Source organism: Eleutherodactylus coqui, chromosome 6 (assembly GCF_035609145.1).
Source record: "Eleutherodactylus coqui strain aEleCoq1 chromosome 6, aEleCoq1.hap1, whole genome shotgun sequence".
NCBI lineage: Eukaryota > Metazoa > Chordata > Amphibia > Anura > Eleutherodactylidae > Eleutherodactylus > Eleutherodactylus coqui.
Window position 1 is genome coordinate 118767371 of NC_089842.1, and position 72089 is coordinate 118839459.

At 45.1% G+C, this 72089-nt stretch overlaps 1 protein-coding gene across 1 annotated transcript; it reads right to left on the reverse strand.

The window, feature by feature from the left end:
• Positions 1 to 17128: 17128 nt before the first annotated feature.
• On the reverse strand, positions 17129 to 29570 carry LOC136632529 (heat shock protein HSP 90-alpha-like). Its single transcript, XM_066607473.1, has 11 exons — positions 29338 to 29570; positions 27753 to 27900; positions 27097 to 27463; positions 26814 to 26947; positions 24737 to 25045; positions 21621 to 21786; positions 21336 to 21526; positions 20999 to 21146; positions 20639 to 20907; positions 18176 to 18509; positions 17129 to 17663 (listed from the first exon to the last, which is right to left on the reverse strand). Exons 2-11 carry the CDS (start codon positions 27897 to 27899, stop codon positions 17554 to 17556), a joined length of 2175 nt encoding a protein of 724 aa, XP_066463570.1. The 5' UTR covers position 27900; positions 29338 to 29570; the 3' UTR covers positions 17129 to 17553.
• Positions 29571 to 72089: the final 42519 nt, after the last annotated feature.

Below are 72089 nucleotides of genomic sequence, written 5' to 3' on the forward strand. Positions count from 1 at the left end.
TCAGTCCACTGGGACAAATCCCAGTGCGCCGATTACATCCTGGGGCTGTCCACAACCACCGTTGCAGTAGCTGCTATAGCGGCTGCTGCAGGCATCTCCCTAAGGCCGGCTGCACATGACCGGGTTTAAATTGAGGAATTCACGATTGTCTCCCACGGGGACGATCTGTGGCATTCCGCACCAATTCAAACCAATGGAGCATCCGCAATGTGTCCGATCACACAAGCAGACAGTGAGTGCGATTTTCCGCTCAACTTTCGTGCGGGTTCTGCATGAACGGCTTTCATTGAAGTCAATAGAAGCCATATGACTCGGGGCCCTTCCACAATTGACATTGCGGAAAAGTCGCAGGACACACATCATTGGCTAGCAACGGCGCGGGAAAGATAAACATTTGAAAAAAAATCTATACTGCGCATATCCGACGGCTCACCGTCATGCCCTCTCCCAGTGTATGCGGTGCTGGACGGAGCCAGCTGGCTGCATTATGCCTTCTCCCAGGGTATGCGGTGCTAAATGCCGCTGTGCTCCCTCCAGGACCTGAGCGCTATGTACCAGGGAAAGGAGAAGGTAGAAGCTGTTAAAAAACACTTCTCCTTTCTCCTCCAGGCTCTCTGCTGTGACTAACAGCTGAGGACCCAACCTGGTCCTGTTTGATTGCAGGAGCAGAGTCTTTAACCCCTTCATGACGCAACCCTTTTTTTTTCTATTTTCGTTTTTTTATCCATCGACGTCGCTGCATGAGGGCTTGTTTTTTGCGGGACGAGTTGTATTTTTCAATGGTGCTATTTTATGTACCATATAATGTACTGAAAAACTTTTTAAAAATTCTAAGTGGAGTAAAATGAAAAAAAACGACATTCTGCCATCTTTCAGTGCGTCTTGTTTCTACGGCACGCAAGCTGCAACAATAACGACATGATAACTTTATTCTATGGGTCAGTACGATTGCTACGATACCAAACTTGTATAGTTTTTATTTTTTACTATACTCCTCTTTTTTTTTTTTTTTTTTTTCAAAGACATTTAATTTTTTTCAATTATTTTGTGCGGTCATACTTTGATCGCTCCTGCAGTATGACGTAATGCTATAGCATTACGTCATACTGCATTCTGACAGGCAGCCTATCAAGCCACCCCAAGGGAATGGCTTAATAAGCAGTCTCTCAAGGCAGCCCTGGGGCTCTGAATGCCCCCGGCAGCCATGACACCTGCATGGCTCCCCCGATCTCACGGGGGGGCGTACGGGACCCCCGAACAGCATACGGGGGCTTTAAATGCCGCTGTCAGAACTGATAGCGGCATTTAAAGGGTTAATAGCCGCGAACGGCCGATCGCAGCTATTGCCGCGAGTGTCAGCTGTAGTAAACAGCTGACACCCGCTCTGTATGCGGAGAGGTTGCCCCACGACCTCTCTGCATACATACCCCGACGCTCCAGGACGTAAATGTACATCCTGGAGCTGGAAGGGGTTAATCCCATGCCGCATTTTTGCTATCGGCGGGGATTAAAGCCCAGGATCAAGTGCCGCATATTTACAGCATTTGTTGCATAAGGGGTTAGTGGGGTTTAACACTGATCCACAGAAAACTGATATAGATCCATGCTCGCCTCAACTGTGTGTATGTGGTTTCAATAGGAGAGAGGACTCATCAGGCAGCCACTTATTTGACAAAGGATCGGATATGTTATATTTCACCAGGCTCATAGACCACCAGCCCAGCCAGCATTACTAGCTGAAGGCATTTAAAGGGGTTGTCCGGTTACTTTTTAAAAATGTCATGAATGGTGCATATGCAAGGAATAACAAACACAGCAGTACTTGCATTTCCTCAGCCCCCCGTGTTACAGTGCCGTGGTACTCCCAGTCTCTGTTGCATGCCAATCAGAGGCCATGGTGTCACCAGTTTAAACTCTTGGCATCATGGCAACCAGGATGTGAGTGCTAATACCAGAAGAATGTGCGGTGCCACACTAGATCACCAGGGTAAGTACTGCTGTATTTGTTATTTTCATGCATATGCAGCGCACATTACATTTTCAAAAAGTAACTGGAAAACCTCGTTAATTTACATCAGCAATATTAATTAACAGTAATTTTAAAAAACCAGTATATTAATTACCACTTAACTATTCTTTGATGTTTCGGTGGCTTGCGGAGGCTGGGCTGCAAACTCCTCCTTTCATATGTGTCTTCCCAATGCTCCCTGGGAGTGTAAATGGCGTCATCCAGCTCAACCGTGAATCCCAATTCTTGTATTTAGTGAAGTTGCTGTTCTTTCAGCACTGAATACATGCAGGACTGGACATGATTGGTGATGCTCATTCATCTGGCTAGAACGGAAAGCTCCTATGGGTAAGAGCTGTTCCACATCCAGTAGTGAGCAGACTCCTGACACTTTGGCTGTTGTGGAAGTAACCAGGAAAACAGCTATAGTAGGAGCAGCAACATCTTCAGCATTGGCGAGGCAGAAAGGATCAGTCGCCTTTTCCAGACCTGTATGTCATCAATATACACTAAATGGGGTGTTGCTAGGGAAAAGTGATATGGAGAAAGACCTAGGGGTATTAGTTGACTGTAGACTTAACTGGAGCAATCAATGCCAGTCAGCGGCTGCAAAAGCAAATACAATTTTGAGGTATTAAAAGAGATATAGGGGTGAGGGACGAGAACATTATTCTTCCACTATATAAGGCACTTGTCAGGCCCCACATGGAATACTGTGTACAGTTCTGGTCACCGGTGCTCAGGAAAGATGTTGCAGTGCTTGAGGGGGTTCAAAGACGGGCAACTAAATTAGGCCTCGTTCACACAGACAACACGGCATTGCTGCAATATCGCATTGTTCTGTGCGATATCACTGCGGTTTCTCGCAGTGATACCGTGACTTTGTAGCACCACATGCGAGGATTTTCAGCGGGGGGTTGAGGGGGCCTTGAAATATAAGCCCTACTCTGAAAATGCGGCTTACCAGCACCATGCTCAGCACGGACGCTGGGTGATGTTAACAACTATAGTAGATAGATTTATGCACTGAAGAACAGCGCGCACCACAACTGACATACGTAACCCAGATGTAAAGCCCGTGCGAAACCTGCATATTACACTCAGCACAGCGATAGGGCACGTACACACTGTTGGAAATAGCCACGCACAAACAATATGCTGAACGGTAGCACCACTCCAGGGAGAAGGAAGCCTGGTCCTAACCTAGCAGGGAAGGTGAAGGGTCCCTGCCTAGAAGCGGAGTATTTGTCTCGATAGTCAGCCCCACGGTCTTCATCCTGGGCCCTGACTGTCCCTCTAGAGACGCCTGGAGAGGTGAACCGAACAGCAAAGCAAAACAGATATGAACAGCAGGAAAGCAACTGAAAAGGAACCCGCAGCAACTTATCTGTGAGTCGCAATACACTCAGCATGGAAGAGCTCCAAACTCCAAGTACTCCACCATGGAACGGAATAAGCAGCACTGAGCACAAGTAGGGGTGAGAATTTAATGCCACTCTGCAACTGAAAACTGGCAGAGGGAAAAGAAAACCACACCTCCACCCTACTCCCAGGCATGACTAATCCAGCATGCATACATGCAGCAAAGAAAGACAGCACCAGCAGTCTCTGCACATGGTGCATTAACCCTTGACCTGCCTAACAAGGCGACATGTCTTGGCCTGTGCCGAGGCCACCAAGCCACGACGCTGTCACGATCGACAAGCCACGACAATATCACCTTAGTGTCAGGACTCGGGTTCCGGGAAACTGGAGGTCCCTGAAAATACCCGCAACCCCTGTCCCTACCTACTTGCCCCCCTGGGCTAAGCCCCAGGACAACAACTGGGTGACGGTCTCTACACTCACTAGGGAAGGGGAACACCGGGACTAACAAACAGACAGACACCGGAACAAACAACAGAAGGGAGAGTCAGACTATCTGGGTCGGCAACGAGAGGGTACGCAGTACAAGAGGGTCAGGTAAAGGCAAGGTCAGGTCCAAAAACAGGGAGTCAAAAGTCAGGAGTCACAACAAGAAGTACGCTGGTGTAGCAGGAAGACCAAACTAACACTGGCACTGGTCTGCAGACACAAGCAGGTTTAAATGCTGTCAGAGCTCCCGCCCCAGCAACTAATTGGGGCGGGAAGTGTGACAGCAGCTGAGTGCACGCAGCAGCACTGGGGAACCTGCCCCCATCCATGCAGGAGGCAAAGAAGGAGACACATGCCGGGTTGCCATGGAACCAAGGACGCGGCACGGGGCAACACCTGCCGCGTCCCTAGAAACCAGGCGGCGAGGAGGAGCCCGGTGGCCAGGGGAGGTAACGAGTGACAGGACACCGCCCAAGTGACAGGACCAGTGGTGAGGGAACGAGGGACCCACGAGCCGCTGGTCCTGACACTTAGAACACTGTCTGTTGCTCCACTGCAGCTTCTCCCTGGGTCCCCGGCACTGGCCGCCTTCTCTTCTGGCCGGGGATTGAGAAATCCCCACCTCCTAGAAGTGTTGGCTGTGATTGGCTGACACTTAACCAATCAGAACCAGCACTCGATAAATGGCTGTAATTAGTTCATCGAGCACTGGCTGTGATTGGCTGACACTTAGCCAATCACAGCCAGCGCTTCCAGGAGGCGGGGATTTTTCAATCCCAGAAGATAATGAAGAGAAACAGTGCCAGGACCCAGGGAGAAGCTGCTGCGACGTTGGAGAGCGCTTGTAGGTGATGTATACTGTTTCTTAATTTTTACCCTGCAGCTAGGGCTTAGATTATAGCTTAGACAGTAGCTTTGACACCGTCAACGTTGCATCACACCGCACGAAAATCGCATTTTCGTGCAATGTGATGCAACAGAGAAGAAGGCTCCATAGGGAAACATAGGCTACAAAACTTCACAAGTGGCTGGCATATCGCCGGACCCGCGAGGTTTTTGTGTCGTGTTGGTGCATGCATGTATGAATTAACCCATAGGAAAGCATGGGCTTCACATACATGCGATTTGTAGCACTGTAGCAATGCAAGAAAATTGCGCAACTTTGTTGACCGTGTGAACAAGGCCTTAATAAGTGGAATGGGAGTACTGGAATACCCAGAGAGGCTTTCAAAATTGGGATTACTCGCCTTGGAAAAAGGCGGTTAAGGGACGACCAAAAAACTATGTATAAATACATTAGGGGACAATTCAAGGATCTCTTCCATGATCTGTTTACACCCAGGACTGCGACGGTAACAAGAGGGCATCCACTACGTCTAGAGGAAATAAGGTTTCATCACCAACACAGAAAGGGGGTTCTTTACTGTTAGAGCAGTGAGACTGTGAAACTCTCTGCCTGAGGACGTGGTGATGGCAAAATCAATGGAAGAGTTTAAGAGGGGACTAGTCATCTATTTGGAGTGCTGCAACATTGCAGGATATAGACATTAAAACCAGAGGGGTTGTTGATCCGGGTCTTGGAGTCAGGTAGCAACTTTCAAATGTTGATCCAGGGAGTTTTCTGACTGCCATTATGGAGTTGGGAACGATTTTTTTCCACCAAATAGGGTAAAATGGCTTCTGCCTCATTGGGTTTTTTTTTGCCTTTCTCTGAATCAACAAGGGGGGTGGAACCAGGCTGAATGGTGGACATTGTCTTTTTTCAGCCATGCATACTATGTTACTGTACCATCAACTATATCAGCAGGTTTGGGCACTAGTAGGCATAAGCAGCAACAACTTTTCAAGTCTGCTGAATAAGTAACACAACCCTATGTGAGTGTGCGAGGTTAGGTTGTGAATCCTCCAGTGTGTCACTGTACACCACTGTCACCATTGTCCGGACCCTAGGGGCACAGAATCTACTTAGACATCTCGCCATGGGGCACTGACCATCCTGAGGAATTACACAAAAGCTACAGAGCACATGTCCCAGCAGTGCCCTCTGTGCTGCCAACTGCTGCTGATCTGCCCATTGTTCCTGAGTATACGGTGAAGAGAATAGTAGCTTCCCTAGCACTGCCCAGCTCTCAGGTCTCTAATAGGGCGCTGACGGCTGCTAGTGGGTACTGAAGTATAGGATATTAAAAATCAGAGTTAGGGGTAATATTTTTGAGAAATTTGTAACAACATATTGGCTTAAATGCAACATCGTACACCTTAGCTTGTATGCAAAAATTTGACATATGCTAATCCAACCAATAGTTGGTAGGTATAAAGAATTACAATGGCGTCTAAAGATGCACCAAGTTTATCATCCAGGGTGAGCCACTGGTCAAAGTTTATGCAGTTTATTAGACAGAGTAATTAAATCTGCCCCAGTGTATTTAATTGCATCTCTCTGGTCCACTTTTCAAGTCTTGTAACTTCTGAAGTTGCGCCCATTGTACCCTGTGTAGTGGTGCAACGGTTTCACTCCAATAGAAATGAATGGAGATCAATATAGTTATCTGAAGGAGTCTTGTCTCATTGACTTGAATAGCAAGAGACAATGCATAATTAAGGTCATGTGATGGACATGTAACTGAAATGGCATTTATAGTATTATATAGTCCATGACCAAATGGCTGCTTATAATAAAGTTAAATTGAATTATGTGAAGCAACTTTGGCAATGCTGTTTTAACCCCTTAGTGACCAAGCCTGTTTGCGCCTTAGTGACGGTGCCAAATTTCGGAAATCTAACAAGTGTCACTGTAACATATAATAACTCCGTAAAGGTTTTGCATATCTAAGTGATTCTGACAATGTTTTTTCGCCACATATTCTACTTCATTTGGGTGGTAAAAATAGACAGATAGAATTTGTGTATAGTTATTAAAAGTGCCAAAATTGGCGAAATTTTGAAAAAAAAATGTCATTTTTTTCTCATTTTCAACTGCAATATCTCAAATATCTGCAAACATACTGTACACATTTTTGATGAGATATATATTTCCATCTGTTTACTCTATTCTGGATGCACATTGGAAAAACTTCAGTTTTTTTAACCATTTAGAAGAGGTACAAATTTAACATTGATTATTAACATTTTGAGGAATATTTTGTTTTCTGAAACCAAGCGAAGATTGCAAAGGCTCATAGCTGTCAAAATAATAGATACTCGCACGAATGACCCCATTTAAAAAACTACACCCCTTAATGTATCCACTGAGGGGGTCAGGAGTATTTTGATCCCATAATTTCTTTTCAGGAGTTAATGCAATTTAGAAGAGAAAAAATAAAATGTCATATTTTTGCAAATATGTTATTTAAAAGACAGGATTTTTTTTCTGTAGTGCACATGCTAATGAGGATTTACACCCCAAAATGGATACCCCTGTTTGTCCCATGTCCAAAAAACATACCTATTGTGGCCCTAATCTTCTGTCCGTATGCAAAACGGGGCCCAAACTGAATAGAGTAGCCGGTGGCTTTCAGAACAGAAATTTTGCTTGAAGGTGTTTAAGGCCCCATTGCCCACTTGTAGAGCCCTTGAGCGGCTAAAATGACAGAGAAGCCCCACAAATGACCCAATTTTGAGAACTAGACCCCTAGCAAATTGATCTAGGGGTCTACTGCATATTTTGACCCCACAGTTTTTGAATGAATCTAAGCAAAGCAGAAGGAAAAAATTACGATTTCATTTTTTTGGCAATTCTAAAATTTTAAAAACAGTTTTTTTTGTACAGCAGACATATGAATGAAGACTTTCACCCCAAAATGGATACCCCTGTTTGTCCCATGTTCAAAAACATACCCTTTGTGGCCCTAATCTTATGTCCATATGCACAACGGGGCCAAAACCGAAAGGAGCAGCCGGAGATTTTCAGAGCAGACTTTTGCTTGAAGGTGATCTAGGCCCCATTGCCCACTTGTAGAGGCCTTGAGCGGCCAAAATGACCCCTACAAATAACCCCACTTTGAAAACTAGACCCTTTAACAAATTAATCTCGGGGTGTACTGCGTATTTTTACCCCACAGTTTTTGAATGAATCTGAGCAAAGCAAAAGGAAAAAAATATGATTACAGTTTTTTTGTACAGCACACACATGAATGAAGACTTTCACCCCAAAATGGATACCCCTGTTTGTCCTGTGCTCAGAAACACCCATTGTGGCCCTAATTTTATGTCCGTATGCACAACAGGGCTCAAACCAAAAGGAGCATTATACTTCAACTGTGTTTTAAGTTTTACATGATCGCCATTATCCATTGGATAACGACGATCACGTGACTGGGAACTGCTCAGTCACTGCTCCAGGCTACCAGCCAGGAGCAAGGACACTTTAAATTTCCTGGGCCCTCCTGAGCTTTTGTGCTTGCGTCCACCATCTTGCTGATTGGCGCATGCGCTGAAGTTGCGGAAAGGTCTGCGGGTAAAGATCCCATCGGCGGACATCGCTGGAGGCCTTAGGTAAGTAATTTCACCTCCCCTCATGGATCAGTTCCATGATGAGAAGTGAAACTAACTTTTTTTACTTTCACGTATTCACCGCTTTCTATTGAAAAACGGGGATCACGTGACCAGGGACTATGTGCATCTCCCCCTCCCAGTGAAATCTCCAGGTTCTTGGAGCAGAGAGATTTTGAATTACCCTGGCAAGCTGCAGCTTTTCCACATGCATCTGCCATTTGGTGTCGGGCATGTGCGCCCGAGCCGGGTAAGGTCTGCAGATAAATCCAGTGGCCTTAGTACATAATTTCATGATCTGTGAGAGGAGATGAAACTTAAACTTTTTTTTTTACTTTACATGATCACTGTTATCCATTGGATATCAGCGATCATGTGACCAGCAACCGCTTACAGCGGCTCCCGGTGATATCTCTCTGCTCTGGGCTACACATGTTAGCCGGGAGCCAGAGGGATTTTAAATTTCCCGGGACACACACCCTTCTGGGCACGTGCTCGTCGTATGCCATCTGGCGCACATGCGCAGAAGGTGCTGTCGGGCCCGAGAGACCAGAGTGCCACGGGACATCGTGGAGGACGGGGGTGAGTACTTTTAGCTGCCCTGATGGATCTGATCCATCAGGGCAGCTGAATCTTAAACTTTTATTTACTTTTAATGGAGTTTCATATGATCGCTGGCATTCGGTAAATGCCGGTGATCATGTGACCATGAGGGGGGTCCTGCGGTCCAGGATGACAGCTCCAGGTTGTCGGCTACTTCCGGGAGCCAGCAGCATCGAGCTGTCACGTCCACAGCTTTCAGGGTTTTGATCCCTGCAGGGAACATGTTTCTACATCCCTGGGGATTAAAGCCCAGCAAGGTCGCTAAGGGGTTAACACTGCTTTAGAAAAATAGCGGAAAAAATCTGCATCATGACTATGACGTTTGCATAAACCCCAACAGTATGTTTGACAGCAATAATTAGGCTGAACCCTGCACTATTATTGACATCAAAAATCCCAGAAACCCTGTCAGTCTGGCAAAAAGGAGATCAAAGAAGGACAACCGAGCAATCACTGTTCAAGACATTAGTCATGCACAAAAATAGAGCAGGCAGCGCTCGAAAATCAAGCGCTAGTCTGCAGGGCCGCATTAAGAGTAATGGCGTCATAAAGTGAGCTGTGTGAGAGTGACCTTAGTGCAAATTCCCACAAGGAATCCCAAAACAGGTTCCATTCTTATTCATAGTATATTAGTAGATAGAAACAATTCTCAGTCACTTAAATGGAATCTGGTGTTCACAATACATAATGTTACCGTGTTCTGAGAAATGGAGGACAACACACCGCAACATGGTGATCATATGATCATCGTAGACATAATGATTAGCGCTGTCAATAATAGTCATTAGGTTATAGCCACCTCTAATGTATGAGATGTACTGGAAGAGGTAATCGTTCTGCTCCGCTTCCCCCCCCCCCCTCCTTGCAGCACAGATGGCCAACGGAAGGTGAAAAAGAAATCAGTGTGAAGGTAATGATAATCGGAGGAAGGGGCCAAGGTATTACACAGGAATCCTTCAAGCATCTTTCCCTAACCCAGGCTTCTCAGTAAATAAGCATATAGGAGGAACTTTCATAACACACCGGTTTTACGGTTTTAAGGGAGGCCGCACACGGGTGTGTTTGCGTGGCCAATTTTTGCGCACACAATACACAGCGAATAGAATCTATTGATTTCAATGGACTCATTATTACAGTTCTTTTTTGCGCAGAAATAAGACCCGTCATGCTCTGCTATGGTCCCCATAGGAATCTACAAATGCACATACCCGCGAACACCGGGACCTCGTTAGGCTAATTATCCTTTTAAATCAGGGCGAAGTTGATCCCCTCATCTGTGTTAATGAGCAGTGTCTGTGCAAATATGCTTAGTATTTGCGCAGGCACGAGCGCAAAAAAACACTCCTTTACTGCGCAAATACGTTGTTCAGCTGCGAGCATTTTTGCGCTTACGCTCATGTGACCCTAAGGGCAGCATGTGACGAGCATAATTTTTGACGCATAATACACAGTGAATAGAACTCATTGATTTCAATGGGTGTGTTCACATGTGCGTATTTTGTTCACACGATGTTCAGTTGCATGAAAAAAATGAAGTATGTCCTATTTTGGTGCGGACTAAAATAGGCCATTGAAGTGAACGGACCAGCACAACTAGGCTGTTAATATACAGGAAGCCGATGCGTGTGTATACGCACAGAAAATCAATGGGCTCTTCTGTGGATTTTGGCGCATGTATACACGCAGCATATATATGCACACAAAAACCCGCAGGAATGGGTGAAAAACGCAGACAATTGTGATTTTCATTCACATATATACGCAGCTTTTTTACGCGACTAACACCCACATGTGCCCGTGTGAACAAGGCCCATGTAAAGAGTGCCTTGGAGTGAAGGTTGCCAAGTTTATTAAGAGGTGCAGGCGTCTTAATGAGCTTGGCACGTGTCTGCCTAGTCCATGCTCCAGACTGAATCTAACCCACCTACTAGCTGGCGTAGATTTCAGCTAGAATTGACACCAGTAAAATACAGTAAGGTTTTTTCTACACAACCAGGGGTGTAACTATAGAGGATGCAGGGGATGCGGTTGCACCCGGGCCCAGGAACTTTAGGGGGCCCATAAGGCCTCTCTTCTCCATATAGGGAGCCCAGTACTACGAGTAAAGCATTGTAGTTGGGGTCCCTGTTACAAGTTTTGCACTGGCACCCGGGAGCTTCAAGTTACGCCTCTGTACACGAGTGTATATACGCTACCATCTGAGGCATTGGATTCCATTGCATCAGATCACGCAGGCGTATTCCTGCGGCATAAAATCAACCGACCAGGCGCTTTTTTGCCAGGCAGGAAAGATAGTCCTGGAACTCCTATGGGAGCCAATGACAACTGCCGGAGAAGGTAGGTGAGATGGAGTTTAGCAGCGTGACTGCTAAACTCCCTCCCCCTTCTCTCTTCCCCTCCGGTTGTTTGCCATGGGAAGGAGTAGAACTAAGCTCCGCCTACCCCGTCCCATTGCTGGCTGCGGACAAGGGGCGGGGAGGGGGAAGGAGCTTTGTTCCGCCCCCTCCCATTGCAAACAGCAGGAGGAGAGGAGAACGGAGGTTAGCCTTCGAGGGGGAGACAGCTTAGCTAAGCTAAACTTTCTCTCCCAGCCCGACGGCATATACGCTGAGCATGTGCATCATATGGTAGCGTTTTCACGGCCGGACAATATACGTTTGTATGAATACGCCCTAAATCTGACTGACTTGAGAGACCACATCTCCTTTTTGCAAAGCCATATCCTCTTTTAGAAAGTGACATGCAGGATACAGAAAGGACCAAATGTCTCAAAAACGTGCAACTTTTTAATGCCAAGAACCTGGTATTTGGATCTTGTTAAATTTCGCTTTCTCTTCTGTTTTAGCTCTAAAAACTTCCCATATACATCGTGAAGGCAAACCCTGTGCGTATGCCTTATTAGGGATACTTCAGTCTTATGCAAATAAGGCCTGTTGTACATTGGTGACAGCGATTTTGCCACAAGAAAATCATGTGTTAAAATCGTGCGTTTTTTTGTTTTTTTGTTGTTTTTTTTTTAATCGTGAAAGTCAATAGGAGTTTCTAATGTTAAAAAAGCATTGCACAAAAATCGCAAGTGTGTGCGATGCGATAAACAAGGAGGCTTCATCGGGAAACATGGGCTGCAAAACAATCTCAAATCGTGGCAAGATACAGCATGCCACAATTTTTTTTTCTCGCAAGATAGCATCAGAGAACACATCGCTTATGTGAAGGAACCCATCGTGTATGGGCTGCACATACATGTGGTTTCTTGCACTATCGCATCACTGCAAAAAGCTGTTGGGCCCCCAATGAAATTCTGTAACAGGGTCCCCAACTATTATGCTTTGCTTACAGTACTGGGAAGAGAGTCCTAATGGATCCCCTAAGGGTCCGTTTAGACAGGACAACAGTTGAGCACTTAAGCTTTTACACATGAATGACGATCGCTTGGTGAATGGAGTAGGAATGGGCTGGAGATGACTCCTGGCAGCCCGCCTCTATTCACAGTAAACAGACTGTCATTCATGGATGAATTAAACCTAGTTGTTTGATTTTTATGACAAATTATCGTTCGTTCAGGTCCTGGCAGCACTTACACTGAACGACTATCGTTCAGATTCGCACGATCCAGCGAGAATCTGAATGATAATAGTTCATCGTAAAACGGCCCTAAGGCTCCAGGGCCTGGATGCAACGTCATCCTCTGCCACCGCTATAGTTGTGTCCCTATACACAGAGCCAAAATGCTGCAGTGCAGGACAAGCTCTCCGGTGACACACTTCACGCCTAGAAGCTTTGGCATCTCTCTTCTTCCAGATATTTCCAGAATGCCCATTATGTAAGAGTAAATGGGGACACCGTGTACGCCAGATTCACCTGAGGGACAAAGTGCATGGTGTCCCAGAGACGGAGAGAACACAGCACACAGTACAGTCATTCATACTACTGGAGAATAGAGGACTCTTGGGAGCGGACGCAATTGGGAGCTGGATTTCCACAGTAGAGCGCGGATACAGTACAGTCTCTTTGTTTCAGGGTGGACAGAGCGCACATACATAGGCACATACAAGATATGTTTCACTTTGATGTTAAATCCCTAACATCAGCTATGCCTATATACCTTCAATAGATGTTAGTTGAGTGAACAACTACTGTTCCTGACTCCCCTGGACACATGAATGCTAGGTTTAGTCAAGTATTCTTGTGTTTTCCAATGGGAGAGCAGAGAAATCCCCAGCCAGACATCTCTGCCAAAGCTTGTTTCCAAGAACAACAAAGGAATTGGGCATTGAAATTCAACTTGCCCCATCCTTCTCTTCCCCATACTCATACAACAGTAAGTGGATCCTGCCAAAACTGATGAGTTCAGATGACTTTTGTCAAATGTGTATGGGAGCTTTAATGCAATAGCATAAATTAGGATAGTTAGGACAACACATATAAGAAATAGAATAGACAGAAAAGATGTTGGACAAGCTTCAAAATGTTCATGGTAATTAGCAGTTAGTATTTCTATAGTATGTAACAGAGACAGCTCAACAATTTGGGATCTACGCTTATAAACAATTGCCCAACATACCACTTTCCATGGGAATATTCAATCACTTTCAGCAAAAATTCCTGTACATGTCCTACAAAAGCTCTGGATAAAACAAAACATGTCTCTGCTCTTTTGTGTATACATGTATATGTGTTTCTTCAGATATATTTTGTTACAACAGCCTGATGAAGAGTCCTCAAAAACTTGCTCTAACATCATGTATTTTTGTTAGCCATTAAAATGTATCATACCTACAAGATTATTTTGTTTCTCTGACTGAGAGCAACAAGATTTTGTGCTGTAAAAATTCAAGGGGTTATCCAGGAACATAGTTCAGTTCAAAAACTTCTTCAGTAAAGTAGTATCATGGTATATAAGACCGAAAAAAGACATATGTCCATCCAGTTTAGCCTATTAACCCCCAATGTTGATCCAGAGTAAGGCAAAAAAATAAATGAGGTAGAAGTCAATTTTCCCCATTTAAGGAAAAAAAAATCTTTCCTGACTCCAATCTAGCAATCAGAACAATCCCAGGATAACCGACCCTTCTGAAGATATTAATGAATATAACATATAATATTGTATCGCTCAAGCAAGGCGTCTAGACTCATCTTGAACTCTTTTATTGAATTCGCCATCACCACGTACTCAGGCAGAGAGTTCCAAAGTCTCACTGCTCTTACAGTAAAGAACCTCCTTCTATGTAGGTGTAGAAACGTTCTTTCCTCTAGATGTAGAGAATGCCGCCTTGTTACAGTCACAGTCCTGGGTATATATAGATGATGGGAGACATGTCTGTATTGTGCCCTGATATATTTATACATAGTTATTAGGTCACCCCTCAGCCGTCTTTTTTTCTAAATTTAATAATCCCAATTTTGATAGCATCTCTGGGTATTGTAGTCTGCCCATTTCATTTATTACTTTAGTTGCCCTCCTTTCTACCCATTCAAGCTCTGATAATATCCTTCTTGAATACCAGTGCCCAAAACTGTACACAATATTCCATTTATGGTCTGACCAGTGACTTGTAAAGAGGAAGAACAATGTTTTCGTCATGTGCCCCTACAACTCTTTTGATGCACCGCATGATCCTATTTGCCTTGGCAGCAGCTGCCTGACACTGGTTACTTACAGTTAACTAAAACCGTTTAAAAAAAAGTCCTTTTCCATGTAAGTGTTCCCCAGTGGTTTCCCATTTAGTGTGTAATGGTGTGTAATGGTGACATGTATTTCCTCTCTCCATGTGCATAACTTTACATTTTTCAGAGGTAAAGCTCATTTGTCACACTCCCGGCTACTGCGATTTGGGAAGCTCCTGTTCCTACTGATCTGCACATCAAAAAGGGCTAAGTGACCTGGTGTCAGAGCTTCATCACTACCTTCCAGGAAGTGAAGTTGTCGCGTCTTCTCGATGCTGGATTGGAGCCACAGGTGTAGTAGTTGAGCCTGTCACTGGAGAGTAGTCAGAATAGCCAGGAGTCGTTATCGGGAAGTTGTATGAAGTACAAATGGATAGACGTTCATGCTATGCAATTCAATTTTAACATTAGAAAGTCCTATTAACTTTCTTGCTACAAAATCTTGCGTTTTGTCTTGTGAGAAAATCGCATGTAAATTTTTAGCAAGAAAAAATCATCACTGATGCTGCAAAACTGCATGTGCATAGCTATTTTGTAGCAGTGATATTGTTGTCACCCATGCAGATACAGCCTTAGGGCTTATTTTCAGGGTAGGGGTAATATTTCAAGCCCTCCCCTGAAAATCCTTGCATGTTATGCCACAAAGTCGCGCGACTTTGTAGCGCTATAAAATTGTGGTATTGCCGTGAGAAGATGCAGCGATATCGCACGGACCAGCGATGCGAGATCGCTGTGATTTTCTTGCGGCAATGCCGTGTCGGCCGTATGGAGGAGGCCATAAAGAGCATGCTGCGATTTTGTTGTCTTGCAATGTTGCAGGCTTCAAAACCTTGCTTGTGTGGAAGAACCCATTGGAAAGCATGGGCTCTACATACATGCAATTTGTAGCAATGTCACATCGCTACAAAATCGTGTGAAAATATCGCGCCTGTGGATGTGGCCTCTTTCACACAGGCTACAAATTCACGAGATTTTGTAGTGATGCGACATCGCTACAAAATGTATGTATGTGAAGCCCATGCTTTTCAATGGGTTCTTTCACATAAACGATGTTTTGTAGCCTGAAAGAACCCATTGGAAACCATGAGCTTCACTTAAATGCGTTTTGTAGCAATATCGCTTTGCTACAAAATCGTGTGAGAAAATCGCCCTTGTGGATGCGGCCTCTTTTACACGGCTACAAAATTGGGAGATTTTGTAGCGATGCGACATTGCTACCAAACGTGTGTTTGTGAAGCTCATGTTTCCAATGGGTTCTTTCAGGCTTCAAAACATCACTCATGTGAAAGAACCCATTGGAAACCATGAGCTTGACATACATGCATTATGTAGTGATGTCGCATCGCTACAAAATCTCACAATTTTGTAGCCCATGTGAAAGAGGCCTGCAACATTGTTTCATTGCATCACCCAATATCTCTTCAGCTGGAGGTCGTGCACTGCTGACCTTACATTCTCCTGTAAATTGTTTTGATGCATCTTAGAATTCATTGTTTCTTCAATGATAACAAGGCATGCAAGCTCTGAAGAAGTAAAGCAGCATTAAACCATGATGATGACCTCTCCACCATGCTTCACCGCTGGAATGAGCTTTTGATGTTGGCGTGCATTGTTCTTCTTCCACCAAACATAGTGTTGTGTTAAATTGGAGAAGGCCCTCCTGTAGGGCACTTGCAGCAGCGACACTCAGAGCAAAAAAGCTTGAAGGGGTGTTCCCATCTCAGCTTTTTATGGCCGAGATGGGAAAATCTGGCCCTCTGTTGCAGACTACCTATTGGAAACAGCGCTGTTTGTGTTGCTCTTATTGAAGTGAATGAGAGCGCTGTTTGGGGGTTTATTTTGACATCATAAGTAGTTTGCCTCCATTTTTATCATTATTATGTCAATCTAATTGGCCAGCACCGTGAAACTTTGCTAATATTGAGTGTAAAGTTTCCAAGAACAAGACTTAAATCCCCCAGAACAATAAAGAAAAGAAACAAGAAGCAGCACTCAAATATCTACAATGAGATGTACAAGGTTTATTCCCCAATGGTTATGTGAAATCAGACTTCTGGAGATAGCCAAATACAAGTGCTCCGCTACCTCCAGCGGTCTCATTAACATGAATGAAGTGGGAGTATGCAAGCATGATCATGGCTTCATTCATTTGTGGACCTTCAGCACTCTGGTCTCATGACTGATGGAGGTCCCAAAGTCAGAACCCCACTGATCAAATACTTATTCCCTATTCTGTGAATAAGCGACAATCCTCTTAATATTATGTACCTCTAAGTCAATGTTAATGGGGGGATATGGGGTGATAACTTCTAGAAAACAACTTTCTTATATGTTCGACAGCTAATGACAGCCCACAGGTTGCACAAAGTGGCATCTGTACTACCATATTGCTATTAAACACACCTGTGTTATCTAGTTTATGATGTATTGAGGCACTGTCAAGTCATATATTATATATAGGCAATAATTGATAAATAATTAAAACGTTGCAAATAGCTGTTTTTTATTTTTTTATTACTAAACACATGTTGTCAAAAAAGCAAATCACATCAAAGCCTTAATATTAAAAGGGTTGTACCAAAATATAACGCTATTCCCTATCCACCTACTTTAAGGATAGGTCATCAATATTAAAGACCCAGAAAATCCCTTTAAATAGAACGGTAACTTATACGATAAACCAACCTGCATATTGCAAGTAACACATAAAAAAAACTCAGCAATGATGAGTAATAAATTATAATAAATTATTACAGCTCTGCATATGTATCACAAGATGGGAGATAACATAATGAAATATTCTTATGATCAAAGCATGATAATTTACCCTGACTATAGTATATTATATAAAAATATTCATATCTGTACATAAGACTTTGGAACTAGACAGCTTGGCACTACACTTTGGAACTTGACCACCACCATTGCTCTCAGTCCACTTCTTCCATCCTAGATGTGTCGTCATCGCCCTCCAGTGAAGGCATCTCTTCCAGCACTGGACTTGAGATGTCCTCCTGAATAATATCTTCTTCATCAATCCCTGTGCACAACAGTTAGGCCATGAGATTTAGTTAGCGTCTGAACAAATTATAGGTCACTGTGCATATATTACACATATATATCATGTTAGTCAGTGTATCTCACGCCACGAATTATACTATACTGACCACGTATAATAAAACCAATATTAGGGTGGCTACCTTAAAAAAGTACTGGTACTAAATGTATATTTCCAGGTTACCAGTGCTCTGGAACTGCAATCATAAAGCAGGCCAAAGACATATGATGCAGAAGTCAACCGTCTTAAGTATAGGAGCCATCAACCAGCTCCAGACTTCTTCTTGAGGTGAGCAGCTATTGGTTGAGTTGGATATGTTTGCCTGACCTGATCATGCATACTTATAGAGGGGTCTTCCAGTGTTAAGAACATCTGACTGGCCATCTTATGTCTATGGCCAATTTTAATGTAGAACTGTCCTACAACCAACATTAAAACACTTTTGTCAATGCGTCCATCTACTGAGATACTTGACAAATTAGTGACTTACTTACCTAAGCCAAGTTTGATCATCCTGTAGATACGGTTAGCATGTGTCTGTGGGTCTTCTAAGGTGAAACCAGATGACAGAAGGGCAGTTTCATAGAGTAGAGTAACCAGATCCTTTACAGATTTGTCATTTTTGTCAGTCTCTGCTTTTTGCCTCAGAGTGTCTATGATTGGATGTTCACAGTTGATTTCTAGATGCTTCTTTGCTGCCATGTAGCCCATTGTGGAGTTGTCTCTGAGAGCCTGAGCCTTCATGATGCGCTCCATGTTGGCAGACCACCCATAGGTGCTGGTCACAATGCAGCATGGGGACTCAACTAGTCTATTTGAGATCACCACCTGGACATCAAAATCTTATTAGTTACAACATATCATATCAAAATCATTAGATGTATAAGTTTAAAGCAACCCACTGGTTTCACATTAAAGGAGCAGGAAGCAGACAGTTAGGTACATTGTGAAATGACCCAGGTTGGTGTTGGGCATGTGTCTTATTAAAGTGAATGGGATTCAGCCTGCAGTACTAACCTGGGCCACGGCTAAGTTTATGTGTAGTGATCCAGAGTTGTTACTACTGTTAATCTTGCTGTTAGGTTGTGCTGCTGGGACCCGTTGTTCTACGAGTTTCCAGGAGTACACCTTCACAGGTGTGGGATAATTGAGCTGGCTGGGTATAGAGCTTAGTGTAAATGGTGTACTGTCTTGCATGCAAATCCCTGGCATGTTGGTGTGAGCTGCGTCCTGTCCTGCTGTGGATCGTTTGCCATGTAGGGCAAGGTAGGTCCCTAGGTTCCAGCATGGAGCTGTCCCTGTCGGGGCGATCACACACCAAAACAAACACCATACATACCGTGTTTACCTAAAAATAAAACACTGTCATATTCATTTTTGCCCCAAAAGAAGCACAGTGTCTTATTTTTGGGGGGTGTCTTAATACTTACCTAGCATGCGTCTTTCGGGTGCCTCTCACTGGGCTGCGGTGCCCAAACAGTCTTCTGTGTATTCCTCAGCACTGAGCGAGCATTCTCTTCCTGATAACGGGGCTTGAATATACCACCTCCGGCAAGAGATTTCTGTTATTGGTTCAGGACACCGCCTGAGCCAATCAGAACCTGCACTCGATAAACCAATTGCAGCTATTCAATGATGTCATTTAATGAATGGCTGTGAGTGGTTCATCGAGCGCTGGCTCTGATTGGCTGAGGCAGTGTTCCTGAACCAATCACAGCAATCTCTTGCTGGAGATGGGGTATTCAAGCCCCGTTACCAGGAGGAAAATAATCGCTCAGCACTGAGGACTACACAGAAGACTTCCAGAACGCCGCAGCCCAGTGAGAGGGACCCGAACAACGCCTGCTAGGTAAGTATTAAGACACCCCCCAAAAATAAGACCCTGTGCCTCTTTTGGGGCAAAAATGAATGAGTGTTTTATTTTTGGGTAAACATGGTATTTATGGTGTGTGTTTTGGTCGCCAGTCCTTTAGTTATGTCTGTCCGTGAGTCTACTATGCAGTACCTCCCTTTGGTGTTCGAGCCATCACATCCTGTTTGGACGCGATACAATCCTTGTGACCGTGCTGAGGCGTGGTGCGCCCAGACAACATAACAGTTGCTCTGGGAAAGTAGTATAGGATAAATGTATGCTTTAAGTGTTTTTGCATATTTGGATGGTTTGGTGTCTTTTGATGTCCTCTTTGTATGGGCTGAATTGATGTCTATATTGGAGTTGATGACCGGAGAACCAGAGAGTATAATATAGAAGAGTAGAACAGCTAAAGCTACTCAGCATTATTTAGTGTATTTATCCCGTCTCTCAGCCCCTCAGCTCAATACTGTTGGGAGGACCCCAGAAGTTTATAAAAACCCTTGTACAATTCCAGAAGCTTCAGAATGGAAAGCACATGAGGTGTAGCAACAAGTGCAGAAACCTGGTTAAGGGAAAGTTATCTACACCCTTATTTCTGAGTCTGAGGAATGAGCAAGGTACCAGATATGACATAGATGTGCCAGATATGACCGTATCCCATAAACGGTATGGGATTTTTTTTATAAACAATGGTATCTCCAGTAGCCACCTCTGAGCATGGATGTTGGAAACTGACAGTAAGGAATATCATACTATATACCACCTGAAGCTACAATAAACGTTAAGCTCTTCCTGACTCCTAGAGCATCTTTCCACTGGGGACCTACACCACTCTACAATGTAACATGCCCAGGAGTAAAGACCAGCACATCCTATTTTGTCCCCCATCATTCACTGCAGTGCAGCCAGGTTGGAGTTAGAGACATTAGCCACCATTGACACTAGTCTCCTACTTTGGCTCATTACATATGGAGCTATCTGCTTCCTGCAGCAAAACAGCTAGAAATGAGACAACCCCTTTAAGATGTTAGGGTTCTTTTGAGTGAGCCAATGAAAGCTTCAAGTAAATGGACAACCTATCACAAGCTGCAATGAAACTTACCTTTTCCACCTTCTTGTCCAGAATTTCTTTTACAATCTTGCAGAGATTTTCAAATTTAATTTTAATGTCCTCCTGCTTCTTCTTCTCTTCTTCATCCTCAGGAAGCTCCAGTCCTTCCTTACTTACTGAGACCAAAGTCTTTCCATCAAACTCCTTGAGCTGTTGGACACAGTACTCATCAATGGGTTCTGTCATGTAGATCACTTCCAGGCCATGTTTCCGGAGTCTCTCTACAAAGGCTGAATGAGCCACTTGCTCCTTGGTCTCCCCTGCAAAGAACAAATAATCAGCATGGAAGTGCAAAAAATGTGAGACAACATTTGGTGGACTCATATTAGACCTCAATAGATCCGCTCTTACCTGTGATGTAATAGATGTGTTTTTGATTTTCCTTCATGCGAGATACATAGTCAGCGAGAGAGATCATCTCCTCTCCAGAAGCGGAGGAGTGATAACGTAGGAGCTCAGAAAGCTTTTTACGGATCTGGGTATCTTCATGGATTCCAAGCTGTATAATTAAAAATAGTATATTCATAACTCCACACAAATGTCTTCTCTTTTGCCCATCTCCATAATTGGAATCATCCATGGTTTTTGAAAAAAACCCTAAGGAGATGTAGGCATCTACCTTTTCTTACCTCGTATACTAGATGTTTTGTAGCAATATATGCATAAATATTTCCCTTTCTCCTTTTACCTTGATGTTTTTGGAGAACTGCTCATAGAACTTCTTGTAGTTTTCTTTGTCCTCAGCCAGCTCTGTGAATAGTTCAAGACACTTCTTCACCAGGTTCTTGCGGATGACTTTGAGGATTTTGCTTTGTTGCAGCATTTCACGGGAAATATTGAGAGGTAAGTCCTCAGAGTCAACCACTCCCTTAATGAAATCTGTAGAAAATGCAAGAGGTCAGAAAATATATTCTAAAGAAGAATCCATGGAAATAGACAAGGAAAATACCACTATACATATATAATAGCTTACTCAAGAACTCTGGGATTAGCTCATCACAGTTGTCCATGATGAAGACTCTGCGCACATACAGTTTGATGTTGTTCTTTTTCTTTCTGTTCTCAAACAAATCAAACGATGCACGGCGGGGAACAAAAAGAAGTGCTCTAAACTCAAGCTGTCCTTCCACAGAGAAATGCTACATGGGAACATCAAAGCAAAGTAATAAGTTTTCCTGACAAAGTGTTACAGAGCAATTTCAGTATACTTCAATATATAACACAGATTTAATATTCACATAAATATGACAACATTTGTCCTGCACCCAACTGTTCCAATTCACATAAATGGCTGTCACTTTTTAATGACCCAAAGGATAAGGATATGACTACTAAAATGCTATTTATGTGTATAAGACTATAACTACTGAAACATTGCCTCCTATGTACAAGAATATAACTACTATATTACTGCCTCCTATGTACAAGAATATAACTGCTATAATACTGCCCCCCTATGTGCAAGAATCTAATTACTATAATAGTGCCCCTATGTACACGAATATAATTACTATAATACTGCCTCCTATGTGCAAGAATATAACTACTATAATACTGCCCCCTATGTACAAGAATATAACTACTATAATACTGCTCCTATGTACAAGAATATAACTACTATAATACTGTCCCCTATGTACAAGAATATAACTACTATAATACTGTCCCCTATGTACAAGTATATAACTACTATAATACTGACCCTATGTACAAGAATATAACTACTATAATACTGTCTCCTATGTACAAGAATATAACTACTATAATACTGCTCCTATGTACAAAAATATAACTAATATAACACTGCCCCCTATGTACAAGAATATAACTACTATAAGGCCGCCTGCAGACGAGCGGAAATCCCGCCGCGGGATTTCCCGCGGGATTTCCGCCGCTGAAAGTCTGCATAGGAGTGCATTACAATACGCACTCCTATGCAGACGGCCGCGGTTTGGCCGCGCGAAATCTCGCGCGGCAAACAAACCGCGGCATGTTCTAATTTTCTGCGGGGCACGCACTCACCTGGCCGCCGGCTCCGGTCTGCGCATGCGCCGGCTGTGCGGCGGCCGGCACATCAAAGAGCCGGGGCCGCCAGGCGCGGGTGAGTACGCGCTCGTCCCTGCAGGCTCTGGGGTCGGATCGCGCGGCGAGATTTCTCGCTGCCGGATCCGACCCGCTCGTCTGCAGGCGGCCTAATACTGTCCCCTTTGTACAAGAATATAACGACTATAATATTGTTCCTATGTACAAGAATATAACTACTATACTACTGCCCCCTATGTACAAGAATAAACTACTATAATACTGCCCCCCTATGTACAAGAATATAACTACTATAATACTGCCTCCGTGTACAAGAATATAACTACTATAATAGTGCCACTATGTACAATAATATACCTACTATAATACTGCCCCTATTTACAAGAATATAACTACTATAATACTCCTCCTATGTACAAGAATATAACTGCTATAATACTGTCCCCTATGTACAAGAATATAACTACTATAATACTGCCCCCTATGTACAAAAATTTAACTACTAGAATACTATCCCCTATGTACAAGATTATAACTACTATAATACTGCTCCCTATGTACAAGAATATAACTACTATAATACTGCTCCTATATACAAGAATATAACTACTATAATACTGCTCCTATATACAAGAATATAACTACTATAATACTGCTCCTATATACAAGATTATAACTACTATAATACTGCTCCTATATACAAGAATATAACTACTATAATACTGTCCCCTATGTACAAGAATATAACTACTATAATACTGCCTCCTATGTACAAGAATATAACTACTATAATACTGCCCCTATGTACAAGAATGTAACTACTATAATACTGCCCCTATGTACAAGAATATAACTACTATAATACTGTTCACTATGTACAAGAATATAACTACTAGAGATGAGCGAGTGTACTCGTTAAGGCAAATTACTCAAGTGAGTATCGCCATTTTCGATTACATGCCTGCTTGCCCGAAAAGATTCGGGGGCTGGCAGGGGTGAGCCGTGAGTTGCGGGAGTAAGCAGGGGGGAGTGGGGGGACGGGGGGAGAGAGAGAGAGAGAGATCCCCACCCCCACCCCCAGACTCCTACCGTACAGTGATGAAGGGCAAAAACCCTGAAACAGCTGTCTGTACAAGGAGTCTGGCTTTGCTTTTAATTCCCGGTCATTGTAACAAGGCTTGTATAAAAAGTCTGACTTTGACTTGAAGGAATGCTGCCTCTCAATAGGTGGCACTGTGGAGTATTTATTCCATCTCCCTTATTTGCATATTACCCAGAGGAGCGTGCATGGCCATTTGAGTCTCCTCACTTAGTTTATAGTATAGTTGCTCTCTCTAAGGAGAATAGAGCGTTTCTGAACCCCCATCCCAGGCCTCTCACTAGCAAAGCCAGACTCCTACTGTACTGTGATGAAGGGCAAAAACCCTGAAACAGCTGTCTGTACATGGAGTCTGGCTTTGCTTTTAATTCCCAGTCTTGTAACAAGGCCTGTATAAAGAGTCTGACTTTGACTTGAAGGAATGCTGCCTCTCAATAGATGGCACTGTGGAGGATTTATTCCATCTCCCTTATTTACAAAGGGACTTGTTACTTTAAGAACAAAGAGACTAAGGACCTCTTTGCCTGAGGATGTTTTGAGGGTGAATTTGCTAAAGAGTTTACAAGGGGTCTGGATGTATTTCTTGAGTGTAATGTTATTTACACTATATTACTTTAGAAGGGGTGTTGATACAGGGAGTTATTCTGACTGCCAGATTTGGAGTCGAAAAGAAACTTCCTTCCTTAAAATGAGGAAATTTAGCTTACACGTTATGATGATTGTTTTGCCTTTCTCTGGATCAACATTGCAGAATAACAGGCTAAACAGGATGGATGTATTTTCTCAGCCTTACAAACTGTTACTATGTTACCTACTACAAGAGTATACAGTAACTACTAAAATATTGCCCCTATGTATAAGAATGTAACTATTAAAATGCTGCCTTCCAATGGAGAAGAAAATATATGACTGGAATTGCTGTATGTCAGATAGTATTGTCCACTTACTTTAACAGCTAGATGGTCCTCCCAATCATTGCTGAGGCTCTTATAGAATTCTCCATATTCCTCATTACTAATATCATCAGGGTTGCGGGTCCAGATGGGCTTGGTTTTATTCAGTTCTTCTCTGTCAATGTATTTTTCTTTGATCTTTTTGGTCTTCCTTTTCTTTCCATCTTTCTTGCCATCTTCTTCCTCATCAGATCCAACATCTTCAATTTTAGGCTTTTCATCTTTATTCTCTTCTTCCTTGAGTTCCGTGATTTGCGCTTCAGCTTCATCATCACTGATTTCTTTTTCACGCTGCTTTTCAACCTTTCCAATAAGAAAGCATAGGGGCAGATTACGAAAACTGGCTAAAAGAAAAACTGCTTTTGCTGCTCATAGCAACCAGTTTTCACTTTTCAAGTGCGCAATATGAACTGAAAGCCATCCTGTGATTGGTTGCTAGGATCAACAAAGACAGTTTTCTTTTTAGACAAATTCATAAATCTACTCTATAGAATGGAGCTTTTGTAGATCTCCATAACCTCCATATACTTAACACACTCATGCATTGTATGATAGACTCTTGAGAAAATCCACCAGAGAGACTCAGCTTTTCTGATATGTGTGTTTTGGTAAACATGTTATTGCATTCCCTATGAAATAAGAATTCTGGTGCATCTTTTCCTAGAACTCTGCGCTATACCGTCCATCTGTTATTTCCCCTAGAATTAACTATGCATTGAGAACCGGGTGTTACAAGTGGATGAGGTGCGTCTGTAGGCTATCTGACAATGTCTAATCAGTGCTGGCAGTGCCAAACTGTGTCCAGACACAGCCCTGTGTCCAGAACTAGTCCTGCACATTGATGAGCTAGCTGAAGGCTAGCCCCCCCCACCCTCACCCGCCCTCCAGCCAATGATTGGCTGATCTCTCTCTATTTATAGTAATAAGGAGAGAGCTGCCAATCAATGGCTGGATGGTGCAGTGAGTTGGTGCAGTTGCCAGTTGCAACTCATAAATATCCAGGACTACTTTTAGTAGTTCTCTATGCATATGCGGCTACTGATAAAAGGCAAGTTTCCCCAAAACTACTGCCCAGATCCACAGAGCAGATATATCACTGTAATCAGTCAAGATAAAGTGGCAGCATGAAGTGGTGCAAAAGCTCCAAAGAGTTTTATTCTCCTCAACACAATATAAAAAATGGCGACGCTTCGACCTGCCAATGGGTCTTCGTCAAGCTTGACAAAGACCCATTGGCGGGTCGAAACGTCGCCATTTTTTATCTTGTCAGGAGGAGAATAAAACTCTTTGGAGCTTTTGCACCACTTCATGCTGCCACTTTATCTTCTTTGGTCTATGGTGTGGGATTTGGTCCTGATCCCAGTGGCTGTTGCATCATTTATTGGAACCTGCCCTTATTGGGATAACTCCTGTGCTCTTGGTGTGACTGCTTCTCTCTATTTTACTGTAATCAGTGTGACGTGCACTGCCTTGTGCTGTCATTAGAGAGGTGCAGAAAGATGGTGACAGAGTTTCTTTAAACTGAATTTAAATGAATCCAATTTTTTCCTATTGAAATCAATGATAGAAAAAAACAAATGTTTACTTCTGAATCCATTCCATTCGATTTCCGTTTTTTTCACAGAACCAATAGCACAGCAGACTGAAATGTTGTTGGAGTTACAAGAACACCCAGTAATGTTTTGGGTTGGTTGTATGCTGTTGCTGGATGGAAATACAACAGGATCCACCTCTTCACAACAGTCGGAGAACCAATGTTAATTTGTTTCATGTTTTTGAAAAGCATAATGAAAATTTGTGTAAGCATCAAGTTTAACAGCACTAGGGGTGCAGCTATGGTGAGTGGATAGGAAGAAATCATCACCAGGTCCTGGTACATAAGCTGACCCAATGGCCCCTCTGTCCCATAAGAACACAGCAGTATTATAAATGGCAGATGGGTAATGAGGGCACTATTTTACAGATTTTGCATTGTGGTTCAGGAGCCTCAAAATTATGCCCCTAGGCAACATTCATCACCCAATACAAGACACTGTAAATATAACCTCAAGGTACCATAATGTACACTTACATACAAAGTGATAGGGTAGCCAATAAACTGAGAATGTTTCTTCACAACCTCCTTGATCCTCTTTTCCTCCAAGTACTCAGTCTGATCTTCCTTCAAATGTAGAATTACCTTTGTCCCACGTCCCAGGGGCTCAGCTGACAACACAAAGGGTTAGATTGTTTAGAGTAGAGACTTTGCCCATTACTACATTGATGAGTACTGATTTTGTAGGATAAGGAAATTGCCTACATCTCTATGGGTGACATGACATTCATATGATAGCGATAAAGGAGCAATAACTTACAGTTGTCTACTCTGACAGTAAAGGATCCTCCGGCCGAGGACTCCCAGGCATACTGCTCATCATCATGGTGCTTGGTGATCACAGTCACTTTGTCAGCTACAAGGTATGCAGAGTAGAAGCCAACACCAAACTGACCAATCATGGAGATATCTGCTCCAGCCTGCAGAGCTTCCATAAAAGCCTTGGTTCCAGACTTGGCGATGGTGCCTAGGTTATTGACAAGATCAGCTTTGGTCATACCAACTCCAGTGTCAATAATAGTGAGAGTGCGCTCATACTGGTTGGGGGTCACATCAATCTTCAGCTCTTTGCCAGAATCCAGTTTGCTGGGGTCAGTGAGACTCTCATATCGAATTTTATCCAGAGCCTGAAATATGGAACGCACCAAGGCAAGATTAAAGTGTTAGGAGACATTGGGCTCAATTTAACTTAGACAATATGTATCTCCATAAAAAGTGACTAGAAACGTCTCTGGATGGGGCCTTACGTGTACATTATGGTAAATGCAGCAATATCACTACTGTGTGTAGGAGGTAGGGTTGGGGGGGGATCCATTGCAATAGTACCAGGGTTCAGGGGCTTTAAGCAACGCCTCTGCTCAAGGTGAACGCCATGTGTAAGGCTCTTAGTATCAGGCTTATTGAGCCTGAACTTACATCAGATGAGTTGGAAATAAGTTCTCGCAGGAAGATCTCCTTGTTGGAATAGAAGGTGTTGATAATCAGGGACATCAGCTGAGCAATCTCAGCTTGGAACGCAAAGGTCTCCATCTCTTCCTCCATGATTCTGGCTTCTTCGGGCATCCTTAAGAATGCAAATGTACAACATGAGATTTTATTCATCAATCATTTGAGTAGCTATAGACAAACAGATGATTTCTCCATGAAAGGTTGTGATAAGCAGAGCAAAACCAAAAGATCCTATCCATGTGCTATCCAATGTGCATCGGGAGTTGTATCATCACTCCTTAAAGAGAGCACCTAGAACTCACGTTAAAGGACTCTCAATAGCCAAGCCAGAATCCTACTGTACACTGATGAGGGGTAGATTCTGGCTTAGTTTTCAACTCCCAGTCATTGTTCAAAAGACCTGTATAAAAGGTCGGACATTGATTTGCAGGATGCTGCCATCCAATAGGTGGCGCTGCAGAGGTATTGTTCCATCTTACTTATTTGCATATACTATTCAATGTGCTGAACACAGCACATTGACATGTGCTATTCTCGTCTCAGAATCGGACAAGAATAGGACCAGCTGAGTTTTTTTTTTACTCTATCTTTCAGAGTAAAAAAAGCCCTTGTGAATGCACCCAATAAATATAGTAATATAGTATGTTAGACCGAAAGGAGACAATGTCCCTCTAGTGCAGCCTGTTCCCCCTCCCCCCCCCCCCCCCCCCAGATGATTCAGAGGAAGGCAAAAAAATCCAATGAGGCACCAGCCAATTTAGCCCATGTGGGGGAAAAACTCCTTCCTGACTCCATAATGGCAGTCAGAATAATCCCCAGATCAACGTTTTGAAAGTTCATACCTGACTCCAAGACCCGGAACAACAACCCCACTGGTTATTTAATGTCTATATCCTGTAATATCATAGAGCCCTAGAAAGGTATCTAGTCCCCTCTTAAACTCCTCTATCAATTTTTGCCATCACCATGTCCTCAGGTAGAGAGCTCCACAGTCTCACTGCTCTTACAGTAAAGAACCCGCTTCTGTGTTTTTGATGAAACCTTCTTTCCTAAAAGCATAGAGGATGCCCTCTTGTTACTGTCACAGTCCTGCATATAAACAGATCATGGGAGAGATCCTTGTATTGTCCCTTAATGTATTTTTACATAGTTATTTGGTCACCCAAATGAATGGGTGCTATTTATGTCCAAATTTTAGACAACCTTTTCGGTCCGAAAATCAGACTATAAACGGCCTGTGAGCAAGTAGCCTCTAAAAAAGTAACATTTTCCTGGAAGAGTAGTAGATGCTTGAAATAAACTTCCAGCAGATGTGGTTTGAAAATCAACAATAAGTGAATTCAAGCTGCCTGGGATAAACATATCTATCCTAAGAGAGAAATAGGAGGAAATAGTGTATGGACAGAGCAGATGGACCACGTGGTCTCTTACTGCCACCAGTCTATACTTCTTCTATGAAACAGGAATACCACTTTAATACGCATACCCAGCCTGCTGCAAGTAACTGCGTGGAACCCTAAACATTGTGCTAATAGCATCTGTACCCCCTTACCTGATTTTTATGTGTCGTGTCCCGTCCTGATCTGCTTCCAGTCTAACTATGCAATTGCAATGTGTCCTCTTTTTGCAATGCAACGTCTGCCTGCAATGTCTCTCTTCCTCTATCAGACTGGCTTGTTTCTTGCTCTTTATGTGTCGGTGCACTATTCTCTATCACTCCGTGTGACTGAGCTGTGTCCTCTCTGCTCCGTCTCTGCCCTACACTGCGTTACCAGCTGCTCTTTATACCAGGGGATGCCACATTCTGGAAGAGTCTCGGTTCAGGAAAGACCGAGAAGCTTCTAGACTCACAGGGTGTTGGGTGTCAGTACTAAATGGGATGGTGTAAGGGGTGTCATCTGCATTGCAACATAGTGAATGGTTATTTATATCCACATCTATCTCCAGTGTGTTGCAGGCCATCACACTATATCTGGCATGTGCTCCTTCCATTAACCCTCTAACAGTCACATTAAAATTGAAAGTAAAACCTGAAAATTGGCACATAACTGAATTGCATTAAGCCCATTTTTAATCCTTTAGGCCTCGTTCACACGAGCGTTGTTTTGCACGCATCCGTGCTGCGGAAAATGCAGCGCTGCACGGATGTGCAGAAAAACGTGTAACGAAGCTCTGTGCCAATTGCTTTCAATGGGGCCATAGCCGCCACTGACGGAGGCCCCATTGAAAGCAATAGACTGCAGGCACCCCCGCAGTGATTTTCAGGGAAGGGCTTTATATATCAGCCCTTCCCTGGAAATCATCCCTAGCATTTGTAAAAAAATATATATACTCACCTCTCCGCCACTGTCGGGGCTCGGAGTGCCTAGCCGCTTGGTCCCCCTGCACTGCTCTAAATCTCTTTCAGCAGGTGGGGATTTATGTTTTAGATTCTTTTATTATACATATGGCAAAAGAGGTTTCTTTTAAACTTTTATTACTTTTTTAAAAATAATTGTTAAAATTTATTAATCTTATTTTTACTTTTTTTTTAGTCTCCAGAGGGGACAACAACTTGCAATGCTTTAATAGCTCCTGCAATATGATGTAATGCCATGGCATTACATCATACTGCAATCAGGCAGGCAGAGTATCAAGCCACCCCATGGACATGGCTTGATAGGCATTCTGCTAACACAGCCCTGGGACCTTTCACAAGGCTCCCGGCTGCCATGACACCCGCACGGCTCCCCGCGATCTCATCGCGCGGGAAGGGGGTGGGGGGGTGACGGGACACCTGAACATCATTCGGAGAATTTAAATGCCTCTGTCAGAAATTACATCAGCATTTGAAGGGTTAAGCCACGCGGCTTATCGGAGCTGTTGATGCTGGCTGTAAGAAACAGCCGGTGCCCGCATTGTATGGAGGGAGTTCGCCGCGCGATCTCCCTTCATATCTACCCCGACGCTGCAGGACGTAAATCTACTGGGGGCTAATATTAGGGACCTTTAACACAGACAGAATATACCATCCCAGAATTCTCTACCAAAATTGGGACATCAAGTTGCAAATTTGAATGCGGAATTGCCAGCAGGATTCTGCAATTTTTAATTCTGCATCAAAATCCACACATCAGGGTGGCTTGGTGATGGAAGCGTGAGTACCCCTTGCTTTGATCTCCCGCCGGTCCTGACAGCAAAAACCCGCTTTAAACTGCACATAGCAGCTAAAATCAGCCCTCACTACCTTCCTGGAGAATTCCTAGCCATCTGGTGGTGCCTTCAGAGACTGATCCGGCAGATATTCAGCGCCTCCTTCGGGCTCCCAGTGTCGCAGGCTCTGGATCCAAGATGGCGCCAGACCATGTGCACCAGTCCTCCTCACTGCCGGAGAGAAGCAGCGGGACTCCCAGAGCCAGCAGACATCGCGATGCCAGAGATCGCCACCACTCCAGCAGAGTAGAAGGGGAGAGCAGTGAAGGGGTAGCGCACTGCAGAGAGCCTGCACCAACAGATGAGGTGACCCTCCTTTAGCCACCAGAGTCACCTAATGGGAGTGCTACTCGAGGAGACAGTGACACAACACACACTCCAGACAACTGCAGGGAGACAGGGCAGAGCTTAGCAGCTGCCATGAACCAGGAGCACAATCCCCTGATGCTCTCACAGGAGGATGGGGGTGACAGTACAAGCCCCTGCATGCAAGATCAGAATGAAGGCCCCTCAGGGAGTTATGGTGCCAGCAGGCCTGTCATGGCAAGAGATTCCCCCCAAGTGATATCACCCTCTGTTGGAGGCCACCATGGCCGTGGCCACACAGCAACCCTAAATAGGGGAATAGCCACCAACTATACTACCCCTGCGTCCACTAATAAGAAAACCTTCTCTGCCTGGGCACAAGCCTCACTTGAGAACAGCAACTGCTCTTACACCTGAGCCCATGCTAATGCCGCTGAATACAGCTCTCCATCTAGCCGCAGAACCCCAGATAAGCTACCGCAAGATGACTCTTGGCATTGGTAAGAACACCTGCGTGCACTACCTAATGAGACTTTCAGAGTCTAGAGGATTCCCACAAACAGGCCCTGTCTCTTCTCCAACAAGAGCTGAGACTCGTGGGTCACATGCTGCAAACTGTAGAGGAGTCCCAAGATTAATCATTCTCCTTGCTAGACGTCCACAGCCAAGTCATCAACGCCCAGACCCTACAAATAGCGGACATTCTATCCCATCTGGACAACATGGAGAATAGGTACCGCCACATCAACATACGCTTGTAGGGCCTATCCGAGGAGGTGACCCCTCCACAGCTGGAAGACTGGGCACGCAACATGTTCAGCTCCCTATTGCACCGTGATCTCTCTCAGCCAGTAGTAATAGATCGCATCCATAGAAGCTTGGGCCCCAGACCAGAGGATCGGGGAAAACCACGATATGCAATATGCCAGAATCCGCTTTTATAAGGACAAGGAGGCAATCCTGAAACAAGCCCGGGATTAGAACTCGGCCCTCACTGATAACGAAATATTCCCAGATCTGGCCCAGCGTACCCTGCAACTGGTCTCAGGGCAGTGAGACCACTCTTCCACGCTTTACGAGAAAGGAATTGCTTTACAGATGGGGCTACCTGTTCCAGCTGATAGCATCCATGAATGCCAAGATAGCAATATTTAGAACCCGGGCGGACTTACCAAAGTTCCTGGGGACCCTGGAACTCCCCATGGTGGCGCTCCCAGACTGGCCGTCCCTATCAGCACTTCCAGCCGTAGCTCCCAGAGAAGCCTGGCAGGAAGCTCGACCTAAGAAGAGAAGGGGTAAAAATCGCCCTGGAACCATTCCTCCCACTTGAGGACGGTGAAGGCCCACAACTTCAAGATCTGAATATAGGAGTTCTGAGGAACACTCCTGAACACTTGAACTATATTTGAGGATGCCAATTGACGATCTGACCGCTCCCCCCCCCCCCCCCACACACACACTTTTTTTCTCCCTTCTTCTCCCCTTCCCTTCCTGTCTCCCCTGCCCCTACCCTTCTGCTCAATGTGTTTATTGCTAAATTAGCCATGCCGAAGGGGGCTCTCTGATCTGTCCAAAGCTATAAGAATAGCATCTGCTGTTTGAATTGTTTACTGTTAATCATTGCAGATTTCAGGTTTTTGCCCCATTTGGGCACACATCTTATGTTTAGTCAGCAGGCGAGGAAAGCGGGGGTCCCACAACGACGTCCCTTCCTACTTCCCTCAATAGGCTAGACGCCACTAAGTGCCATCTAATATCTGGTGTAGACCAGACGAGTACCTACCTTCATGAGTCTGGGGCTCTTTCCCTGACTGACAGACTATTCCTCTGTCACCTTGCTGTTCACTCTTTGTCCACTCTTCTACTCCCTCTCTTAACCCTTCTGACCCCTCCGGTGACAGTGGCCCCAATTAATAATTTGCCACCATGATGAATATATCTATTCTGATATACTACCCTTGATACGCCAGCCCGGGTGTCCTAGATCGCACCCACAACCCCTGTCCCTGCCTACTTGCCCCCACTCCTGGTTAACCCCAGACGGGCAACTGGTCGGCGGTCCCTACTCTCACTAGGGACCGAAAAAGGGGCACTGGCATACCTGGATGGAAAGGGTAGAATACCGACAGAAAAGGCAGATGTAAATAACCAACACAAACAATACTAAGCAGAACTGAGGCAGATGAAAAAACCTGACGGATAATAGCAAAGTATAGCAGACAAGATGACAGAAGCAGGAGACCAACAGAGGCAGACTAGCTAGCCCACTGAGGGAAACCAATAACTGGCAGTGATTGCAAGTCTCTGCCCGACCTTTAAACAAAAGCCTCCGCCCAGGGGCGGAGAGAGGGAGACAGCCAACTCTCAACAGAATGCAACAAAAGGAAGCTTGTGCACTGCAGCTGCACTCACAGCTGCGCGCGTGCACGGCACCGCGCGCCACCAGCACCACGCTGCCCACGCCAGCCAGGCAGCCGCGCCCCCGGCAGCCGGACAACAAGCTGGGGGGATGGGCCCCGACTGCAGCACCCCGCACACCGCCGCCCCGGGAGGACCAGCAACCGCCGCATGGTAACAATATCCTTCTGTACTTACAATGCCAGGGGATTAAACTGCCCTTCTAAAAGGGGTCAGATCCTAGCACATATGCATACAAAACGCATAGTAATCACCTTGTTTCAAAAAACCTATTTCAGAAGTGAACATGTTCCGAAATGTAGTAATAGATTTTACTCCCAGTGGTACCATTGTACCCGCCCTGATAAGAAGTCATGTGGAGTATCCATAGCCATACACAAGAGCCTTCCTTATAATCTTCTCGCTACCAGAGTCGACCCAGAAGGCAGATACCTGTTCCTAAAGTTGGGACTTGGAGTGCAGGTGATTACGATAGCTAATGTTTATTTTCCTAACTCTAGCCAGACCGCCAGGTGCTAGGAGAGCTGGCTTGATTTGCCTCTGGAACCGCGATTGTCCTTGGAGGGGACCTAAACTTGTGGATGGACCCGCATCTTGACTTATCATCAGGTAGGTTTGACGCTTCCCTGGAGGCCGTGTGTAGACTGCAGAGACAGGTGACCTCGCTTAAATTCATTGACCTCTGGAGGATCCTGCATCCCAGGGTCAAGGACTTTAGCCACTACTACCCCATACACAACAGTTATAGTAGATTGGACTATATATTTGTATCATATAGCCTCCTACCCAAAAGCTCGATTGGTAGGATTGTTTGGTTGCACTGGTCTACGGGGCCCTAACGAAGGGAGATGTGGAGACGGGGCAGCGCAACTGGCATCTGAACAACAATCTCCTAAGAGACTCTTGTTGCCTGAATGAGATATGCCAGGCTATCGAAAACTTTGTAGAAATCCACCAGATGGACACAATGGCCCCACTTCTAAAGTGGGAGGCCCTGAAATGTGTCCTTAGGGGTATCTTTATCTTACATGGTTCAAGGCTTAAGAAGGAGAGAACGGGCAGGCTACTGGACCTCCTGGCAAAGCTAGATATCACAGAACAATCCTACAAATCAAAAGCAATTGCTTCCTTGGGAGCAGAAATCTCTCTGCTGTGCCAGTCGATCCTAGCGGTCTTGGACCAGGCTTCCCTATGTGCTAGAGACAAAATGAGATGAGGATACTACGAATATGGAAACAAAAGTAGCACTTGGTTAGCTGGAGCACTCAACCCGCGGGAATCGCATTCTCATATATTTGCACTGAACTCTTCCGGGCATGGGAAGGTACATGCCACTACAGATATAGTGGAATGCTTCCCCAAATACTATAAGGAGCTCTACAACATCCAGGGCGGAGACTTAGGCTCTAAGAGTCCCGGGGACACAGGAGTGGTGTCCTATTTGGACGACCATGCTCTGGGACCCATTACTAGCAAGGAGTCGGGGGCACTAGAGGATGATATTTCTGAGCAGGAGATTCTACAGGGAATACAAAATTGGCCCAGACGGCTTCACGCCTAGATTCTATAAGACCTTTGGGGATCTACTGGCCCCCTTACTCTGTTGCTCCTTTAATGCTATTTCCAGGTCCTGCCCATTCTCTCTCCAGGTGCTACAGGCAATCATAACGGTTATTCCAAAACCTGGCAAGGATCCGCTTCAATGCGGGATTTATCAACCCATTTCCCTTTTAAATGTGGACACTAAAATCTTTGCCAGAACTATCGCTACCCAACTGCAGCCCCTCATGCCAGGGCTGACCCATGGGGACCATATGGGGTTTGTCCCAGGCCGTGAGGTGCAGGACAACACCTTAAGGACCCTCTCCCTGATCGGAAGAGCTCAGCAGGAAAGGGTACCCTTGTGCCTCCTCTCGGTTGATGCCGAAAAGGCGTTCGACCGGGTGGAATGGAGCCTCTGGGAAGCCACACTTCAAAAAGTACATCTGGGCCCCAGGCTGCGCAACTGGATCATAGCTCTATATAATGGCCCCAATGAGCAGATACGAGTTAATGGTAGACTCTCATCACCGGTGGACATCTGCAATGGCACAAGGCAGGGCTGCCCCCTATCACCCACCTTCTATGTCTTAGTTATGGAGTCCTTTGCAAATGCCATTAGATGGAACCCAGACATAAAGGGCTTCCCAACCCTGAATGATGCCGAACACAAGCTGGCATCATTCGCGGATGACTTGCTCGTTTACCTAACCAGCCCCAAAACTAGTCTCTCTGCCATGTTACAAGAATTTGAAAGATACAGCCAGATCAGCAACTTTAAATTTTTTTTTTTAAACTCGTTTTATTGACAAGTGAACAGCACGTCAAATAACAAAAGAAAAACGTTTGCAGTACAGAGTCATGCATATGGGTTGGAGGCCAGTCAGCCATACAGCTTACAGTGTATACAAAATCTGATGCTTTTCGCAGGTGAGAGGCGGAGAGAGAAAAGGGATGGATACAGGGAGGTGATGAAAGTTTGTTGAAGGGGAGGGGTAGTACGATGGGGTGCACAGTGGAGGGCATATGTCTGGTGTAGGAGCATACTTATAGGCATATATGTGCATTCGCGAATAAGGGCGGCTATGGGAGAGAAACATCATAGTATAGATCAGGGTTGGGGGGGGTGTTCTCCGGTGCGGTCCTCCAGGCGGGCGGCCAGATGCCCCCGACCCGACTACAGCACTGTTGGGGCCCCTAACGTCGTCCGCGTAGTGCTGTTATGGCCATGGTAAGTGGCTGCGGAGGAAACAAGGTTAGCGGTGAATCTCACCATTGGCCTCACACTTTTTCAAATTTGTCCAGACATTTACGTGCTTTGTAGACTAGGTTGTTATAGGGTATAGTTGAGTTAGTAATTTTTCTCCATAGTGCCAGGGTCGGGCCCCTCCGGTCCATCCATCTCAGTACGATAACTTTTCTAGCTAGAAATAGGACTTCTCGTAAGAAGATTCTGTCATAATGTTGCCATTGCTCTTCGTCGAGGATGCCGAATAGGCATATTTCTGGGGTGATGGGAACCGGGATGTCAAGGACCGCTGAGAGCAAGTTGACGACCTCGCCCCAGTATGTCTGGACTGTCGGGCAGTCCCAGATCATGTGCCAGAAATCTGCGTACATGCATGTACATCGGATGCATTGCGTGGATGGGGTCCTGCCCATCTTATATAGTCTTGCCGGGGTAAGATAGCATTGATGGACTATATATAGTTGGGTCATTTTGTTGTTTGCTGAAGGTGAGTCCGGTAAGGGTGATTCTAGAACTTCTTGGAATGTTTCTTCCGTCAATGTTGGGATTAAGGATTTCCATTTAGTTAGGGCGGGGGGAATCTCTCGAGCCGCTTTTGAAGTTGTTAGGTGGGAGTACAGTGTTGAGATGAGCCCCCGGGGGCCTTGTGATCGTAGTATTCCTATTAGTGGGTAGTGGGATATGGTGCTGTTCGCTGGGGGGAACTGCGTCTGGAGCGCGTGCCGAATCTGCAGGTATTTGTAGAAATGGGTTCGGGGTATTTGATATTGGTTCTGCAATTGCTCAAAGGATAGTAGAACATTAGAGTTGTATAAGTCGCCCAGGCTAACAATCCCGTACTGTTCCCATGTCTCCAAATCAATCAGTGGCAGTAGTTCCCTCAGCCCAGAATTTCTCCACAGGGGCATATCTGCGATTATGTCGAGGAACCCGCTCACTTCTCTGGCCTGTCGCCAAACTCGCATAGCCAGTTTGTGAATAGGTGGCATCTTACCCCTCACCATGGTGGGGAACTCCAGCACTGGCCATAGGTTGGGGATATTTAAGGTATGAGCCAGGTGGTACTCCGAGTTGGGCAGTGGGCCTTCACTCAGCCAGCATTTTAGGTGGAGCAATTGACCAGCTATGTAATACAGAAATAAGTCTTGGAGTGCCGACCCAGCACTATCCTTGGGCCTCTGGAGTGTAGAGAGTTTAAGCTTTGGGCGAGAGCTTCCCCATATAAAAGAAGACATAAGAGAGTTTATAGTCCGAAAGAATCTCATCGGGACTGGCGCTGGGATGTGCTGCAGGATGTAAAGACACTTGGGTAGGACTATCATTTTAATTAGGTTAATACGGCCTGCAACCGACAGGGGCAGCGATCCCCAGACTTTGAACTTAGACCTACAAAGGTCCAACAGGGGAAATACGTTCAAGTCCAGGGTCCGGCTTGTTGTGTTAGTGATTTGAACTCCTAAATATTTAAAGTCATTGGAGACCTGTAGGCCACAGAGTGAGTCTGTAAGCCGCAGGGGGTTCTGTACAGAGATTGGCATTAAGGCAGATTTTGTCCAATTACTGTGTAGACCTGAGTAAAGTCCAAATTTGTTAATGATGTCCATGGCGCGGGGCAGGGATATCATCGGGTCAGACATAAAGAGCATGAGGTCGTCGGCATATAGCGCTACTCGGTCCTCCCTATCTCCTATTACGATTCTGCGATAGATTGGGCACGTCCGGAGCATAATGGCCAGTGGCTCCATAGCCAGGGCGAAAATAAGTGGGGAGAGAGGGCATCCCTGTCTCGTACCCCTGATGAACAGGGGGAAGTATGGAGAACAGGTGCCGTTCACTGAAATTGCCGCCACGGGCGTTTTATATATTAGGGAGATCCATTGAATGAATCGGTCTCCGAACCCAAATCTCTTCAGTACCTGGAGTAGTAGGAAGGGCCATTCGATGGAGTCAAAGGCTTTGGCGGCGTCCAGTGAGGCTAAGGCCCAGTCCATCTCCCTCTCCGACCCAACCTGTGTTACTACCTGAACTCGCCTTAGGTTTTCTCTCGTGGATTTGCCCGGCATGAAGCCGGTTTGATCTGGATGTATCAGATCTAGGATGATGTTATTAAGGCGCCGGACCAACATTTTAGTTAGGAGTTTATAGTCTGAGTTGAGGAGGGAGATGGGCCTGTAGGAGCCGCAGTCCAGCGCATCCTTCCCTGGTTTTAGGATGAGTACGATAGTTGCCTCATAGAAGGATGGGGGCAGGGAATTGTTGCTATAGGCTGCGTTGTATGTCGCCAGTAGTGTGGGTAAAAGGAGTTCTTGATACCTTGTGTAGACCTCTATTGGTAGGCCATCCGGACCTGGGGCTTTACCGCTGGACATCTCCCCGAGAGCTTCTGTGAGTTCAGTCAGTGTAAATGGGACGTCTATTAGTGTCTGCTGGTCATGGGTAAGTGTGGGGAAATTAAGGTTTGATAGAAAGCTCTCGAGTTCTTGTTGCGTAGCGTGGAGTCCAGTGGCATACAGCTCACTATAGAAACGCTGGAATCGCGCTCCTATTGATTTCTTTTCGTGAAGGATCTCACCTGTCTCGGACGCGATACGAAGTATTGATGGTGATGCCGAGTTTTGGTGTACTAGGTGGGCTAGTAAGCTACTGGATTGATTGCCAAGTTCGTAGAATCGTTGTTTTACAAAGAAGGATGCTCTACAGGCTTTTTCTTGTAGGTGAATTAGGTATTGCCTTCCCTGTCTTAGCCATTGTTCTCTGTGATCGTCGGATGGGTCCGCAATGTAGGTTGCCTCTAGGCGCAGGTATTGGGACGCCATCTCGCATTCTAGTATAGAAGATTCCCCTTTTATGTAAGAGATGGATGATTTTAAAGCGCCTCGTAAAAAGGCCTTTAGTGTCTCCCACAGCAATGTCGGGTCGACGTCTGGCTGATTCAATTCCAGGAAGGCAGCGAGCTGGTCATGGATCCTGTCGTTTGTGCCAAACAGGCTTAACCAGAATGGATGTACCCGCCAACTATGCCAATATGCACATGCGTCTGATGTAGAGATTTCTGTGTATATGGGGGAGTGGTCGGATATGCCCCTGGGGAGAAAATCAATGTGGGTTATTGCAGTGCATAGCCTTGCATTCCCGAGACAGTAGTCTATTTGGGAAAGGGCATTCCTGCCGGCTGAGTGACATTAAAACTCCCGAGCCACTGGTCGTCTAATTCTCCAGGCGTCTTGCCATCTGACCTCCTGTAGGAACAGCGCCAGGGGCGAGGTGTTAGCCTGGGTCGGGTGGGCCTGCGGGACGCCGAGCCTGTCCATCTGTGGGTCCAGCACCAGGTTCAGGTCACCCATACATAGTACAGTGGTGTTGGGGTATTGAGAGGCAAACTAGGCGGCTTGATGAAGGATTGCTATATTGGCCGGTGGGGGGAGGTATATTCCCACAAGTACGTAGGGGAGGGAATCTATCCATGCCTGGATAAAAGTATATCTGCCCTCTGGGTCCCTGACTGTGCGTCCCGGTTCCCATCTTAGTCGTTTGTGGATTAATATTGATACTCCTCTGGCATAAGATGAATATGTGGAGTGTAGGGACCATTGGACCCATGGTTTCCGTAGTTGGCCGATTTTCTCTGTGATCATGTGCGTCTCTTGGAGGCATATTATGTGTGGGTTGTAATTTCTGATGAATGAAAAGATCATGGACCGTTTCCTAGGGGCACCCATACCCCGCACATTCCAGGAGAGTATCTTTAGGTTAGCCATTTAATTCGGCCAGTGCTAGAGTGGATTGCTTCCAGGAGCTGTACAGTGACCTGTCTTAGCGTCGGCTCCTGCTCGACCTCCGGGGAAAGGGGGGGCCCCGAAGCCCCATTCCCCCCCCCCACGTCTGGTCCAGCCAATTGATGTGGGGTATCGGTCGTTGGCTCAAGTACGAAGGCCCTAAGGCACTCCGTTATCGGTGGGGGAGTACTACGGCTCATCTTGGAGGACCTGCGGCTGCCCCGCCTGCGGGAGGAGGACGGCGGAGGTATGTTTGCAGTCTTTATACGATGGGGGATCAGCGGAGGATCTCCCTTTAAGAGGAGGCTTGAGATGTATAAGTACGTCCCGTTTCAGATGGAAGGTGGGCTTTAGATTGCAGAGATTTCTATATTACGTGATTTAGGCGGTTTATCAGTCGCGGCGTGGTTGACGTTTATTGTTTGTTTCGACCAGAAGAAAGGCCGCGGTGGTCACGGGTTCAGCTGTCAGGGTGCGGTTGGCGCAACTGCGGTGCTTTATCTGAGATGGGGGTATGGAGAGGGCCTGAGGTCCAGCAGTCTGATGTCGCGGTTTGGCGGTACGCCGCCCGTCGGTCTCCGGATCTTTTAAGGAGAGGTGGGTGGCTGGGGGTGCCCCTCGCTGTACTTGGGTCTGCGGGTGGTGGTTGCTCTGTCTGAGCAGCAGGGTCGCTCAATTGTGGGTGCTATCTGCCAGTAGCTCTTGTTGAGATGCTTTACAGGGTGGCTGTCGCTTATGGGCTGCGCAGCTGCTTGAGTGGTGTTATGGCTGTGGGGCAGTCAATGTGTGCCTTGTATGGCTCTGGCCCTGATATGCTTGCCAAGGCAGGGGGGTGGTGCAGTGGGCCCCATCTGTGCGGCTCCTGAAAGGGTTAAGTCGGGGTTTCCCCACTCTCCCCAGCGCTTCCCCGCCTCTAACCGGCTCGGCAGAGAAGTTCTAGAAGGATTCGAGGCAGGAGTGTTGGGTCTGGAGCACCGCGCCGGCCCGCGGGAGTCCGCTCCACTCCAGCGGCCCCTCCTGTGCCGCGCGGGGACTTCAGACGGTCGGGTCTGGGGTGTTACCGCTTCTCCGGGGCTCCCGCTAGCTGGTGTCACCTCCTGGGCTGCGCCTCTGGCTGTCTCTATCCTCGGGGGATCCTGCACTCTCACCAGGTCTTCTTGGTGCTCGCCGGGCTCTCGCTGCCTTACCCGACCGGAAGTCGCTGTACCGGAGCCTGGGGAGCAGGCCCAGATTCGGGGTCGGGGATTCTTCTGCTGGACGCCCGTCGGAGCTCCCTCCTCCTCGCCAGAGATGTTCAGCTGGACTTGGGTGAGTGCTGGAGCGGGTTAGGGGGGGTCAGGCAGGCAGAATGGGTGCAGGATGATGGGGTTTTCTATGGAGCTCAAGCTGCGTGCGTCTTTACAGCATGGCTGCTGGACAAGCCCCCAGCAACTTTAAAATTAACATTCACAAATCCAAAATTTTAAATATAACCCTCCCCCTCTAAAATCCTGGTTCCCGTTGAAATGGAAAGATGACCATATCAAATATCTGGGTGTTCATATCTCCTCCAAGTTAGATGATCTGTTTGATATTAACTACAGGCCCCTCTGCTCCTCACTGGAGAGGGACCTGAAGAAATGGCTATCTTTGACCCTGTCGTGGTTTGGCTGGACCAATGCGCTAAAAATGAATGCTCTCCCCAGGTTTCTCTATTTGTTCCAAACCCTGCTGATTCAGCTTCCAAAATGTTTTTTCACACAGCTTAGATGAGCAATGGTGAAATTTGTCTGGAGTGGAGCTAGACCCAGGCTAAGCTATAAAATCTTAACGCAAAGAAAGGATGCCGGGGGAGTTGAATTTCCAGATCTAGCATGGTATCATAGGGCGGCAGTAAGCAAGTGTGTACTTGACCTAATGCTCAGGAGGTCCTCAAAGAGATGGGTCAAGCTGGAGCAAGATTCAACCCCATTTAACGCACAGGGTCTGTTCTGGCTAAAGGGAGGCCTTGGACGACGGTGGATTAGGGTCTCCCCGTTCCTGGGGTATATTTTGAAGCAGTGGGATGGATTTGCAGCAAGAACAGGTTTGATATCAATACCCAGCCCCTGGACGCCCCTGGTGGGTAATTCAGACTTTCCGTTGGGGAAGAAAGGCCTGCCCCTGCTGGTTGGTTTGGGGATCGCCATCCCTAGAGTACGGGATGTAATGATGATGGATAGAATTAAACCAATGGAGACGTTGTTGGGGGATGGGGGAGCGATGGCCGGTGCGTGGTTCCAATACCTAGTTAAGCCACTTTATCCGAGGACAGGGCCAGGTCTCGGAGGTCCTACTTCAGTCCACCCCTTTTGAGGAGATGTGCGCTGCGTCCCCTGGACGGAAAGGGGAGACCTCTGCGTTCTACAGCATGTTGCTGGCTGGGGGGGCGCGAGACAGAAAGGCAAGCTTTAGAGTGAGTTGGGAGAGAGAATTGAGCCGGCCTCTTGCGGATCGCGACTGGGGCAAATCGCTAACCATGACTCATAAGATGTCCATCTGTGGCAGGCATTACGAATTGAATTACAAAATATTATCTAAGTGGTACAGCACCCCAACGTGCTTGGCTAAGATGTACCCTAATGCTAATAACAATTGCTGAAGATGCCTGAGCAACCCGGGGTCGATGGTACAAATCTGGTGGTCCTGCCCCCTGGTGTCCCCCTTCTGGAGCGAGATAAGCGTCTTATATAATGCCCTTCCTGTGGATGAGACCTCTTTTTCTCCTGAGATCGCTCTCTTCTCCATCCTTCCAGGCCCCATAGCCTCAATTAAGAGGGGCGTTCTCAGATTTTTTTCTCCAGGCCACAAGACAGGTGATACTGCAACTATGGACTACCACAGAGGCCCCTACACATTTAATGTGGGTAAAAGCTATGGACGATATTATGTACATGGAAGAACTACGGGCTAAGAATGAGGCTAAGTTCTCCACCTACTACGCCACCTGCGCGACTTGCATAACCTTCCGTTGCTCTACCAAATTCAATTCATGGTTAACCAACACGGTGCTATCACCGTAAATACAACCATTATGGGAATGCTATCTTTGATGGTGTATACATCCGAATGACCGTTGCTGGGCTGATGTGCCAGCCACCACCCCTTCCTCCCCTTTTCATTTCTCCCTCCCTCCGTTTCCCCCTGTTCTCCTGCTCCTCATCACCCCTCCTTTCATTTCTCTTTCTTCTTTTTCTTCTCTTGCTTCCTTTTTTCCCCCCATTGGTGAGATAGATGCTGGGATCTGACGGTGCTGGGACTGATCTTTATCAAAGGAGAGGCGTGGGACTTCCCTGCCTCTTCCCTTCACTCAAATGATTGTATAAGATTTTTTCTTTGTGTTTACAATGGCTCTGCTACCAGGCGCCTGTATCTGCCCTGGGAACACCCCGGGGTGAAAGTTAGTTAATTATCAAGTTAAGAGAAAATGAGGATTGCCAAGCACTTGTTAAGTGCCCTACTATGTTCATATGTTTTTTTTACCTGACTGATTCTTATTTCCTCTGGACATATGTCTATCCTTACTGATGTACTTAATAAAATATATATTGAACCATAAAAAAAGAATCCACACATCAGCAGTGCAGATTTTGGTGCCGAATATTCTACAGGCGGGCATATTTTGCAACACTGTTGTGGAATATTCCATCCTGTATGAAAGGTCCCTGCGAAACTCAGTTGTATGTCAGTTCTAGACTAGAAACTCCGGTTAGATGTTAAATTAATCCAAAATCACCGCAGGACACTGGCATTCACCACCCACGCAGCCTCGGGTGACCGGCGTCCCTTCACACTTGCTGTATTAGTGCTCCAACACCCTACAACTGCAGAGTAGCCTGCAGATGGCTGCCTGAGCATTGTTGTTCACATAACACAATTAGCAGAGCATAGTGTACAGCGGGGTGGCGGAACAGCACAAAAAGGATGTGCTCTATAGACTTATTTAATCCAAAAGGGAACAATTTACAATCCACAGTGGATCTTATAACAATTCTAAGATGAATAGGTGGTGAATAGAATATATAGCAAGACAGTTCAGTCCAACGGGTTCTGTAGGATTCATACACCTCCACACCGGGAAATAATCATCCACAGTCTACAAATGATGTTATGCTCATGTAATAAAAGGAATGAAGTGCACTGCAATTTGGTTTAATTCAATAAGATATCCTGGTGTTTTTAAAAAAACAAAAAAAACAAAAGCATTTCAAGGCTGTCTTTGCCTTTTCCTTTGCAGCTAATAATTGCAAGATAGTCCCTACTTCCTTTTTATAGCCATATTGGATGACCTATAAAATCACAAATGGATCTACAGAATATGACCACTCTGTATTCTGAATAGTTACGACTCCAATATCTATCTATCTATCTATCTATCAAATATCTATCTATCTATCTCATATCTATCTCATATCTACTATCTATCTACCTGTTGTATATCACATACAATAAAAAGATTTTTTTTTAGTGCCACATCCAGGACCAGAACATTTTTCCATCACAGAGCTGTATGAGATCTTGTTTTTTGGGGGACGACTTGTACTTTTTATTGCTATCATGTTCAGGCATGTATAACTTTTTGGTTACTTTTTATTCCTGCTGTGGAGAATCAAGATAAACAAGAAAAGGCTATTTTGGTATTGTTATTTTTTATTATTTTTTTGTTACAAAATTTACCATGCTGGATAAATAATGTAATATTTTGCAGGTGTGGCGATATCAATTATGTGTTTTTTTCCCCTACTATTTAAAGAATAATGTAAGAGGAAAATAGTTTTACTTTTTTCAATTCTTTCCGTAAAACCAATTAGATGTTGCGATCAGCAATGACTGTGGGATCTGTGAGGTTAAACAGCATACAAGAGTGATTAGATTAGCAAGTGCTTATATTTTCATTACTTTTCTTGGAAAAAAGATCCCCCATATGTAACAATCAAAGGGCATATCTGCTTTCTGATTAATAAAATAAACAAAAGTCCATATTATCCTTTCCTCTGGGACAGGTGAACACATAGGAATATCACAGGTTGTTCTCTGCTGTGTGCTCCATCTCCAGACAGCGATGAGCAGCCACTCATATTCCTGTATTACTTTAATATATACAGCACAATATTATTTGTAGGTGTAAAAAAGTAAATAAATAATAAGACAGATCAGTGCAGACTCCAAGCTGCTAGTCTATCTGGAATTAAGTCTTAAAATTCGTAGCCTTTTAGGCCGAATGCACAAGGCGACGCACGGCTTCCGCATAGGGAATCCTGTACAGAATCCGCCTGTGACCGCGGCCAGCAACCCTGCATATCCGGCTGGGTCTTCTTTCTTCTGTACTGCAGATGTGCCATCCGGCCGCGAATCAGGCTTCCACTGACTTCATTTCCAAAATGGAGCATGTTGTGATTTTTCCTCCGTGAGCAGAAGTTGTAGTTGATTTCTGCTCGTCTGCGTGGAACAATCAATTTTGCATTTCATCCTATGGACGGACATTGTTGCGGAATCCACGGGCAGACGCCCACCGCGGATTTCGCAGCAAGAATCCGTCTGTTGACATTGGGCCTTACTCAGAAGCAACTGACCAACAGTCAGTTTAGTTCAGTGGAACAGGAGTTTATTGTTGATGTAATTACTACACACACACACACGCACACACACATATATATATACACACACACACACACACACATACAGAGAGTATTTCTATTCAACTCTTTAAATAGATATAACATTAGCAGGGTTCTGCAACTGTTATGCATGCCAGCTATGCTGAGAATAGTGTGATACTGGGTGCCAGAATGTGAATATTACTGCGAATTTTAAAATAGAATTAGATACAGTCATGAGAAAAACTAAATATACCCTTTTTGAATTTCATGGTTTTACGTATCAGATCATAAAAAAATCTGATCCTTAGAAGATCTTAAAATTAGGTAAACACAGATGAACAACAACAGGGTGACAAAATACATTGTGTCATTGATTATTTAACAAAAACTAGATGAAAAATGCAGAAGCAGTGTGTGAAATATTAAATACACCCCATGAATCAATAGTTTGCAGAACCACATTTATTAGCAAGAACTTGAAGTATTTATTATCTGTATGATTGTCAGTCTCTCACATCGTTTAGGAGGAGTTTTGGCCCACTCTTCTTTACAGTGTTGCTTCAGTTCATTGAGGTTTGTGTGCATTTGTTTATGCAAAGCTCTCTTAAGGCCCATTTAGACGGGACTAGACTCGTCCCAGCACATACTCGCTCTTGTGCTGCTGCACAGAAGCTAGTATCGCTGGTTCACAGCAGGGAGGCAGGAGGAGATTTCTCTCATGCGCTCCCCTGCCCCTTTCCATTGAGTTAACATAGCGGCCATTCAGTGCTGAACGGCTGCTAATTACACTGAGTGATCAGCAATCAGCTCATCTTCCATCATTTGTGCAGCAGCACAGAAGCTAGTATGTGCGGGGACGAGTGTCGGGCATCGTTTGCCCGACACTCGTCCCATCTAAATGGGCCTTTAGGGTCCCACCACAGTATTTCAACTGGGTAGAGGTCTGGACTTTGACTGGTCCACTGCAACACCTTGATTATTTTTCTGTCTGAACGCACCCTTAAGGATGATTTTCAGGTAAGGGCTTATATTTTTAAGCCCTTCCCGAAAATTCATCCCGCGCTCGCTGGCAGCCCATTGCTTTCAATGGAGCCGGCTGTATTGCCGGCTCCATTGAATTCAATGGGCTAACATCGTTCTTCTCTGCCACAGCTGTTACAGCTGTGGCAGAGGAGAACGATCTTTATGCCGACAGTGCGGGGGGGGTCTCACTCTTGCCACTATTGTGGCTTAATAGTGAGACCTCGGAGCCCGAAATGCAGCCCTGCATGTTGCTCCTCGCCTGCCCTATCCATTTCTGTGTTTTTTACATGACTTTGGTGATTTGCTAAGATTTTCACAAATGAAAACCTTAGCGGAGCACCGGTCATATACAAAAATGCTCGAGTCGCCCATTGACTTCAATGGGGTTCGTTACTCGAAACAAACTCTTGAGCATCACTGAAAGTTCAACTCGAGTAACGAGCACCCGAGCATTTTGGTGCTCGCTCATTTCTAATGGGCAGCAACAATTGCTTATCTAAGGTAATTGACAATGTCTTTCCTCTTGGTATTGTGTTAGCACACATTTGCTCCAGACAGCAAACTGCCAAACATCTGCTTTTATAGAGGAGGTCACACTTGCTAATGAGTAGAGATGAGCGAACGTGTTCGTCCGAACTTGATATCCGTGCGGATATTAGGGTGTTCGGGATGTTCGTTATTCGTAACAAACACCATGGGGTGTTCGGGTTACTTTCACTTCCTTAGACGTTAGCGCGCTTTTCTGGCCAATTGAAAGACAGGGAAGGCATTACAACTTCCTCCTGTGTTGTTCCAGCCCTATACCACCCCCCTGCTGTGAGTGGCTGGCGAGATCAGGTGTCCGCCTAATATAAAAGTCGGCCCCTCCCGCGGCTCGCCTCAGATGCCTTGTGAGTTAGATGAGGGACAGTGCTGTTTGTACCGGAGCTGCTGTAGGGAAAGAATTGGTAGTTAGTGTAGGCTTCAAGACCCCCAAAGGTCCTTATTAGGGCCACTGATAGCTGTGTGTTGGCTGCTGTTAGCAGTGGCATTTTTTTTTCTTCTCAAAATCGCCTCTGCAGAGCGTTGCACCCAGCATTAGGGACAGAAGTGTTGCATAGGCAGGGAGAGTGTTAGGAGTGAGTGTAGCCTTCAAGAACCTCAACGGTCCTTTCTAGGGCCATATTTAACCGTGTGCAGTACTGTGCTGGCTGCTGTTAGCTGTGCTGCATATTTTTTTTCTTCTCAAAATCGCCTCTGCAGAGCATTGCACCCTCCATTGATACTGCAGGGAAAGAATTGTGTAGGCAGGGCCACAACACAGTTATTATTCATTGAATATACGCAGTGCGGCCTTTTGCTTGTAAAACAAGTGAAAAAAATTCTATTTGACCTGCCTCTGTCCGTCCTAAGGGCTGTGGACACGTGTCGGCTGCGTGTGCAACGTTTAAAAATCAGACGCACCCAGCTACGTTTTACTGCTGGCTTCGCCATTTGCTTTCCTTAATTTGGAAAAAAAATACCTGCTCTGCCAGAGTTATAATAACTCTGCTACCCTCAAGTTCTGTGCCACATTAGCAGGGCCACAGCACAGTTATTAAACTTCTCATGTTCATTGAATATACGCAGTGCTGCCTTTTGGTGGAAAAAAACTGAAAAAAATTGTATTTGTCCTGCCTCTGTCCGTCCTAAGGGCTGTGGACACGTGTCGGCTGCGTGTGCAACGTTTAAAAATCAGACGCACCCAGCTACGTTTTACTCCTGGCTTCGCCATTTGCTTTCCTTAATTTGGAAAAAAATACCTGCTCTGCCAGAGTTATAATAACTCTGCTACCCTCAAGTTCTGTGCCACATTAGCAGGGCCACAGCACAGTTATTAAACTTCTCATGTTCATTGAATATACGCAGTTCTGCCTTTTGGTGGAAAAAAACTGAAAAAAATTGTATTTGTCCTGCCTCTGTCCGTCCTAAGGGCGGTGGACACGTGTCGGCTGCGTGTGCAACGTTTAAAAATCAGACGCACCCAGCTACGTTTTACTCCTGGCTTCGCCATTTGCTTTCCTTAATTGGGAAAAAAATACCTGCTCTGCCAGAGTTATAATAACTCTGCTACCCTCAAGTTCTGTGACACATTAGCAGGGCCACAGCACAGTTATTAAACTTAGATTATTCATTCACTAGAGGCAGTGGGGCCTTTTGTTTTCAAAAAAGGGAAAAAATTATATTTGGCCTGCAGTCTTGCGCCAATTTATTTCCTGCCTGTGAAATCAAATCACTGGTAATACAGCATGCTGAGGGGTAGGGGTAGGCCTAGAGGACGTGGACGAGGACGCGGAGGGCCAAGTCAGGGTGTGGGCACAGGCCAAACTGCTGATCCAGGTGTATCGCAGCCGACTGCGGCGCGATTAGTAGAGAGGCACGTTTCTGGCGTCCCGACAGTCATCGCACAATTCATGGGTCCACGCGGGAGACGGTTATTAGAAAATGAGCAGTGTGAGCAGGTCCTGTCCTGGATGGCAGAAAGTGCTTCGAGCAACCTATTGTCCAACCGCAGTTCTGCGCCGTCCACTGCTGCAAATCCGAATCCTCTGTCTGCTGCTCCTCCTTCCTCCCAGCCTCCTCACTCCACTACAATGACACCTGCTCAGCTGCGTGAAGACTCCCAGGAACTGTTCTCTGGCCCCTGCTCAGATTGGGCAGCAGTGGTTCCTCTCCCACCAGAGGAGTTTATCGTCACTGATGCCCAACCATTGCAAAGTTCCCGGGGTGCGGGGGATGAGGCTGGGGACTTCCGCAAACTGTCTCAAGAACTTTCTGTGGGTGAGCAGGACGATGAGACACAGTTGTCTTGCAGTCAGGTAGTAGTAAGGGCAGTAAGTGCGAGGGAGGAGCGCACCGAGGATTCTGAGGAAGAGCAGCAGGACGATGAGGTGACTGACCCCACCTGGTTTGCAACGCCTACTCAGGACAGGTCTTCAGAGGGGGAGGCAAGGGCATCAGCAGGGCAGGTTGCAAGAGGCAGTGCGGTGTCCAGGGGTAGAGGCAGGGCCAGACCGAATAATCCACCAACTGTTTCCCAAAGCGCACCCTCGCGCCATGCCACCCTGCAGAGGCCGAGGTGCTCTAAGGTCTGGGAGTTTTTCACAGAGACGCCTGACGACCGACGAGCAGTGGTGTGCAACCTTTGTCGCGCAAAGCTCAGCCGGGGAGCCAACACCAACAGCCTCAGCACCACCAGCATGCGCAGACATATGATGGCCAAGCACCCCACAAGGTGGGACGAAGGCCGTTCACCACCTCCGGTTTGCACCGCTGCCTCTCCCCCTGTGCCCCAACCTGACACTGCTATCCAACCCCCCTCTCAGGACACAGGCACTACCGCCTCATGGCCTGCACCCACACCCTCACCTCCGCTGTCCTCGGACCCATCCACCAGTGTAGTTCAGCGCACCATCCAGCCGTCGCTTGCGCAAGTGTTTGAACGCAAGCGCAAGTACACCGCCACGCACCCGCACGCTCAAGCGTTAACCGTCCGCATAGCAAAATTCATCAGCCTTGAGATGCTGCCGTATAGGGTTGTGGAAACGGAGTCCTTCAAAAGTATCATGGAGGCGGCGGCCCCGCGCTACTCAGTTCCCAGTCGCCACTACTTTTCCCGATGTGCCGTCCCAGCCCTGCACGACCACATCTCCCGCAACATTGTACGCACCCTCACCAACGCGGTTACTGCCAAGGTCCACTTAACAACAGACACGTGGACAAGCACAGGCGGGCAGGGCCACTACATCTCCCTGACGGCACATTGGGTGAATTTAGTGGAGGCTGGGACAGAGTCAGAGCCTGGGACCGCTCACGTCCTACCCACCCCCAGAATTGCGGGCACCAGCTCGGTGGTTGTATCTGCGGAGGTGTATGCTTCCTCCACTAAAGCACCCTCCTCCTCCTCCTCCGCAACCTCTGTCTCGCAATCAAGATGTGTTAGCAGCAGCATGTCGCCAGCAGTCGGTGTCGCGCGGTGTGGCAGCACAGCGGTGGGCAAGCGTCAGCAGGCCGTGCTGAAACTACTCAGCTTAGGCGATAAGAGGCACACGGCCCACGAACTGCTGCAGGGTCTGACACAGCAGACCGACCGCTGGCTTGCGCCGCTGAGCCTCCAACCGGGCATGGTCGTGTGTGACAACGGCCGTAACCTGGTGGCGGCTCTGCAGCTCGGCAGCCTCACGCACGTGCCATGCCTGGCCCATGTCTTTAATTTGGTGGTTCAGCGCTTTCTGAAAAGCTACCCACGCTTGTCAGACCTGCTCGGAAAGGCGCGCCGGCTCTGCGCACATTTCCGCAAGTCCCACACGGACGCTGCCACCCTGCGCACCCTGCAACATCACTTTAAGCTGCCAGTGCACCGACTGCTGTGCGACGTGCCCACACGGTGGAACTCTACGCTCCACATGTTGGCCAGGCTCTATGAACAGCGTAGAGCTATAGTCGAATACCAACTCCAACATGGGCGGCGCAGTGGGAGTCAGCCTCCTCAATTCCTTTCAGAAGAGTGGGCCTGGTTGGCAGACATCTGCCATGTCCTTGGTAATTTTGAGCAGTCTACCCAGGTGGTGAGCGGCGATGCTACAATCATTAGCGTCACCATTCCTCTGCTATGCATCTTGAGAAATTCCCTGCAAAGCATAAAGGCAGCTGCTTTGCGCTCGGAAACGGGGGCGGGGGAAGACAGTATGTCGCTGGATAGTCAGAGCACCCTCCTGTCTATATCTCAGCGCGTTCAGGAGGAGGAGGAGGAGCATGAGGAGGATGAGGAGGAGGGGGAAGAGACAGCTTGGCCCGCTGCTGACGGTACACCGGCTGATTGCCTGTCATCCTTTCAGCGTGTATGGCCTGAGCAGGAGGAGGAGGAGGAGGATCCTGAAAGTGATCTTCCTAGTGAAGACAGCCATGTGTTGCGTACTGGTACCCTGGCACACATGGCTGACTTCATGTTAGGATGCCTTTCTCGTGACCCTCGCGTTGCACGCATTCTGGCCACAACGGATTACTGGGTGTACACACTGCTCGACCCACGCTATAAGGAGAACCTGCCCACTCTCATTCCCGAAGAGGAAAGGGGTTCGAGAGTGTTGCTATACCACAGGACCCTTGCGGACAAGCTGATGGTAAAATTCCCAGCAGACAGCGCTAGTGGCAGAAGGCGCAGTACCGAGGGCAAGGTAGCAGGGGAGGTGCGGAGATCGAGCAGCATGTACATCCCAGGCAGTGCAACAGTCTTTAAGGGCCTGGACAGCTTTATGGCTCCCCACCAAGACTGTGTCACCGCTCCCCAGTCAAGGCTGAGTCGGCGGGAGCACTGTAAAAGGATGGTGAGGGAGTACGTAGCCGATCGCACGACCGTCCTCCGTGACGCCTCTGCCACCTACAACTACTGGGTGTCGAAGCTGGACACATGGCCTGAACTAGCGCTGTATGCCCTGGAGGTGCTTGCTTGTCCTGCGGCTAGCGTCTTGTCGGAGAGGGTGTTTAGTGCGGCTGGGGGAATCATCACAGATAAGCGTACCCGCCTGTCAACCGACAGTGCCGACAGGCTAACACTCATCAAGATGAACAAAGGCTGGATTTCGCCAGACTTCTCTTCTCCACCAGCGGACAGCAGCGATACGTAAGCAATACGTAGGCTGCACCCGCGGATGGAAGCTACGTTCTCTCTCACCATCCAAAACGGGGACATTTCTGCTTCATCAATCTGTGTCTAATATTCCTCCTCCTCCTCCTCCTGCTACTCCTCCTGAAACCTCACGTAATCACGCTGAACGGGCAATTTTTCTTAGGGCCACAAGGCTCACTCAAATAATTTTTCTAAACAATTTTTAAAAGTTTCAATGCGCTTAAAAGCGTTGGAACTGTAACTTGAACCAATTTTTCGTTACACTGGGCTGCCTCCAGGCCTAGTTACCACTTAAGCCACATTAACCAAAGCGATTAATGGGTTTCACCTGCCCTCTTGGCTGGCCATGGCCAATTTTTGGGATGTACATTAGTACTGTTGATACAGCAATTTTTGTGGGCCCTCGCCTACAGTGTAATCAAATAAATTTTTAGCCCACCTGCATTAAGCACGACATTACTACCTCAGCTGTGTTGGGCAATGCAATGGGATATTTTTGTGTACCGCCGGTGGGTTCCAGGGAGCCACCCATGCTGTAGGTGCACACTGAGTGTAACCTACATGTGTCCACTTGTAAAGAACCCCAGTCTGACTGGGGCATGCAGTGTGGGCCGAAGCCCACCTGTATTACGCACGACATTACTACCTCAGCTGTGTTGGGCAATGCAATGGGATATTTCTATGTACCGCCGGTGGCTTCCTGGCACCCACCCATGCTGTGGGTCCACAGGGAGTTTAACCTACATGTATCCACTTCTAAAGAACCCCAGTCAGACTGGGGCATGCAGTGTGTGGCCCGAAGCCCACCTGTATTACGCACGACATTACTACCTCAGCTGTGTTGGGCAATGCAATGGGATATTTTTGTGTACCGCCGGTGGGTTCCAGGGAGCCACCCATGCTGTCGGTCGACAGGGACTTCACAATAGGGAGTTGTACCTGCCTGTGTCTATGAATTAAAAAGCCCGGTCTAACTGGGGCATGCAGACACCTTGACAGAATGAATAGTGTGTGGCACATAGGTTCCCCATTGCTATGCCCATGTGTGCAGCTCCTGATGGCGGTGGCACAGGATTCTATTTCTCATTGCTTCTGTACAGCATTGTGGGCTATCGCCCCGCCCCTTTTAAAGAGGGTCGCTGCCTAGCCGTGCCAACCCTGTGCAGTGTGTGCCTGCGGTCCCTCGTCATGGCAGACGCACTTCTAAATAGACATGAGGGTGGTGTGGCATGAGGGCAGCTGAAGGCTGCGCAGGGACACTTTGGTGTGCGCTGTGGGGGGGAGGGGGGGCGGTTGGGCAGCATGTAACCCAGTAGAAGTGTCAGTGGAGTGTCATGCAGGCGGTGATTGTGCTTTGTTGGAGGTAGTGTGGTGCTTAGCAAAGGTATGCCATGCTAATGATGGCTTTTCAGAAGTAAAAGTTGTTGGGAGGGGGGGGGGGGCCCACTCTTGCCGCTATTCTGCCTTAATAGTGGGACCTGTGAACTTGAGATGCAGCCCAACATGTAGCCCCTCGCCTGCCCTATCCGTTGCTGTGTCGTTCCCATCACTTTCTTGAATTGCCCAGATTTTCACACATGAAAACCTTAGCGAGCATCGGCGAAATACAAAAATGTTCTGGTCGCCCATTGACTTCAATGGGGTTCGTTATTCGAAACGAACCCTCGAACATCGCGGGAAGTTCGTTTCGAATAACGAACACCCGAACATTTTGGTGTTCGCTCATCTCTACTAATGAGCAATCAATCTATGTCAGCAGTAACAGGGTACTTAATTTTTCACACACTTGTTCTGCATTATAGCCTAGTTTTTGTTAACTAAATAATGGCACAGTGTAGTTTGCCATGTGTTGTTTTCCATCTGAGGTATTTACCTACTTTTAATAGCTTCTAAGGATCAGATAATTTTTTTATTATGTTCTGATACGTAAAACCACAGAATTTAGAGGGTGTACTTAGTTTTTTTCCTCATAACTGTAGACAGATAAGGGCTCTGCAGGCAAGGGAGACTTATGGTAAAAATAAAAAATTGTAGTGGTTCCTACCAGTGCTGCTTTTAACACAGGACAAACATTGCTCCTGCGACAGGTCCACTGGCAGCAGAACTCCCTGGCATGGATACTGCTTACAACTGTATCTGCGTCCTCAGGACAAGTAAGGAAAATTATTCTCTGCTGGCTGGAGTTTCAGAAAGGCTGGCAGGGGGCACTATTACTTTTAATGTGCACAGAGGAGGCAGTGTTACTGTATGGGGGCATAAAGTGGCACTATTAATTTTGGGGGCACAGAGTAGCACTAAGGGTTCCTGCCCATGGACAGAGCAGGACATGCCCACGGTTTTACACCGCGGGAATCCCGCGGGGATAAACAAAAAAGTCCCTGCTGGCAATCGTGGAAAAAAGCCCTTTTTTCTGCGGTCTCCATTAATACTATATTAATGGAGACACCCCCCCCCCTCCTCCCCGTCGTGGAAAAACGCAGTAACATTGAACATGCAGCGATTTTTTTTTTCTCGCTGTGTCAATCTGTGGCAGAATTATGCATGTGAGGACTAAGCCATTAGGTTCAATAGAACCTTATAGCTGTGTTATACCACTGCAGATTTAGGCCACGGGGAACAAGGCATAAATCTGTCCGTGACCACTAATAATAATACTCTTTATTTATACAGTGACAACATATTCCGCAGCGCTTACAAAACAGGGGAATACAGATACTAAAAAGAAAGATACAAAAACCACTGCTCCAAAAAGCTTACATACTACAAATAATAGGGTGATACAGAAGGTAAAAGGGGCTGGAGATGTGCACGGTATGGCGAGGTGGAGAGTGTGGGAAGCTGTACACGGACAATAGTCAGACAGGCCGTGGTGGCTGAATCAGTATCACTGCAGGTGGGCGGTTGATTGCAGTCAGCGAGGACAGGGAGCATATTATCAGGCAGAGTACAGAGGGGTTTGGAGATATGGTATTAGGAGATATGGTATGCCTCCCTAAAGAGGTGTGTTTTTAGAGCACGCCTGACGTTTCCTGTGTCAGTGATTGCCCAGATAGTTTTGGGTAGCACGTTCCAGAGGATTGGTCCTGCTCTGGAAAAGTCTTGGAGGTGGGAATGAGAGGTTTGAATTAAAAGGGCACTTTATCTGATTTTATTAGCGGAGTGGAGGGGGCGAGCTGGGTGGTGGATTGAGATGATGGAGGCAATGTAGGGCGGCTTGATGCTATGGAGAGCTTTTATGGATGAAGGCAGTGAGTTTGAATTGAATTCTGTATTTGACGGGCAGCCAGGGCAGTGACTGGCACAGGGCAGAGGCGTCCGAGTAGCGGCTGGACAGGAAGATGAGCCTGGCTGCCGCATTCAGTAAAGGTTTGAGGGGGAAGAGTCTAGTGCAGGGAAGGCCGAAGAGCACTGAGTTGCAGTAATAAAGCCAAAAGTAGATGAAGGCAACAGTGAGCATTTTTAGCGTGTCCACAGCAAGAAATGGGTGGATGTGATCACTAAGGGCTAATTCCCACAGACGGATTACTGCTGAGTTTAACGCGAGGAAATCCACGGCGTTATCCTGTAGCTATTAAGTTTTATTAAACGTAATAACTTTCTGCCTTTCAATGTTCACGCTGCGGAATTCTACCGCATCACCGCCCACCGCCGGCGCTTCATGCGCTGCATTACGCATGCGCACCAGCTCGCCGGACGGGAATCGCTCGGTGGATCAGAAGAGGTGAGTATGGGGCCTTTGGGGGGCACCATGTCGGACTCCGCAGCGATATTCCGCTGGCGGAGTCCGACACGGCTGTGGGCATGACGCCTAGAGGTCACTACACTGTAATTACGATCATTACCTACATGTTTGTTATTTTAGGGGAGAAGGAAAAAGAGTTGTAGTATTGGTGAAACATATTGAGGAACTTGCCTGTTCCTTAATACATGGCCATCGTGTCTAAGGAAGGGGGACACTCATAAATCCTTTGCATTGATCCCTTCAATGTGTTAATGGGACTATATCACCCGCAAAAAATGTTTTTTTCATTAAAACCGGATAGAGGCATATGCGAGTTGTATTACGGTATTCTATTTTTCAAATCTGTATTTATTCTGTTGTCTGTACATCACTATGGAGGTGGGCGTCTAAGTACATTTAACAGCATCTAGAGAGATGCTGTACAACAGCTTCATGGGTCATTTACACAATGGGCAGAAGCTCACCCATTGATGTTCTGTGACCTGTGCAGATGTAATTTTGCGAGGAGTAGGAGTAGATCCTGTCTAACATCCTGTCTGTGATGTTAGTAAGATGACTTCTGAAAAGTGAGATGACTGCTGCTTTTTTATGTAGTTTTCTCTACATTTCAGGAAGTGTCAGAATGTTATTAGGCTCTGTGGTGAGTGTGAAAAATATAGGGTCTTTGGATTTTTTGAAAATATAGATTGTGAGCAAACATTACAAAAAAAAATCAAAAATTATTTAAAAATATGTTTAACACAAAAATGTGACTTATTTTCTGATGTCACATTCACTTTACAATTGGCCTGGAGTCACATATAATGGCTATGCTACTCAAAATCACTGGTGGATTTTTTTGGGGTGCATAATAAATGTATATATCTATTGTATGGCCCACAGGAGGTTTACTGCGGAGGAGGCTTAAGCAATAATTGCATCTGAGTCAGACTCAGCTAGTCAAGATGATTCCCCTTTTCAAGCATTATCCTTGTCATTATCAAACAAGTCGAAACCCCCTGTACCCCTGAGAAGGAGTCCAAGGACTGCCACTTCAGGGGACCCTGATTTATCTGATGCTCAGGGGATTACCCCAGAGAATTTCAGACCCTCAATCCCTGACTTTCTGGGAACTCGGATACAATTTAATACAGCAGTAGTCAGAGGCGTGGACTTTTTAAATTTTTTTTTTAGATGATTTTATTGCCTATGTTGTTACCTAAACTAATCTCTATGCCCAGATTTGCATCCAAGAAAACTCCAATTCCAGTTTTGCCAAACCCCACAGATGGACCTCCATGGATGCATCAGAAATCTCAAAATTGTGGAGCATTGTATTATGTATGGGGCTAGTGAAGAAGCTGAGCATTGGGGCCTACTAGAGCATGGATATTTTATACCACACCCCAATGTTCAGCATGGCTATTTTAAAGATGCGTTTTTGAAGCAATCATAAAATTTGTGCATTATGATGACAATATGCAGTGCCCACCCAGCGATGACCCCAATTATGATCACTTGTATAAAACCAGAGTCTGTTAAAAACGAGGGATAAGAGAGGACACCATTTATCACTGTGAAACGTGTCACACACAACCCGGTCTGTGCAAAAAAGATTACTTCAAAATATACCACATGTCCGTAGAATTGTAATTTCATTATTGCATTGAACCTCCCTTTTATGATTGACACTGTTGTACTCTACACAACATATACATAAAGCCACATGCTTATCCTTCCCTTCTGAACCATACCATGTGCCCAAACAGCAATTTACATCCACATGTAGGGCATTTCTGTATCAAGAAGAAATTGGGTTACACATTGTGGGGTGCGTGTCCTCCTTCTGTCCCTGGTACAAAATTTAAAATTTAGGGCTAAACTTACATACAACTGGAAAAATTGGAATTTTTGGTTTTCAAATCAAAATGGTAAAAATATTCACAAAACATCTGTGGGGTCAAAACACGATGAATTTCCTGAGGGGTCTAGTTTTCAAAATGTTGTCAGTTATTGGTTATTTCAAATGTAGTAGTTCCTCAGGGGCTGCAAATACAACATGGCATCTGAAAATTATTCCAGCATTATTCCTGTCCTTCCCTTCTGCTATGTGCCCAACCAGCAATTTACGTCTACATATGGGACATTTCCATGCTAAGGAGAAACTGGGTAATACATCATGGTGTGCTTTTTCTCCTTCTGTCCCTGGCAAAAATTAAAAATCTGCAACTAAACTTACATGGAAAAATCAGAAATTTTCATTTCCAAATCAAAATGTAAAAAAAAAAAAAATCACAAAACATCTGTGAGGTCAGAATAAATTCTCTGAGAGGCCTAGTTTCCAAAATAGGATCAGTTCTTGGGGGTTTCAAATCTACTGATACCTCAGAGGCGGCAAACACTACATGGTTTCTGAAAAGTATTCCAGCAAAACCTTCATTCCAAAAGCCAAATAGTGCTCCTTCCCTTTGGAGCCCTCTCATGTGCCCAAACAGCAGAGCAATTCTAAGAACTACAGAGTCCAGGTAATAAATTCTGAATTTTCGTTTCTCAGCTACCTCCTGCTTTGTTATAGAAAAAATAGTTTTAAATTGAAAATCTGCAAAAAAATAGAACTGTTCTAATATCTGATGTACTTTTCTTTAATTCCTGTGAAACATCCAAAGGGTTCCTAAATGCCATTTTTTTCTAAGTTATTTTTATTGAGATTTTTTTTTAGGATTTTGCATTACAAACAATTTCATGCATTGCTTGAGACAACAAACGATACTGTTAAAATGAATCGGCTTTACAGAGAAAAGAAAGAAAAGAAAAGCAAAGCCAAGTTATGGTTTACATTGCCCAATTTACAAGGATCGCGTTGCAAGGAAAATCGATAAGGTGAATTCAAAAGCAGTGAAACAAAGTAACATAGTTACAAACTGTACAAACAAACAATAGTGCAAACAGAGGCTCCACAATAGGCCGCCTGCAGACAGCCGAGTCAGATCCCGCTGCGAGAATTCTCGCAGCGGGGTCCGATCCGTGCCCCTGCAGTGACTACTGCGGCTTACTTGCTCTCGCGGCTCCCAGCTCTTCTATGTGCCGGCTGCCGCCCAGCCGGCGCATGCGCAGAGCGGAGTTGGTGTGTCACCAGTGACGTTTCTGTGTGGGCCTCTGCGAGACTCGCAGAGAAATAGAACATGCCGTGATTTGTTTTTGCGCGTGTTTTCACACGGACAAATCATGCTGTGTGGTGTGCATAGGATTGCATTATCTAATGCAATCCTATGGCAGCAGGCACGGGCGGAAATTCTGCGGGAAATCCCGCTGCGGAATTTCCGCCCGTCTGCAGGAGGCCATAGAATGAGTTATTAAATAGTTTAGTTTTAGTTGGGTAGGCATTTGTCTACAAGTACCTTATGTGCCATTTTGAACACTTTGAGGGATGCAGTTTTTAAAATGCAGTTTTTCTGATATATTGGCTCTTAAAATCCATGTCAGAACTGAATTGGTCCTTAAAAAAATCAGCTTTTGAAATGTGCTAGTAAATGTGAAAAATTCCTGCTATGGATATATACTTTGTGCAGTCTAGTGTGCTGTTGAGACACGTCAGGGGTGGATGTGATTGATATATTAACCAGGGTCACCACTGACAGTCGGTCCTCCGCTGAAGCTAGCAGCATCTCGCTTTACTACAGTAAAGTGAGAAGCCACCGCTGCAGAGAAAACGGGCTGTCAGCGTGGACCTGGTGAGTAAAATCACATCCTCGTGTCCTTGTCATGTCCCCACAGCACCTTAACTTAGGTGCTGCGGGGACATTACATGGTAACATAGGCTGTGTTTTGCTGTTGGTATCAGACTATTTTTTTTTTCTCCTGGTCGGCCAGGCCCCTTAGCCATGTGTAAGGCTGCCCCCGCCTCCCCCCATCATGTAGGGGCTATGGATGACAGAAACACAACAGTGATGGTAATCAGATGATGACAGTCAAATAATGGAGAAAACGGTTGATGGAAGCAAAAGTAACAAACTGACAAGCTCTAATCTTAATGCTAGCTCTCTAATGGCCCTTTTACACGGGACAATTATCGTTCGGAATGCCGCGTTCCCGCAGGATTCTAAATTGTAATCGTCCTGTGTAAATACATGCAACGACTGAAAATAAATTGTAAAACAGCACTCAGTGTAAACAGCAGTTGTTCACTTCTGAATGAAGGTGGACAGGGGGAGAACGCTCCCTGGCTCTCTCCGCGTCCATGCTGGCAGCACTGTGAGCGATGCCAACGATACTCGCTCTTATGTAACAGCACAGAAGTGAGTATCACTGGGACGAGCTGCTGAGCATCGTTTTTCTGACAGGTTGCCCCACATAAAAGGACCATAAGTCTTTCCCTAATCTACTCCTGACACTGACCCTAACACCAGACACCATTGTTCCTGGATAATCCTCAAATATCCTAATGGAAACCCTATCTAAAACTCTGTTCCTGACAACAATGAGAAGGCACTAAGATACAGAGACAAGAAAGCCAAACAAAGCAAAGCAGAACTATGAAACAACACTAGGCAGAAACAGAAACAGGGAAGGACCAGGTAAAAAACATAGGGCTGGGACGGAAGGACTGGACTAGACATAACAATAAAAAATAAGACTGTACTAACAAGAACAAGCTGGAACAAGTTACTAGAAGTAAAGACGAAGTACTGGATTTAAATGCATATAGCTTACACTATACCCAGAGACACACTGCAAAAGCCAGGAATAATAAAAAGAGAGGCTAGTCAATGAGGAACTCCACCTCAAAAGAAGACTAGGCTAAGCAGAGTGGCCAGTGGTCACTCTAAGGCTGCATTCAGATATCAGTATGTGAGTTGCGCTCAAGAGTTTCGGGCGCAACTTGTATCAGACAGCACATGGACACCTGTGTGATCTGCAGCTGTCTGATCTGCAGAGATAGTGGGTATTGCGTGGACATACAATAAGACTATTTGAATAAGACCTAAGGGATTATCTTTGGAACAATTTCATAGCAACTACCTCAGCAATAAACTTGAAGGTAAAAGATGACAATACAGCAGGAGAAATCCAGATCATAACAGTGACATCACAACTGTGTTTCCATCAGGTAAGCTGTTTTGACATCACAAGTGGTTTTCAGTCAGGCAATCTGCTGTGACATCACAGGTGGGTTTCCATCAGGTAAGCAGCTGTAACATTACAAGTGGGTTTCCATTAAGTAAGCCCCTGTAACATCACAAGTTGTTTTTTGTCAGGTATTCAGTTGTGACAGCACAACTGGATTTTGATCAGGTAAGCTGCTGTGACATCACAAGTGCATTTCAGTCAGACAATCTGCAGTGACATCACAAGTCGGTTTCCATCAGATAAGGTGTTGTGATATCACAATCAGGGCCGGATTTACCCTTAGGCACTGAAGGTACACCTAATTTAATTTTTTTTCTTTTGTTTTAACTCCCTTCACACCAGACTTCCTAGCAAAACTGTTGACAAAGTGGGAGAGGGGAGGAAACATTCATGGGCGCGTTGACAGTCTGTTCTGTGTTCTAATTGTGTTTTCTGTAAAGAGTTAATGAAGAATACAAAAGGTTCCTCAGGATGTGCATCTGGCATATTAACAATAATTAACACCAAAAATGCCCAAAGGGCAACACCCTGGTTGAATCACCCCCCCCCCCTAAAATCCAACTTTTAGAGAACTAAATAAAAAAAACTAAAAGGCATAGGAATTAAAAATACAAACATCTACCTAGCTAATGACTTTGCCTAAATAATATTGCCAGGTCTTCGTATTTGAGCTGAAAGAAACAGAGAGACCTCCCAGCATGTTTTGCCAATGCAGTGACGTCCTCAGGGGTTTGGGGTTACTAGAGGCTCACCCACCTAAATGCCAGCTGTTGTATAACATGAGGGGAGGGATTCTCCCATTTGACTGACCAGTGAGAGACACTGTATGCTAAGCGGCCAATGGAGAGAAAGCTAACGATTTGGGAAAGGTCCTTAAGTCACTTGTATAGAGTGCCTCCCTCATACACAACCACAGTGTGATGATGTAATTAGCTGAGTGAATGGCAGTTTGGCCATTCCAAGCTTGCTCATTGTATCACATCTAAGACTAATTTTTTTCACTTAATTTTGTGGTGCATGGTTAGTACTAAAGATGAGCAAACCTACTCGGACACGCCCCTTTTTCGCCCGAGCGCCACGATTTTCGAGTACTTCCGTACTTGGGTGAAAAGATTCAGGGGGCGCCGTGGGGGAGTGGAGATTGCTCCCCCCTGTTTCCCGCTGCTACCCCCCGCTCCGCCACGCCTCCCCCTGCCCCCCGGCGCACCCAAATCTTTTCACCCGAGTACAGAAGTACTCGAAAATTGCGGTCCTCGATCGAGTAATTACTCGAAACGAGTATATTCGCTCATCTCTAGTTAGTACATAAAAGTGCATACTTGAGCATGTATCCCCAGACTGTGGTGGCAGACTAATCCCCCCTCGATCCAGATGTGGTTCAACATAATTGAGGAGACGATGGAGATGGAGAACCTGACCGCATCAATAAAAGATACCCGTGACAGGTTCGTGAAGACATGGTTCTACTGAATTGAATTCCAAGACTCTAGGGAGTACCACAATGTCTACAACTCCTAATTACACAAAGGCTCCAGAAAATGGGTTTGGACGCAGGGAGAATAGAGTCAACCCCAAAAGGATGGTATCCTCGCCATACTGATGGGAAATGTGGCTAGATGCTAGTTCACCTCCCTTTCACTTTACCCTACATTAGGTGGGGGTCTCCTACCCCTTCCCTACCTTTCCCCTCTTTTCTTTTTTTTCTCTCCCTTTCTCTCTTTATTTCTTTTTTCCCACCTCTCCTCTTTTCTAATTTTTTTTTTGCTTTCCCTTCCCCAAATACTTACTGGTAGAACAAGGCTAGTTCTCCATCAGTAAGGGAAAGTTATGGTTCTTAGATAGGTAGAAGCCAACTACTGGTGGGAAGTATTGGAATGGAACGTGTATTTTCTCTATCTGGGTCCACCTGTCATTATTCAAAGAGATGGAATTACAGGTCACCCAGTTGGAGAGATAGGTGAGCCTGTTAAGGCTAGTAGTTTTATGTGACATATCAGCAATGTAAAACGTGCATTATCACTTTTCTTGTGTTCATACTTAGGCTGATCTGCACAGGGCTACAACACAAGAAGATACTATGATTTATAGAGCATGCCCAGTTTGCAGAAGTCAACGCTTTAAAAAAACTTTCTTGTGGCCTCAGTGCTGTGAAAAGGGATTCTACAATGCTCACCATCTAAGGTGTGACGTGGGTTACTGATCGGATATTCATAACATTGAATCCATAGATGAAGTTCTTACATTAAGTTAAAGTAGAGAGGCATGTTACACTAATATAGATATTTTTTTCCAAATGTCAGTATACAGCCTTGTGTGAGATGCCATAATGATCTCTTATATGCCGTCTTACCTTTGTTCTATCTAAAAGATTTTTTTAGCTTTTTCTCTCTGTGCTACAACTTGTACACAGATGTGCTGGTTAAAGAAAGCAATCAGAGAAATTCAAGGTCCCCAACATGCTCTACAGATAAGAACACAATTAGCTATGTCTTTTCCTTCCTGCTCACACAAAAATGAACTGCAGCTGAAGTAAACCCCTTCCTATCCCCAAAGGTTTTGAAGGACAAGTAAGCAGAAAATATAAAGCTGTTTAATAAAATAGATGATGAATAGTTATTTCTATTGATATGTATATCTCTCTATATATATTACATATACCTCTATATAAACACAGGAATATATCTGTAGCGCTTCATTGCATTAAAAAAATTGGCGCCCAACGTGGGGCATGAATTTTATTTTTGTCGCTAGCGGATCTTGATGGTGAACTTTTTGTTTCCAGGACTGATATATTAATGGAGCTCCAATAAAGTAAGAAGCTTATTCTTACAATCTTATCTGTCTTTCTCTGGGATAATGAAATTCCCGCATTCGTTGTCTGTTGATATCCTTGTCTAAGAACCAGACAGAAGGTGTATTCTTCCTGTAATTTGTAAAAATGTAAATTCATTGATTGTTTTTAAGTACATATGATTTTCAAATTGTGGAGTAGTGCTTCTCTTATGTTTGCAGTGTGATAGTGTCATGAACAAAAATAAGTTGTTGTTTGAAAGGCTCCTCCCCTGACCTGAATGTTCCTATTATTGGAAGTTGTGAAAATTGCTTGCATAGTATTATTGGCCATTCTCTTTGTTGCTTTCATTGCTTGGTTAATATGTGAAACTGTAATTGACTGTAAGAGAGAGAGCTACAGAAAGATAACAGATGGAGTAACAGAAATTGATAGGTATAAGCAATATACTTACCTCAAAATAAATCCATAAAAAGTAAACACACTGAACCGCTGAAGAATGGAAAATTATAGGTATTACGAATGGACTTTGATTAAACATGTGGCAAATTGATGTAAACACCTATGTAATGTTTGGCTCAGAATCAACGTCACTTTAATTATATGATATGCTTATAAAAAGACCTCTTGTAACGCCAATAAACTCGAAGTAGATGAATTGTACATTCCATGCACATGTACGGTCTGTCTCTTCCTGCCGATCGGTATTACTTAAAACAATGATGAGTACTCATTTCAATTTGACGCCAGATGAAATACTAACGGGAGTTTTTCCCTAACAAACTTGGTGCCGAAAACCCTTATTAAGGCAGGAGATCTTTCCCCTTGGACCCCGGAACTAGCAGTGGAAGAGCGAGGATACCAGGAAACCACAGATTTAAAAACAGCGCTGTACAAGGTAAGAGATTTTTTTTATCTTACGATAAAATCTGTGCTTTTCTGGAATTCTCCTCTTTCCGCCCGGAGCTAAGTGGGTAAGTGTTTTTATCTCTTTTAAAAGCCTGATTTTCAAAGAACCTGTAAAAGGGATCTGGTATGTCATTTTGGCAGGTGAGAATGTTGCGTCCCATGTTTTTTTGATTCCCTTCAGCATATACTAGAGCGCTGCTAAGCTTACTACTGTACTTTGTCCTCTTAACTTGGGTGTGTATGATTACGGAATCCTGTAGACAGGAAGAGTTTTATAAGCGCTTTGTTACAAAGATCCCCTTTAAACTGCGCCTTGAGAAATAAAATAGCAAAAAGGCTATTTTATATAGACTATATATATATATTTATATAACTAGTCAGGAATACACCCTTCTTAAGGTAAAGGGTAGGAATTAAGGTCAGTGGGAAAAAGCGGGAGGAAGTACAGGCAAAAATAAAACGGAAAACACACACCCTAAGGTGGGGAGTACTGTTGCTGACGGATGGTGTGGAGTCCAATTGATCTATTTCTACCCTGATACTTATCTCCTCCTAGGAGCGCTAGTCCACTTAATATTTATTGTATGTAATTATAGACTCAGTTTCTAATTGCCAAACTAAGATTATCAATCTGAATGAATAGATGTCCCTGCTGTTTGTGTAGTGTGGATTTGTAGTTTGTAAGGGGGGTAAGGTTGTACTAAAAGTTGATAGAGAAATCTGCTGTGCAGTTCTATTACTAGCAAGATTTAATGGTTCTTCTTACTTCTCAAAGATAAGAAATTCCAGAGAGAAGGGTTTTCAGCTCCAGAGAAAATTACGCAGTAAATCAGGTGAATATAGGTGGATTGAGAAAGGCTATAGGTGGTTTGAAAAAGTGGAAAGTGAAGGCTGGATAACAGATCTTGGTGAAAAGTTTATTGGGCTGTCACAACAAGTATGTGCTGAAGGTTATAAGGAAGTTGAGTTGAAAGTATGTTTATGAACAGTGATTTAAAAGATATTTGTGCAATGTCAATTTAAAATGTGTGATTTTTGCTGCACACAAGAATTAGAATGTAATACTTGTTGATTGTGATCATAAATCACATGGATCTGTTAGTTATGGGAATTTTTGTGTGTCTGAGAGTGAAGGACCCGTGTATGTGTTACATATGAGATATGCACTGTCAGAGCACTTGCACTTGACCTGAAGTGTGAGAGTGATGCTCTAACAGAGAGCTAGACTATAAGGGATGGAGCTAGATGATGTAAGAAAAGGGAATGAGGAAGAGTATGTAATGGTATGTTCTTGATGCGTACAACACAAGTGCACAGTTTATTCAAAATATTGGGTTTTACTTATTTAAATACTATTAAATTATGATGCTAAAATGAGGTAATTTTGCACTAGGCAAACCTGATGTGTGCATTTCAAGCAGAATAAAATTAATAACAAAAATGTATTTAAAGGGTATCACATTTCCAATATGGGTAGCTTTATGGTGTACTGCCCAGTCACCTTATTAGGGCAGATATGCTTACAGTGATACAAGCAGAAATTGAATAGAACCCAAACTATATTAGGGGTATTTGGCCCTTAATGAACCAGCAGTTAATCACTATTTGTGCAATTCTTATGAATGTAGATTGTAAATTATTTCCCCTATTTGCAACAGGTTTTTACGCAGATGCCAGAGGTGTTGTGGTCCCTGTACTGTCACGGTCCCTCTTATAGGCATAGAAATACTGCATTAAGCACAAATTAAAAATCCTTCAGCTACCAGATTGACTAAGTATGAGACCGCCCTGCTAGCACCCTCACATCACAATCAAAATAATTCTAAATACAACTTCATTCCTTCTGCTGAATTTGGAAACAGGGGAGGTAGGGGCAGCAGGGGGAGACCATGACATTAAATTTCATATGCATGATTGTCTGGAATAAATGGAAGTGAAACTAGGGGTCTTGAAAATGTTGTTTAAACTCCCATTGCTAATGCAGATATCGACTGGAGTCACAAAATATTTACCCCCACACATAAGATTCTAACGCAATTCAAAGTCAGTGATACTACACCTGTAAAATTGTGTGGGGCAGATGTGCTATAAGCCTCGCAAGCCACTATCCATTTCTCACCTGATGGTACTGTAACCCTCAGTTCTGAGATGGATGAACAGTTAATTTTCAATAGCTGCAATCAGTCACTAAGGGGTTGAAGGGGCAGGATGGGCTGTCCACTGTGATGTTATGAAGTGCAGCCCACTGGGAACCTGCCCATTAGGGCAGATGGTTCGTCAAGGCGTATAAATAGAAAGAGACAAGAGAGAGTGCCTAGGAGCGTGCAATTGTGAATTTTGCCACATGCCTTTATGCTGACACCTGACATAAAGGGTATGGCTTAACATAGAAGGGGTATGGCCTAGCATTTAAAAAAAATGCACTTTTGCAGTATAAATGACTTGTCTCTCTTTTTCCTATATTAAAGTTGAGCTCAGATTAGATTTCCATTCTTCTGTTCTATCATGCAACAGAAGTAAGAAAAAACAGTCGTACCAGATCTGTCAAGTAATGGAAACCAGCAGCGCCTGATGGAACTCTTGCTATTTTTCCTGCATTTCCGATGGAAACTTCTTGATGGAAATTTAAGCACAGCCTTATGTGTCATATTTTAACTAGGTGCTCTGGAATCTGATAGCGAAATAGTGGGAGTGAAGTCATGGATCGTCAGAGCCTAAATCTAGGGTTGGTTATTTGAACTTAGAAAGTATTGAATTACATTTTAAGCGGTAGTGTCACTGAATTTCAATTGAAAATATGAAAGTATTGAATTAAATCTTATGCAATAATGTTGTGTGAATAACATTTGTCCCATGTGTATATCAAGAAGTACGTGTGCTAAAGACATGCATTGTTGTGAAATTTTACTAACAGGGTCTCAGGCGCTGGGCGTGAAGCTTTGTCTTAATTAACATTTGTAATGTTTTGCTAAGAAAGAAGTATCACACATGCTGTAGACATGGAATTGTTGACTTTACGGAGGATGCCACACTATATAACCTCATGCATTGGAACAGTAAGGCCTCATGTCCACGGGGAAAATCAGGCCCGCCGGAGATTCTTCATGGAGAATCCCACAGCGGGTCCCTCCTGCCCTGCGGACATGAGGCTAAAAATAAGAATAAACTCACCTGTCCGGACACTGCGGATCTTCCCTCCGTCGCGGCCAGATCGTCTTTCTTCGGGACGGCAGATGTGCTCGGCATGCCAGCAGTGTGCTGCGCGCATGCGCTGGACACATCCGCCGGGCCGAAGAAAGAAGATCCGGCCGCGACGGACAGGTGAGTTTTAATTCTGGTACAGGTGTTTCGCGGATCCGGACGGCTTCCATAGGCTTCAATAGAAGCCTGTGGGAGCCGTCCCTGCGGGAGACCTGCACTAACATGGAGCATGTCGCGTTTTTTTCCCACACGCGGAACCGTGCCTGAAGGGAAAAATGACATCCGCAGGTATTTAACTACCTGCGGGTGTCCAATGCATCCCTATGGGGCGCGGATCCGCGTGTGGGAAAAACGCTGCAGATTTAAAATAATCTTTTCCCCGTGGACATGAGGCCTAAAACAGAAGAATCTCCTCATTGTTTTCTTCTCTGATGCATAAAATAATAATATAATTAGACTACTCGATTAATAAGGCTATGATACTCCCTGAGCATCACCTAAATTAAGTGACTACTCTAACATTTTGGTGGAGAATTGCGGGAATGTATAATTTCTAAGGTCTCTCGGGGTCTCTGGATGGTAGACACCAGACAAACACAAAACCATAGTGAGTAGGACTCTTGTTCTTACAGTATTATTTCTGTCTGCTGTCTTGAGAAAGATAGAATCATCTGTTTCTATTCCACTTGCCAAATTAGCAATCAGAATGAATAGACAATGTCCGTACCGTGTTTGTAGCATTTGTTTGTTATAAAAGCAGGACCAAAATATTCTTAAAGTTATATATAACAGTCCAATATTTCCCCATAGCGATGTTGTTACAGTATACACCAAATACCCTCTTTTTTCTGAACATAGACCACTGATGAGACTTGGTACAGTTGAAATGCATTGAGTCCATTCTCAGGGTATATTCATGGCGTGATACCTATCTGCGGGGCTCTTTGTGCCCGAACTACCGTGCTTCTTTTCTCCACCTGGATAAAGTACTCCCTCTTGCCTCAGTTTTTTGCTGATGCGATACGTGTTGGAAATATCCAGGGGATAACACTATTTGTTGTATGTCCATATGTGTATAGTGTCTAGGACACGGGTTCTTTTAAAATATTTAAATAAAAGTTATATTTTATTTTTATATACCTACCCACTTTCTCAGTGAATCTAGAAAATCATACTTAGTGAATTCCATCCAAGATGGTTGGCACCACGGTGATAGATAGTTAGGAGACTGAATCACTTGAAATTCTGGCTTCTGCCAGTTTTATTTCACACATAGCAAAAGGTTTACAGCAACAACATGCTGGAACATCACACAATTTCAGGGTTCACAACCCGCAGGGTCCTCGTCACTATTCCCCACTAGGGGTGTCTAGGGGGTCTTTCCGCCCTGTCAGACATGTGACAGGCCTACTCTGGTCTGTGATGGACCTTAAGAGTACAGCTCCTGTCCCTGCCTTTCCCTCTGGCTAACTCCTCCAGACACACCCGTACAGCTGTCCCTGCTGGCCATTTACAGACTCCTTCAGGCCATTCTGTGCACAGCTTCACCACTATATATATACACTGCCGTTCAAAAGTTTGGGGTCACATTGAAATGTCCTTATTTTTGAAGGAAAAGCACTGTACTTTTCAATGAAGATAACTTTAAACTAGTCCTAACTTTAAACAAATGCACTCTATACATTGCTAATGTGGTAAATGACTATTCTAGCTGCAAATGCCTGGTTTTTTGTGCAATATCTACAAAGGTGAATAGAGGCCCATTTCCAGCAACTATCACTCCAGTGTTCTAATGGTACAATGTGTTTGCTCATTGGCTCAGAAGGCTAATTGATGATTAGAAAACCCTTGTGCAATCATGTTCACACATCTGAAAACAGTCTAGCTCGTTACAGAAGCTACAAAACTGACCTTCCTGTGAGCAGATTGAGTTTCTGGAGCATCACATTTGTGGGGTCAATTAAACGCTCAAAATGGCCAGAAAAAGAGAACTTTCATCTGAAACTCGACAGTCTATTCTTGTTCTTAGAAATGAAGGCTATTCCATGCGAGAAATTGCTAAGAAATTGAAGATTTCCTACAACGGTGTGTACTACTCCCTTCAGAGAACAGCACAAACAGGCTCTAACCAGAGTAGAAAAAGAAGTGGGAGGCCGCGTTGCACAACTAAGCAAGAAGATAAGCACATTAGAGTCTCTAGTTTGAGAAACAGACGCCTCACAGGTACCCAACTGGCATCTTCATTAAATAGTACCCGCAAAACACCAGTGTCAACATCTACAGTGAAGAGGCGGCTGCGGGACTTTGGGCTTCAGGGCAGAGTGGCAAAGAAAAAGCCATATCTGAGACTGGCCAATAAAAGAAAAAGATTAAGATGGGCAAAAGAACACAGACATTGGACAGAGGAAGACTGGAAAAAAGTGTTGTGGACAGATGAATCCAAGTTTGAGGTGTTTGGATCACAAAGAAGAACGTTTGTGAGACGCAGAACAAATGAAAAGATGCTGGAAGAATGCCTGACACCATCTGTTAAGCATGGTGGAGGTAATGTGATGGTCTGGGGTTGCTTTGGTGCTGGTAAGGTGGGAGATTTGTACAGGGTAAAAGGGATTCTGAATAAGGAAGGCTATCACTCCATTTTGCAACGCCATGCCATACCCAGTGGACAGCGCTTGATTGGAACCAATTTCATCCTACAACAGGACAATGACCCTAAACACACCTCCAAATTGTGCAAGAACTATTTACAGCAGAAGCAGGCAGCTGGTATTCTATCGGTAATGGAGTGGCCAGCGCAGTCACCAGATCTGAACCCCATTGAGCTGTTGTGGGAGCAGCTTGACCGTATGGTACGCCAGAAGTGCCCATCCAACCAATCCAACTTGTGGGAGATGCTTCTAGTAGCGTGGGGTGCAATTTCACAAGCTTACCTCAACAAATTAACAGCTAGAATGTCAAAGGTATGCAATGCTGTAATTGCTGCAAAAGGAGGATTCTTTGACGAAAGCAAAGTTTGATGTAAAAACAATGTTATTTCAAATACAAATCATTATTTCTAACCTTGTCAATGTCTTGACTCTATTTTCTATTCATTTCACAACGCATGGTGGTGAATAAGTGTGACTTTTCATGGAAAACACAAAATTGTTTGGGTGACCCCAAACTTTTGAACGGTAGTGTATATATATATATATATATATATATATATATATATATACATACACACACACTTATATACTTGATGTGTGTACAAGATATGTACAGGGTGTCTTCAATAAATAAATATATATATATATATATATATATATATATATATATATGCACATATATAATATATATTGGGTTTTCATTCAATATATATCTCAGACAGGAAAATGGCGCACCACACGTGTAGAAATGCTTCATGAGACGTGGATTTTCTTTAAGACTGGCACCTGCCAGCATTTATTTCATAGCAAACAGCATACACAAACACAGTCCATGTGCAATCCTGGGTTCACCACCCACTGGGTCACCGTCACTACCCTGCCCGTGGTGTCTAGAGGGTGTCTTCCTCTATCAGATGTGCGACTGACCCAAAACTGGTCTACACAGATCAGGCTCCCAGTTCCTGGCACGGCATCTCCATCGCTTCCACTGGTCCACACTGGGCCTCAGGCTTTAAGCCCTTCCAGCTCACCTGAGCTGTAACTTCCCCCTTGCTTCTGGCAGGAACTGGCTTAAATGCAACCAATTCCTGCTACACCCATAAGGTGTTAACCCTATCTTTTACTTTTGCAGGTATCAG

Coding starts and splice junctions, on each gene's coding strand:
- LOC136632529 (XM_066607473.1), bottom strand. CDS start 27,899: ATGCCCGAAGAAGCCAGAATCATGGAGGAAGAGATGGAGACCTTTGCG. Junction 27,464..27,752: donor TTATTTCCAACTCATCTGAT/GTAAGTTCAGGC, acceptor TCCATATTTCAG/GCTCTGGATAAAATTCGATA. Junction 20,908..20,998: donor ACACATCTATTACATCACAG/GTAAGAGCGGAT, acceptor TGTTCTTTGCAG/GGGAGACCAAGGAGCAAGTG.